General features: G+C 35.8%; 2 protein-coding genes and 1 long non-coding RNA gene across 4 annotated transcripts; 1 reads left to right on the top strand and 2 right to left on the bottom strand.

The window, feature by feature from the left end:
• Positions 1 to 15938: 15938 nt before the first annotated feature.
• LOC128548345 (uncharacterized) lies at positions 15939 to 28761 on the bottom strand. The gene is made up of 2 exons (XM_053522892.1): positions 28640 to 28761; positions 15939 to 16754 (listed from the first exon to the last, which is right to left on the bottom strand). Exons 1-2 carry the CDS (start codon positions 28747 to 28749, stop codon positions 16553 to 16555), a joined length of 312 nt encoding a protein of 103 aa, XP_053378867.1. The 5' UTR covers positions 28750 to 28761; the 3' UTR covers positions 15939 to 16552.
• Positions 28762 to 42018: 13257 nt separating this feature from the next.
• Positions 42019 to 56989, bottom strand: LOC123557920 (uncharacterized). 2 transcript variants are annotated; one of them, XM_053528195.1, is made up of 7 exons: positions 56823 to 56989; positions 52016 to 52181; positions 51334 to 51415; positions 50734 to 50769; positions 48827 to 48913; positions 44939 to 44980; positions 42019 to 44012 (listed from the first exon to the last, which is right to left on the bottom strand). In XM_053528195.1, exons 1-7 carry the CDS (start codon positions 56987 to 56989, stop codon positions 43795 to 43797), a joined length of 798 nt encoding a protein of 265 aa, XP_053384170.1. In that variant the 3' UTR covers positions 42019 to 43794. The 2 variants fall into 2 exon arrangements, with proteins under 2 accessions (XP_053384170.1, XP_045205647.2); XM_045349712.2 differs by lacking the exon at positions 56823 to 56989 and adding an exon at positions 55823 to 55895.
• A 4180-nt stretch (positions 56990 to 61169) lies between these two features.
• On the top strand, positions 61170 to 64111 carry LOC128550081 (uncharacterized). The gene is made up of 3 exons (XR_008368044.1): positions 61170 to 61438; positions 61833 to 61890; positions 63943 to 64111. It is a non-coding gene; the product is annotated as an uncharacterized LOC128550081 (long non-coding RNA).
• Positions 64112 to 72089: the final 7978 nt, after the last annotated feature.

Here is a 72089-nt window from a genome sequence, read left to right as displayed (position 1 = left end):
TAAAGTGCATGGACACATGACTAAACAAAACAAGAGGACCAAGATGGCCCTACGTCGCTCACCTGAGAAACACACCATAATGCACCATAACAGTGTAAACATGTTTGACCTGGTGATTTCATGGAAAAAAATATTCTGACCAATTATCATTAAAATTGGAGCAAAAACAAGCATTTTTTATTTGACCTAGTGACCTCGTTTTTGAGCCCAGATGACCCATATTCGAACTTGACCTAGATTTCATCAAGGCTATTATTCTGACCAAATTTCATGAAGATCAGTTGAAAAATACAGCCTCTATCGTATACACAAGGTTTTTTTTTATTTGACCTAGTGACCTAGTTTTTAAACCCAGATGCCGCATATTCTAATTCGGCCTAGATTTTTTCAAGGTAATCATTGTCACAAATTGACATACGGGCCTTATTTTATCTGTAGTGTAAATGCAGGTATTGCATCATCTTTTTGTAAATTTTTGAGTTATTGAGGTAAATGTCAGATTTCACGCATGAAATACCTCTCATGTTTTTCTGTATTTCATAACTTAAATGTCCATGTAAATTTCATTAAATTCGGTTCAGTAATAAGAAAGTTGATATTTTATAAACTTCAGTGATTTATGTTTTTATCCCCAAAACCACTATAATGGGCCTCAAATTGTCAATTTAAATCCGCGCCAAAGTAGTTAGATTCCCCGGCTATATCGTGAATCCCGTGAAAATGACAATAGTCGGAGTCCACGGCTTAGCCGTGAATCCTATGAAATTTAGTATTTGGCGGGACATTATCCTTTAAATAGACTGGACTAGATATGCCTTGCGCACACCACCTTACGACTTTATAGACGAATCTATGTCTGAATTATTTTCTTGCTAGAAATTTATGCTCGATCGAGGTAAGAAATTTATTTGTTGGATTTTTGTAATTTTGCATTACATTTTTTTTTTGGGTAAATTTTTGTTCTTTTAAAAGAATTCTGTAACTTTACTTTTGGCACTTTTTTTGGGCTAGTTTCAGTATGCCAAATAATTTATTAAATTTTTCAGACTTTGTAAATTTTAAAAAGGGGAAAACTAAAATTTTTCTTTTATAAAGATGTAAAATTGTACGGGAAAATTTTTACTAAAATTTATAAAGTATTTTTGTTCAAAAATTTATGCAAACTTTGAAAATTAGGAACGCCTTTACGCATTGTAGGGTTAGTATAAATCTATAGGGCAATCTTTGCCATTTTGAAAATTTTTTTTTTAATATAAAAATGGTGCCGTTAAGCATCCATACAATGTCCTTTTTTAGTGTAGGCCTTTGATTTAATGGTCCCCTTCATATAACTTTGTTTTAAACATTGAATTTGTTAATTTATGAAAATAGGGGGTGAGTTTATCATGTCCGTATCTATAATGTTTCATCTTACTTTTAAATTTTTTTTTTTCCCAAACTTTAATTTTACTTTTTAGAAAGTAATTTTGTAATAAGGAAAATTTAAAAATTTAGTTTTTAAAAAATCATGGACGTTTGAACTTGTAGCACATATATTTTTATAAGTAGCACTATTATTTAGGGGAGCCTACGGATTTGGTGCCCCCAAAAGGAGCATTTTTTAGCCGCTTTTTGTTTTGCTTGGTGCTACCATTGTTTTTATTTTAGCTTTTTCCGCCAACTTTTTTTCCTGGTGAGCATAACCCAAGTAAAACCCCGGGGTTTCCCCTTTGTCTTCCTCCCCTGGTGTATTTCCCACGCAGGCTTACCCCATGGTTGTGCCGAAAACCGCAAAGACGATTTTTTTTTTTATCCTCTAAGTCAGCTCAGGACAATCACCTACCCCAAAGGGGAGCAAACAGGGAATCAACTTTTTCCCCGGGTTTTTAAAGGGACGAATTTAAAAATCTTTTTTTTTTGTGCTACTTAAAGTTCCAATTACAAAAAGGGACCTGTGTCAGTCATGTAGAAGGGAACTATAAGAATTTTGTTCTAGAGATACTAAACTTTCTTTTTTTTTTTTTCATATCTATTCATTGTTAATAATCATCTTTTGTAAATAAATTTGTAAAAATTGTGGGGGTTGATTTGTTCGGGGTTTATTTCGCCGGTACGGCCCTTTTCCCCTTCACAATGGGTCAAAAAGGGGGTTTGGTCGACCACCAGTACTTCAAACTTTTAACACCCATTTAACTGCAGCATTAATTGTAAAGATTCCTTTTGTTTTTTTTTCTATGGTACCCTTTTAATTTTTATTCATTTTTCAAGGACGTCTTAAAACCTCAGAAAGCAAGGCAGATCCATACTTCGCTAACCAGCTTTGGGGTCACAGAGATAACGTTGCTTCCGACACTTGGTTTGGGGGTTTCGTTCCTTTTATTTTTTTTGGGGGTTTTGTGTCCCTATGATTAACCCATCATATATCTGTGCTGAATGACCCCCCCTTGACAAGGAAGGTTTCCTACTTTTAAATTGTCGTCGCCCACTTCTCCCGTGACCTATTTTGTATTATGTACTGTATAATCCAGTACATTTTTTTTTTACTTTGTGGGGTTTAGCAAGCTTGTTTCCCGCATTACTTTTAAACCTACTCTTATGTTTTGTCCCACACTGTTTTTTTTAACCTATACTTTATTTAGGATAAAGCATTTTGGTTATTTTTTTATTTTTTACACAAAGGTTAACCATTTACATTTGATTGTATTTGATAGGCTGGGTATTTTTGCACCCTCTGTCACGTACTTTTTTGTTGTTGCCTATGAAACCTTATTGACACATAGTACTTTTGCGCAACTTAGTGATATTTTAGTGAGGAGTTTTGTGTAGATTAGAAAAGGTAAGATTTTGTTTTGGCTTCCTGGAAAGGGGCCTTAGTGAAAACTATTAGTCTGATTTCCTCCGATTGTTTATTTAGTGTCCTTTTTGTTATATTTTTGGGTACTGTAGTGGATTAGTGTTAACGTGTGTAATCATGACTAGTGTAGTGATTTAAACAAAGGTGGGAAGGATTTAGGTTATGACGGAGAGGAGTTCGTAACTTTTGTTAGAAGAGCAGGCTGGGGAAAACCGTGGGGAAAAAAGTAGATTAGAGCAGAAAAAAGATGGTTTTAAAGAAGAGAAAAGATAGGGAAAGTTGAATTAAAGCTGGGTGCAAAAAGAAAATAGAAATAAAAAAAAAGTAGTTTAGAAGCAGAGAATTAGAGTAGAAGCAGAAAAAATAGATTAGAAGCAATGGGGAAAAGATTAGATTTAAAGTTGGGTTCAAAAGGAAAAGTAAAGAAACAAAGTAGTCTTAAGGCTGAGGGAAAAGTTAAAAATAGAACGAAGTTAAACTTTAAAGTTAGAAATGGAAAAGGAGAATTTAATTTTGCAGGAAGTTGAAAACAGAAAAGGAGGAAGCAGAAATAGGAAATTTAGAAACAGAGCATAATTTTAAAACAGACTTGGGAAAAGTAAAAAAAAAGGAAAGGTTAAGATTCCCCCTTTGAAGAAATTGATTCCAGGGATGCGTTTTTGAATGTGTACGAAACGTACGCTGTTGCGCAGTGGGATAAAGAATATGGTCCTAACTTACCTTTCCTTCTAAAGGGTTTTCCCCAAGAGAGTTTTTGATGGCTTCCTTTGGAAGATGGGAAAAGTTTATGATAAACTAAAGCCTTTTTGCTCGTCATTCGAACTCACTGACATGGCTAAAAGAAAATTTAGAACAAAGGCCCCGGGTAATAAAACCTTTGTGATGTTTCACCCGAAAAAGTGTTTTTAGATGGGGGCTTAGATTAGTAAGTAAAAAACGCCCCAAGGGTTGTTAGTTTTTATTCTTAGGACCAATTTTTTAGATGATGTAATAGAGAACTATCCCAAATTTTTGAGTAAAAAGAAGTTGTTAAAGCAAAGGATGTAGCAAAGATGCAGATTTGTTTGCAAAGACTCGTGGAGGCCCCAAGTATGTCGTGAATCGAACCAAAAGGACCGGAGCAAAAAACCAATAAATCCCCTCAAAACCTTCCCTGTGTCTAATGTAGGCATATATAAGTAGTACCCAATGTTTGCAAAAGAGGAGAGGTTTCAACCTTTGGGTGTACTGAAGTTTTTAAAGTGGGGTCGATTGGGCTGCATATTACTGTAGGGAGGGGAAAGTAGGGCGGTACAGTGCCAACAGCACAATTGGGGTGAGCAAAAAAGAGAAAGGGGAAATGAAATAGAAAGGGGAATAGAAATAGAGGAAGGCCGTGACCGATCGGAGAAAGGGGTAGAGAAGAAATAAGATAGAGTGGAGTGTAAAGTAGTCAAGAGGGGAAATAGCTTTATAAACTAAGTGATGTAGAGGGTTGGTATGTTTATGTAAGTACTGTCCTACAAAACCCCGGTACTTGAAAGGGTAGGTTAATCGATGAAGATACGGTTGTACATTGTGATGTGAAACGGACTTATAAAGCAAGTCATTTTTAGGAAAACCCGTAATGTAAGAACAAGATGGATGAAAAGGCTAGATGTACTAAAAGATTTTAAAGCCGTTTTTTCAGGGTCAGTAGGGCTTTGGGTTGAGATAACCCCCAAATGATTTTAAATTTGGAAGAGAGGGGCTGAGACCTCGTTTAGTCTTGCGCGCTAAAAAAACGGGGGGCGAACCAAAAAAGAAAAAAGTTTAAAGTTCCGTCTCCGTTTTTTAGATTACTTGGGAATTCTTAGAAAAGCAACAGAATGATGCACTTTAGATTGTGTAAAAGAAGGCTGAGGAAGGACGTTAAGCAGTGGTAGAGAAAAGGGTTCATTTAGGTTTGGAAAAGGGAAATAGATTTTTATATAGAGAGTAAAAACCCGCCCAGAATGTAACAAAAGTAACAGTTGATTTTACCAAAAAGTTTAGAGAAAATGTGATGAAAGTTTCACAGACCGTTACTTCAGGCCCTTTAGGTATAAGGAAAACTGTGATAGGGATTGGCAATTTTAAATGGGCCCGGGTAATGCAAGGTTAGGAGGTACTGTCAGTTGTGTATTTTTTTAAGTACAAAAAAGGGTAAATAAGTAAAGTTCCTTAGGAAAATGCCTTTGATTGATACCCGTTTAAAAAGGTTGCCCCCTCGATATCGTTGGTCCTCGAACCTATGCGATAGGAAAAAAAGGACATTTTTCTATGGAGATTTGCTACTAGTATCCGAAGCATAGCCACCTATATTGAAACTGAGAGAGTAGAAGGCTTAGTAGATATTTATATAAATTGGGGCCGGGAAATGCACCGATGGTTTGGGGTCGCAGTTTGTCAGACAAATAAGTCTATACCATAAAACATTTTTGAAGGGGTTTGGGGCACATTGAGAGGCAAGAGATTATATATTAATCCCATGAAAGTAGTGAGAGTTTTCGAGTAAGTAGAAAAGGGTTGTTTTTTTTTTCCTAAAGCCGGGGACAGAAACCCCAAAAATTTTTAAAGGAAATCCAGAGTTACCAGTAGCATGTAAAACCCCAAATAGAATTTGTTGACAAATTTTTCAAAGGGTTTTACAGATATTTTTTGTAGCGTACTTTTTGTACTTTAATTTTAAAACCAAATTTTTTGCCGCCCCTTGCCGTTCCGCACAGTTTGCGAAAAAGGGGCCGCCCAAAACTTGTAGAGTGGGGTGAAAGTCAAGAAAGGGTTTCCGACTTGGGGGCTAGCTTAATGGGTCCCCTATTTTGAATTTCCAGATTTAGACAACTTTTTTATTTTAGTGCTTCAAATTTAGGTTTTGGCCTATTGCCAGGGAAAATGTGGGAGAAATTTCCTGTAAAGGGATGCTAGTAGAAAATTTTAAATAGGGAAAAAGTACTCAGTGATAGAGAAGGAGGTTTGCGATGTATGGGCAGTAGCTAATTTTACCCGGTATTTGTTCGGTAAAGCCCCTTTTATTAAGACAATCAACAGCCCCACCTTTTGAATAAAGCGAACTTTGCAACTCCCCGGGTTGATGGATGGGCACTGGGAATCACCATATAGGCAGATTAGAGCAAATTCCCCGTAGAGAAAAAAGTGGTGCAGATTATTTGGTAGAGTGTGGGAGGGGGCTAAATTTTTTGATGTACAGATGGACAGTGTGTTTTTTTTTTTTTTTTGTTGTGTTTGCTTTTTCAGTATGTCATTTTGTTTCATCTAAGAAAATTATAAATTTTCTTTTTTAAAAGGGGGGCGTGGTTTCCCAAATTTACAACCCCGGGCCCTTTTTTATCTGTGTGTAAATGCGGTATTGCATCATCTTTTTTTAAAATTTTTGAGTTATTTAGGTAAAAGTCAGATTTCACGCATGAAAACCTTCATGTTTTTTTCTGTATTTTAACTTAAAAGTCCATTAAATTTCATTAAATTCGGTTCGTAATAAGAAAGTTGATATTTTATAAACTCAGTGATTTTTTTTTATCCCCAAAAACCCCTATAATGGCCTCAAATTGTCAAATTTAATCCGCGCCAAAGTGTTAGAAATTCCCCGGGTATATCGTGAATCCCGGAAAAACAAAATTTGGAGTCCCGGCTTAGCCCTGAATCCTATGAAATTTAGTATTTGGGGGGACATTTTCCTTTTAAAAACTGGATAGATATGCCTTCGCACACCACCTTAGACTTATAACAACTTTTTAATTATTTTCTTGCTAGAAATTTTAAAGCTCGATCGAGGTAAAAAATTTTTTGTTGGTTTTTGATGATTTTGCATTACGATTTTTTTTTTGGAAAAAATTTTTTTTCTTCTACAGAATTCGTAACTTTTCTTTTTTTTTGGGACAGATTTTGGCTAGTTTTCATATGTCGAAAAAATTTTTATTAAATTTTTTAGACTTTTGTAAATTATTTAGAAAGGGGAACTAAAATGTTTCATTTATAAAAGAAAATTGTACGAAATTTTTAACATGAAATTTTTAAAGTACTTTGTTTTAAAAAAATTATGTCAAAATTTTGTTAAAAATGGAACGCCCTTCGAAGTATGGTTTTGTATAAAACATATGGCAAATCTAGTGCCGTTTTAATATATTATTGTAATATGAAATTGTGTGCCCGTCTATTTCTACACAAAAAGTCCGTTTTGTGTATGGCATTTGATTTATTGGTCCCAACCCATCATATAAAATTTGATTTACATTGATTTTTAATTCTATTTTTAAAAAAATGGCGCAGTTTATTTTTCCGTATTATTTTAAAGTTTCACAAATACTTTTCATACTTTTTCTCATACTTTAACTTTAGTCTTTTAAGTAAGTAATTTTTGTAATAAAGGAAGAAAAAAGTAGTATTTTTTAAAATGTGACGTTTGAACTTAGTAACATATTTTGTTAAGTAAAGTAATATTTATGGGGGCCACGGGGGTATGGTGTACCCCCAAGGAGGGGATTTTTTTGCCCTTTTTTTGTTTTTTCTAATGTGCTTTCCCCTATGTTATTATTTTAGCTTCTTCCGCCCGCGATTTTTCCTGGGGATTCATAACCCGAAGTACACTCCCAGGTTTATTGTCCCTTTCCCCGCCTGGATGTGATTTTTTTCCCAGCGCAGAGCTTCTCCCATGGTTTTGCCGTAAACCGCAAAGACGATGATTTTTTTTTCCCCCCTGAAATCAGCCAGGGATGCAAACAACCACCACCATAGGAGCAAACACGGAATCAAAAGTATTCACGGTTTTAAAGGGACTGAAATTTGAAATTTGTTTTGTTGTGCTACTTAAAGTTCACAATTTCATTTAAAAACCTGTTCACGTCAGGTAGAAGGAAATAAAAGAACTTTGTATTAAGGGTATGAACTTTCTTTTTTTTTTTTTTTTTTTCATATCTATTTATTTTAATAATCATCTTTGTAAATAAATTTGTAAAAATTGAAAGGGTGTTTTATTTGTTTTTATGGGTTTCTGCGCCGGGGGCCTTTCCCCGTCACAATCATTTTGACAAATTTATAAGATCAGTTGAAAAATACGCCTCTATGAACACAACAAATTTACGGACGAACAGGACAGACAGACGACGGAGCCGAATCGAGCGATCAAAAAACTCACGTTGGGGATTGCTCAGTAAGCTAACAAGTGTGTTTGTAACCACCCCTCCCCCCTCCCCCACCTCCACCCCCCCACCACAACACACCACACCCCCACTACACGCCCAATTGCATGCGTTATTTTATACGTTTTGACCTAAAAACTCTAAATTATTTAACAGAAAACCCTTTTCATTTCAAAGGGCCTCGAAAATTTGGGGAAAAAAACCCAATTTTTTTTTACCCACCCAAAATACCCCGGGAGAAAATCGAAGCAAAATTGGAGCAAAACAAGCATTTTTTTTATTTTCCTAGTGACCCCGTTTTTGACCCCGAGCCCCAAACAACTTGACCTAATTTTCACAAGGTATTTTCGACCAAAATTTTATGAAGATCAGTTTGAAAAAAACAGTCATGAAAACACGGTTTTTTTTTTATTTGACCCCATGACCCCAGTTTTTAAACCCAGATCGCATATTCTAATTGGCCTAGATTTTTTTAAGGTAAACATCTGCTAAACATGAAGACATTGAAAAATCCCGCCCCTATGCATACCAAGCTAAATGTTTGACGGACGACAGCACAACAGACACGACGCCAGACATCGACGATCAAAAAACTACGGAGCTTTTTTCAAGGAAACTAACAAGTCTGTTTTGTAAAAAACCCTCCCCGTCCCCCCCACCCCCCACCCCCACACAAACCCCACACCCCCCACACCCACATACACGCACCAAAAGATTCGTTATTTTATACGTTTTGACCTGAAAAACGTCTAAAGTTATTTAACAGAAACCGTTTTCATTCTCAAGGTCACTCGAAATTGGACAGAAACCAATTTTTTCACCTACCGACATACCGGCAGACAAATCGACTCACAATGAGTAACAAAAATAGCCATTCTTCTTCGAAATATGGCATAAAAAATATGAAATTTGAAAACGAATTTGAAAGGATATAATATTACTATCTTAATATGTTGATTGTGAAAAAAATATTATGAAGTTTGTAAGAATATACTACCATTAATTCCATTACAAAAACAAAGCAATATTATAAATAATTTATTTGTAGTACCTGCACTCTTCAAGGTTGAATGAGGAATGTGGGTCCCTTTTCTTGCGCATGGTGAGGCAACTTGACATACTGACTAAAGTAGAATGTGTAATGCACGTCGTCTGTCGAAAATCCATACCCCGCAGCCTGGTCTTGTTGTGAAAAAAAAACATTGCTGTTGACCTTCCAGGTGTTCTACGTGCAGTTCCCTTTCTTTCCTGGCTTGAAGTACATAATTGTGGTCCTTCTGTGTTACACATATTTTGTCATTTTCGCTCATGGCAAGCTTTCAGCCCTCAGACTTTGCACACATCTTCCTTTGGAGACGCAATTTTTATATGTGGCAGACAATTTTTCCATTTGTCTTTAAACGAATTGTTATATCAACATACCTCTTTTCAGCTTCTATACAACGTTTTACATACTCGCTGTGTACGGACTGTTTTGTATCCGATGATAGTAAGTTAATTGGGGCCTCGTCCTCTCGCCCTCTTAATGCAGCAAGCTGAGGGAGTCCCTTTTCATTTACGTAGCTCAGTATATATTGCACATATTTACATCTAGCATCAGAGATTATCCTCTTGACAGTTCCCATAGTTAGCATTTCAATTTCACTTTTTGCTATTTCCCTTAAATTAAGAATGTTTGATTCAATCTGAGAAAAAAGTAAAATTACTGAAGCAGTTTTTTTGTACATTTGCTATTACTGTCATAAATGGTTTTCACTTTGTTTATATCACACGGCGGATCTTCACTATATATAGGGCTCGCGCTGCCAACGATTATTTTATTCAAATGTCGATTAAAACGCATTTTTTGGCGATAGAAAATGGCGATTATTTAAAAAAAATGTTGCAAAATATTGTCCTTATACTGCTGGAAAAGAAGCCGGTAGCAGGACGTGTATTTGCCCAGAGGCATAATTTACCCCTCTAAAGGGTGACTTTGACACGCATAATTGATTTGTTCATCGCCAACACACGTACGCGGTATACTACACTAATTGATCCACTATTGATCATATTGAAATTTAAGGCAACAATTATCATCACTTTATCCTTGATCATTTAATCGCCATTAATTAACAAACAAACAAATTTATTGAATTATATGTGGAATTCCTATGTCAGACTCGAAACTTTTTGACGGTGGACAAGTGTGTTTTTGTATTCCGTTTGTCCGAGGACAAGCACAAATTAACAGTAGGGATTTTATTACAGTAGCTTCCACATTATTTTTTACCTTTAGAAAATATCTTACCTTGACTGGCTCAGTAATTTCCTTAAATCCACTTAATTTTACTCGTATTTTTAAAACCCAGACTTTAGAAACATAATATTATCACTGACACTTTCTGTGACTAAAACACCTAACTGAAAATTACGCAAATTTTTGACACCTGCAATCAGAATCTGGGTTTAACCTGATTGATAATTGTTTCTTTTAATGTGTGCCGACAGCAGCAGATCAAAGAAGACACCAGCAGATCAAAGAAGACGTGTATTCTATGTGATGTCATAGTGATGTCACTGCTATTGGCATTTATTTAATTCAGGACCAGCATAACACACACTTGTTATATAAAGTGGCTGTGACTTTGAGTGCATTATAGTATTGGGAGCTTGATTTATTTTTTGCTGATATAAATGAACTTTTTTTAATTGTATTTATCTTTAAAGGGTTTTCTTTGTTTGGGCAATTATTGCAAGAGTGAAAAATAAACAGCGAAAAATCTTTAATTTGCAGTTTAATCACATTAGATTCACAAGGTTAACAAGGATAAGAAAACAGAATCACTGACATTTTCAGTGAATTTGTTATTTACTTTAAATTAATATACTTAAACAAAGACAGGAAATAATAAAAAGATAACATTATATTAATCATATTTAGTTCCCTTTTCAACTCGCATGTCATGGCGCTAAAATCATTCAACGTTTTCCCTAAAACCTTGTCATTTCTCCCTAAAATCTCTCCACTTCTACCTAATCTTAACTGAGAAAGAAGTGACTTCTCCCTAAAATCTTAAATGTAAATTTTACATTAGTGTCTTCATTACCTGGATGTTCTGACTCATTACCGCAAACCTCTGCAAGGGGTGTAGCTGTGTAATATATTTGAAGACGGGACTCAATGCTGACATCTTGCACCTCCTCAATATCCGTATTGGTATCATAAGCTGCTACAGAACGGCCAATGTCAGTTTGGTCTGTCAATCCAAAGCATGACAGAAGATCATTTAGCTCCTGTACAAATGAAAAATAAAACATTTTGTAATTGAAGTATACCATTGAAATATACAAATTTATTTAATTGTATTTAATGAAAAAATACTAAACATTAAATTGTGAAAACATGAAAGAAAGAAAGTTGAAAAAAGTTAACTAGATGAGGATTCGAACTCGGAACTTTCTTCCCCCTCGTCATACGCGCTAACCACTCGGCCAATACAACGTTAGGATTTCATCCAATGAAAAAATAGGTTGGTTTAATTTTTCGAAATCCGTACCGTCCAAGGTTGTTGCAACATAAACAAACGGAATGATTTTTATTAAATATTTGTTAAAGCATCTAATTGGCAACATAGATTCATGTTTGCTTCCGCATTGCTTTAAATCCAAATATGTTCCTATCTATAGAATCTTCGTAATATAGCAGATCTATGCATGAGCAATTGCAAAAAAAAAAAGAAAAACAAATCAGCATTCATATCTGCCTTGTAGAGACTTATCATTTGTATTTAACACATCTTAATACATTCAAGAATGACATAAGTTAATAAGCAATCTAACAACATTATTTATACAATCTAAGCACTTTGACCACTTTGCTTGCATATTGAATGATTATAGACGTAGATCTCTTATATTTTGAAAAGTTGTGGGTAAATCAATTTGAAAATAATTTCTCTATTATCATTACAAATAATTCTATAAAATATTACCTCGAACGTATCCATTTCTTGAAATTTTCTTCTGATTACAAACTGTCATGTGAAAATACGGGCGCCTCCATTTTGTTACGTCATTTCTAACATTTGACGTGATATTACTCGGAACAATTTATTATGTATTCTTTACCGACAATTGGATTACATACGTAGCTCAATACCTTAAGAAAGTTTTAAAAAAATGGCTGCGTGTTTTTTTTTCACCATTTGGTAATTTTTGAAGCCATAATGATAATAAAGATGTGCCAAGACTGCATTCGATTTACTTGGTCGCACCCAGCGTGTGTTTCGCTTTTTACAGAACTGTCCAATACACATGTGTAGAAGAAATGACTTAGTGCTATAATATAGCAGTGGCCTGAAAGAATGTTCAGTAGAGAAATATCAGTCATAATTGGCGCGCTATACTAGCAATCAACATGGCAGGAGGACTGCATGTAAACCTTTTATTACAAAATCTAGTACAAGGTCATAGATTTCATTCTGTATGTAACAACAAGCAAATGTTATATTATCTGCATCAAGTTGCGGCAGAACCTTGTGTCTTTTATCACGAAAAGGCACTATATATATTCTTTGTATTACTAGAGGTTTACGATTCTAGGGACAAAACTATAAGTTGTATTAAAATACTGCAAGTAGATTTAAATGAATTAAAATTAAGTATTGTCAAATTTGTTTTCTCACAACTGAAAGCAAAATCGAACTTTATCGTTTAATGTGCAAAGACAACATCGAGTATGCGATATTTTCCGCGTTTGAAAACAATTCCATGACCGAAATCCTTGGACATTTACGAAGACTGGATAAATAGAATAAATACATGAAACCTTTGAACAGACAAAATTTGTGGTAGCGGTAGTGTTGTATTCTATCAAGTGTTGCTATAAATACAAATTATACGAATCAATACCGATCTTCAAACAGTTCAAATCTATAATCTAAATAGATGCTGCATATGTGTACATGCACATGTACGTATGTATTATGCAGGATTATCCTAAATAAACTCCCGAAATATTTTACTTTTGTGACTACCCCTTTATATCTTCATAAACCATTGTGATCAATAGAAACAAAGCTGTGGGCGAAACAAACTACAAGCGTGATCAAATTACACTCTCATCGATAACTAGTATGACAGCTACGCCATTACTTACCTGCGTTTGATGTAAACGCCCATTCGGCGAGGTTTTCTGAAATCAGCAGGTAATTCAGAAATATTCTAGACCGGGTACTTCCGTATATGAGCTTTAACCATACTTAGAAACGTTCACAGAAATAAACCGATAAAATATTGTTTTAAGGAATTCTTAGTTTCAGAATTCAAAAGAGATATTTTCCTTAGTCAGAACTGTTTTCTTTGCAATTTCTTACTGATTCATGCATTTGTGATAACCAGCCTGATATGTTTGCATTGATACCTTAATTAAACATTTGTAACATTAAACACCAAAAAGTTAGTTTTTTCCATTATTTAGGTTTACCCCGATTTACTAAATTACTTTCTTTAACGATAACACATAATATGAAAATAAAAGGTTCTATAAACCTTGTCTTTTCGGGGTTTTTTAAATTAAGTGTCTGTGTTATATGATATTGGTCGTATAAAAGAACATTAGCTTTAAATATTTAGCAAAAGATTCGAGTAATTCGAACTTTTTCAACATGCAGTAACGGTATTACACACTGGTAAAAAGTTGCGTTCACAATCGCATCTCAGGCTATTATATAAACATTATATATATATATATATATATATATATATATATATATAAAGCCGAAAGCGCTCGGGTTTATAATTAAACTTTTGACACTGTTTGAACATGGTGGACGGATAGCTCAGTGATTTGCACACTGACCTTCAGCTCCCCGGCAGCTACTCGGGAATTTTCAGAAACGCTTTTCAGTGTTTCCCACCCAATTAAAGGTGTGCTGGTCAGGAACCCAGGCAATCCTTGCGCGTATCAGTGCTATACACTGGGCACGTTAAAGAACAAGACTGTCTATTCGCAACGAGCTAGGCTAAGTTAGCCGGACAAGCCTGTATCTGATTTCTGATCTCTCTGTCGTGGGGGCTTTGTCTCACTCTGTCCCTCTGGTCAGATCGCTCTGTGTCTGTACTAGTAGATGATGAATTATGCGCCCTGTGTGGCTGCATTTAAACTATGTAAAGCCCCTTTGAACGTGAAATTGATCATGAAAAGGGCGCTATATAAATCTGGTATAATAATAATAATAATAATAACATATATTTTCTCATACGCTATAATTCTATCATTAGAGAGTTTGAGATTTCAAACTTCGCCTTCCCCTTCAACGTCTCTCATATATATTTTGGGTAAAACGTCACCGATATGCGTGTATTTTATTTATATCACACGTTGCTACTAAAGTTTACCATTTAATATCACGTAAGCCTAAGACTTCTCTTTATTACTATGCGAAATAAAAAGCTTAGTTTCAGGATTTCTGCTTATTAAGTTATTTGATTATCCATATAAATAATTAGACTAAATTTGATGCGAAACACTATCAATAGGTATAAGAATAATGAAGTTTTGTATGGCTAATGATTTTAACTAAATACATTGAATTGAACCTGGAAGTATGAAGTTATTAACTGATTTTGAGAAACTTTGAGATTTTGTTCAAACTTTAACTTCTACGGCATATTTGTGTCCCCAGGCGGTATCGATTATACCAGATAGGCCTTTTTGTCGTATAAAGTGAAGTTTTGAACGTCCGAAGGTGTGATATCACGAAAGTCGAAACTTCATTCTTTTTACATCTACTCTGTCCACATACTCGGCATCAAAGACTGAAATCTGGATGGAGGCACATGGCATGACAGTCATTTTACTTGAAAAATAAATAATTACGCGCGATTATCATTTGGTGGAACATTTTATTTTCACACCCAAATAAAATCAATCTGTGTCTGTCGGACACTTAATACGACAATTGCGTTTTAATCATAAACATAAAATGGTACTAGTAAGACGGAAATTCTTCTGAAGTATCGGACAATTTCAGATCTATGATATCATGATGCGAGAAGTTTCCTGTTAGCCGTATGGGATAACTCCATTCTTTAAATGCACGGAACCAGAGCCTGGCAGAGGGACATTGTGGGTTAATTCCCCCTTTCTTTCTTACATTTTACAAAGAAAGTCGGTCTTGAAACTCGGTGTGACTCTACCCTACCCTACCCCCCCCCCCCCCCCCCCCCCACTCTTAAATTGGGTGACCCCCTCTTTAATGTTGGTGTCCCTCTAACCAAAATTCCTGGATCCGCAGATGCTTTACTTATAAAATAGTATATTAAAATCATACTGTGCTGTCTGAGAGTTTGGCATTATACAGAGTCATACAGAGTGTCATTATCACTTAGATATGATCATTATAGGTTATTAACTTTGTATGTGGATATATGCACGAGGTCTGCAGCGGTAATATTGCGCGACTTTAGGAGCGCAATTTTGTCTGCGAAAGAACGAGTGCATATATCCACATACAAAGTTGATAATCTTTTTATTACATATCCACTATCAAATGATTAATTTATATTTAAATTATCGTTCTGTCACGAAAGACAGGAAAAAATACGGAAAAAAATTCTCCGAAAACGCAATTAACAAATCAAACTGACGCTCATTAATATTTTCCGCGAAAATGACGTCAACTTGTTGTCGCAACGTGCGCGTGGACGCCATGGACATCAACCGATTCTTTCCATTACAACGTTAAGAAACCATTCCACGTCCTATATTAGTCCAACTCATGACATAATTATAACTTTCATTTCATTTCAGTCTGATAAATTACTACATGCTAGTATCTAATAGGTCAGATTAATCAAAGTGTAAAAGTAAACAAAATGTTGCATAAATTACAAATTAAACAAATACACAATAGCAACAAAAAATCTAAAGAAACGAGATCCGCAATGGACGCACCGGCAGGGGAGGTAAGTAGAGTCACGGATTGGGACTAGTCCGATATGAAAGCGTTCAACGTCATGATATGGAAAAATATTGCACGATCGCGGTCCATTGAAACCCAATGGAAAATAATTTTAGGTTTGTAATAATCATTTTTATTTCCTCTCATGTATGATTTACAATCGTGCATTTTATACTGACTATACTGACATAATTTTATATAAAACCTAAATGTTTGGAGCAACACTAACGATTTTTTACATTGTTCACATTGTTTTATCGTCTGATTTTTTTTTTTTTTTTTTTTTTTTTTTTGGTAATCGCTCTAATATCCATGATTATATTAATTGAAATGTTTTTTATTTAATTTTCTTTTTTTTTTTCATTTCTAAAGCCGCTTGTAAAATTCCTGCCCATTCGGATAATTGGTATCAAAATGCACGAAAAAAACGATCATAATTACGGACAAATTGAATGGGCGGATTAAAAGAAGTAAGGTTCATTCTAATGTTTGAAATCTGAAGGAATTTTAATCGAACTTCAACTTTATACGTTAACTTCGCAAGAGACGTTGAAGGGGAAGGCGAAGGTTGAAATCTCAAACTCTCTATTATGTTCTTGTATCCTTCCGGGAGTAAGTCAGAATAATATCAAACAAACAAACATGAGCACAGGAATAAGAATAAGGTTCATACTTGTCAGTGATATAATTGAGTGATCTACAGAAGCTGTTCTATTAACGTCTTGGCAAGGTTCAAACTTGAGCGCTTCCTCTTCCAGCAAAAGGTTGTAATATCTTGGATTGCTTGGGTCAATTAATCGATAGTCATGTTGTTTGTCACTGGAACCAAAGTAAACATAATACAAAATTAATATAGTCTGCTTGCAAATGTAACTAGTTTCTCGATAAACTATGATTTCATGTAATGCATTATATGATTCATTTCTGAGTGACGCATCTCTGAAGCGACAATATTTACTTATATATAAATCAATCTTTGATAATTTTGTTACATATATGAAAGATAATAGGTAAGGGTAGATTTCTCGGAAGCACAGAGCACCAAAAACACAGCCCCAGAGCCACGCATTTACATAGTAGGCCCACAACAAAAAGAAACTGTAATGGAAAAATATTTCAGACGGGTTGCTTCAAACATCTAACAAGTACATATTAAATTATGCTAAATATTGATAAAGGGGAAGGAACGGCTAGGGGCAAAATGGGGTCGCGGGTGGGGGTGCGGGTGCGGGGGAAGGAATCCGAAGGGGAAAGTTGAACAAGGACGAATATACAAGGGAACGCCACGCTCCCTAGAAACAGTCGCACTACAACGTGAACCACAATAGCGTAGACACTCATGTACCAAAGACAAACACAGAACTACGATCAACTAAATAACATAGAAAAACGAACAAGCAACACACAAGAAAGAAAATTGCATGTATTGGAATAAGTAATGAAAGTTGTTTATGCAACAGAGTCTCTAAAGAAATACTACGAACTCCCGCCGCTTAGCTCAATAGAGAGATCTAAGGATCGTGAAGTAGTGAGTTCTATTTTCGGGTGAATGTTCTCCATGACAAAAATCATAAAAGTCATTGTGTCTTAAATCATTCGTCCTCAACCTCTGATTCATGTGTTGAAGATGGCAGTTACTTTCGGAGAACATGTTTGTCCTGGTAAATAATCAATTATGAGATTAACTTGCATAACTGAAACACTGTTGGAAAAGGCCGTAAAAAAACAAAGAAAAATATCAAACAGGGAATGCCACGCACCAAAAACGTAGCCTCCTCTAAACGAAACCCCCAGCACGCAGACGCGTGCACCACACACACACACACACACACACACAAAGCCAACACATAAGGACAAAACGAACAACACACACGCACACAAAGCCAACACATAAGACGAAACGAACAAACAAAGGAACACAGTGGGGCACCGCCCTGGAACGGTCAGCGGCAAAAACACCACTGGGGAGCTTAAACCGGTTTATGGTGCACCGAACCTCACTCTTACCCCCACCATGTTCCAAAGACATAGGACAGTGTAAATAAAAGTAATCCCCTCCAGGTGAATCTCTTACACACGTAATGGAAACAAAAAGGCATGGCATGTAACAATGAAACCAAAACAAAAAACACGTATTGATGGCCTATAAGCTTTCAGTCTCTGGAAAAATCGACATATTTATTTGACATTATACGTGTTATTGAGCAAGCTTATAAACAATCAAAATAAAATCAAATGTAAAATCACAACGTGGTGCAAACTTCGCGCTTCACACGTGTTTCCAAAATTAATCTTATCACCAGTTATTCAATGTCTGTCAATACATTTTGGTCTTCAATCAATTGCCAGCAACATGTTCTAATTAACACAAATGTTATTAGCAACACCTTATGTCGAGGCATAGCTTGGCTTATAATGATTTCCGACTAATACGATGTAAACAATAAACGGGTACTGTAGATGACCAACCGCGATCGAATACGCTTTATATGTCAACATCAAGTAAGTTCAACCCGGTATCTGCAAGAGCAACTCGAGATGGAAATGAATACATTTTGATCTTCTAAGTTGTACTTCGTATACATTTAATTTATAGATATGGACAAGAGAATCGATTAATCATTGATTTCAGACGTTAACACAACCTACTAGCTCTGTATATTAAGTGTTAATTAATTAAATTGGTATTTTTCATGTTGCACCTAAACAATGTCTGTGTAACAAGAGACAGAAACAGTTCTCGAGAAAGTCGTCATAGTTGTAATAAACTGGCAAAAATGTAAAAACAAATCACCGCATTTTTTTTTCTTATATTCGTATATACTTAATATTAAAGAACTCGAAAAGAGGCTCGTACTATATTTTAAATTGTTTAAAACTTATTGGTAATCATAGGTACCCTTCCAAAGTGATTTCTGGTGATAAATTTGACACTGAGCAAAAAACTGTGAATCTTTATGTAAACCGTAAATACAGCGTTAAAATTTTAAATATGATGTATGTAAATTATCATTCCGTCAATTAACAGAAAAATTGGCAAAATGCAACATAAGTTAATCCGGTAAATATAAAGACACGGAGACGACACTGCGTTCCCTTCTTGAAATTAGTCCTTATTTTAGGGGATTTGCAATTAATACAAGTAAAAAAAACGCAAACACCAGTTGCAAAGCTGAAGCAGAAGCGCTTACCAAGCAACCGTTTATTAAATAACATTGAGAGAGAGAGAGAGAGAGAGAGAGAGAGCTTCATGTCTGTGTCTACATACACAGTCCAGATATAACAAGCACAGCAGGGTTGTTTCAGATTGATTAAGTTTACGGAATCGTTGGAAACTGTCTGTGTCTCAAGAAAAATGGCGGGAATTTCATCTGGAAAATTCTATGCTAAACTTGCAACTAATAGAGACAGAGAGCGAAAATATTGCAGTATCAATAACATGAACGTGTTTTATCTCAAACGGACCCCAAATCTAAATTTTATAGTGTTGACATTCTCTATATAAAATTTTTAAAATAACACAGCTTGCAGCAAAATCTGGAAAATAAACATTCAATCCGTATATTTTAGTAATACATACTCCATCACGTACTTACTCAGTGGTCCCAGGTCCCAGGTCTGACAGTAAGAAACAATGTATTATAGGTGTCAACCGTAACTGAGTGTTCGGTAACATTTGGGTTTTTGACAATTTCTTGCTTGGTTAAAGGATGTTTGTAAGTGCAGTTTTTATTTGTTATAATTTTCTTCTTAGATTTAATAGAGCTTAGGAAATGTGCAACGTCCTCTAAAATTTTAAGAAACTGTAATTGGTGCTATTTACACATTATCCGAGACTATTACCTGGTCTAGAATCGTATGAAAAAGTTCAGGTTTTCGTTCTTTAGATATTCGGTTTCCTGCACATGATGCAATCTTATGTTTAAATTATTCAATCACTTTGAAACTGGTAGTGAATTGCAATGACTCAGGGGAATTGCGAAAGCTGTTTAATGAAATAAAGACCAAAGTTACAACGTTACGAAGAGTTATTTACAATGGGTTGATTTTCTTTTAAAATCATAGACCACTATATGGCATGCATTTCTTATCCTGAGGTTCTATTCGATTCTTCTTTTAAAAGGTAACATGTAAACATTTAGTTAAGTTACAAGTAATAAGAAGCCTCCCTCGCCGTGTTGTTAAGTTAGCTGACTTCAAATCAATTTCTCTCAACGATGTGGGTTCGAGCCTCACTCGGGCGTTGAATTCTTCATGTCAGGAAGTCAGCTGGCTAACGGAAGGTCGGTGGTTCTACCCAGGCACCCGCTAGTGATGCAAGGAGGAGCACCTAGGGTCTTCCTCCACCATCAAAGCTGGAAAGTCGCCATAAGACCTAGAACTGTGTCGGTGCGACGTTATACCCAACAAAAACTAAAAAATGACTTTAATTGATACAGTGTTTCACAGTAACTCATGCTATGTGTTGAAAAATGCTTCTTTGCCTCTTTAGTTTTAATTGTTTTGAAACTTCAGATATTCTGTTATGAGTATTGTATTCCCCCTAATGCTATACTGTATAGATGAATCATTGTGTATAATGTTTTTGATGTGTTTGAAGCTATATGTACACATTGCTTTAAGCAACGCAATTTTTAATAGTATTTTATAGCAACCTTCGAACGAAGCTCATTAACTTATAAATTCTTGAAAGCCAAATTTGTATTCAAGCAAATAGGCACTGACTGAAGCTTTGGAAATGTTCAATGCAAAATACAGTATAACCTCTCCAGAGTGGCCCTCTCTTAAGCAAAAATCTCTCTATAACAACATAATCAAATTTTACTAAGCTGAATTATACTATCAAATATACATCTCCAGAACAACAACCTCTTCAGTCAATATTTGATTCTCCCTAAGGGTGTTGTTCTACAGAGGTTACACTGTATGCATTTACTTTCTTTTACATAAATTATGTTAAAACACTATAAAAACTCCCTGTAAAATTTAAATTAGTTGCTAGCGAAGTCAAAATATGATTCATCATTATCAGTTTTAATAAGTCAATTACTCGTCGTCGCACACATTTTCGATTTGAAATTTATTCTAACATGACTCGGATTGATTTCAAGTTCAACAAAGAAGGAAATCAAGCTCTGTATATTTTGCGATAAACAATGGTTGACGCACGGACCGGTAAGAGCATTTTGACGTAAATTATGACGTCAAATTGCCACATGACGTCCGCTACATTACTCCTCGGGTAAATGAAGTCCAGCATTAAAATTATTAAAATGTTTCATTCAATGAGCATGTCATAATGAAAACAATCAAGACCTTCATGTGATTTATCGTCTAATTTACCACAGTTCATCGTTCATCGTTCAGATGCTTCAGTGTTCAGTTCCTATGCATCTTCACTCTGAACCGTGGTAGATCAGACGATAAACCACTCGAAGGCCTTGACTATGTGTTAAATAACTTTATTACCCTGTCGAAGAAGTGGCATTATCTTAAATTAAAATAAAACTCCTGTAAAAACCATTCAATACAATATCAAAACTACGACTAAGAATGAGTTCAAATATTTTCAATAAACTTTATAAAAAAGACAAGTCTTTTAAATTTCATGGAACATGTACTTAATGCTTGGCAGTGAAATTTATCAATATCGGATTATTTTTTCGGTCAAAATATTCAGCGTTTCGTCCAAAAATATTGTGGAAGACATTTCTGCGTGTTTAATCTCTGCATTTCTACATGAAAGGCAGATAATTGTCTGCGTTTTTGATGCAAGGAGGAGGTTTTTGTTTGTTTTGTTTTGGGTTTAACGCCGCTTTTCAACAGTATTTCAGTCATGTAACGGCGGGCAGTTAACCTAAACAGTGTTCCTGGATTCTGTACCAGTACAAACCTGTTCTCCACAAGTAACTGCCAACTTCCCCACATGAATCAGAGATGGAGGACTAATGATTTCAGACACAATGTCGTTTATCAAATAGTCACGGAGAACATACGCCCAGCCCGAGGATCGAACTCACGACCCCGAGATCCGTAGACCAACGCTCTACCTACTGAGCTAACCGGGCGGGCTCAAGGAGGAGGTACTTCCCAGCATGATCGGGCGTCGTGAAAAACAATAAAATAAATTACCGGTAAGTGCTGTGTAGTAACTTTGCTTGTAATGAATACATTGTATAATAACAGTCTCTTATTTTTACAGATAATCAGTTCGCATTTATAACATGATCGCATTTTTTAACAGAACATTAAATCTTTGACTGACTTATGGGCATAATATCTTCAAGACTACCAGCTCTTCCGACAGCACGAAACCCATTTCCGATTAGCTCTGGTTTGGCTGTTCTGCTCTGAAACATTGAAACAAGCCACGTCGAAAACTGCTCTTTTATGATAGCAATGGCATATCAACTGGACAGACTTCATCAGAATCAACGCCCATTTGCTTTATGATTTCCTTTGAATACCAATATTCATACGATGCCTTCAAATGTGCATTGACCAATTTTTGCACACTTATCTTCATAGGCTGCAACCCATAAGTGCAGCACGCTAGGACATAAACGATTTTAACATGATTCTTTGACAAGTGATCTTTAAACTGATCGGTCATTTGCGCCCTGAAAACGTTAAAAATAAAAAATGGTTGTGATTCCTTTGGCAGAGTGAACGCTTCCGTTTTTCTTCAAGTACAGTAGAATCCCTTGATTGACATAGGCCAGTTGTGTCTCGGTGTTTATCAAGTGATTTTCGCTGTGCGTTATATGCCAGTCTACGGGAAACGTATAATTGGGATAATTCCTCAAAATATTACTTGTGGTGGTAGAAATTCACCTAAAAATAAAACATAAGGAATCCCATAACATCACAGACACGTGTGTTTAGAACGATATCAATACATTGACATTGACAACATAGGCGAAACTAGATAGTTACGATGCGTAAAACTGCAATTCACACCTAATTGGCATATCAAAATATTTTGAGATGAAAACTTACTGAAAAGATTATCCGATAAAGGTAATCTATAGCAATAAAGCCATCAATTTAAGGTTTTTAAATCCTACCAGGACTGAACTGTTTAGATATTTGTCTTCTGACCTGTTTCGTCGGGCCCTTAAGGGTGTTTCTCTTGTTGCTCTGTCTTCTGAAAAGGCATTGAGTACATACGTTTTTGGTTCTTAAGGTTTGCTTTTTATATATTTATACACGAGCATTTTTGTGTTTTACATGCCATGCCTTTTTGTTTCCATTACGTGTGTTAGAGATTCACCTGGAGGGGATTGCTTTTATTTACACTGTCCCATGTCTTTGGAACATGGTGGGGGTAAGAGTGAGGTTGGGTGCGCACCATAAACCGGTTTAAGCTCCCCAGTGGTGTTTTTGCCACTGACCGTTCCAGGGCGGTGCCCCACTGTGTTCCTTTGTTTGTTCGTTTTGTCCTTGTGTGTTGACTTTGTGTGCGCGCGTGTGTGTATGCTTATTGTTCGTCTTGTCCTTATGTGTTGGCTTTGAGTGTGTGTGTGTGTGTTGTTTGTTTTGTCCTGATGTGTAAGCTTTGAGTGTGTGTGTGTGTGGCGCACGCGATTGCGTGCTGGGGGGTTCGTTTTGAGGAGGCTGCGCTTTTGGTGCGTGGCATTCCCTGTTTGATATTTTTCTTTGTTTTTTTTACCTGTTAGCAAACCAGCAAAGTTTGCATTATTGTGGCGTTTGTCATCGAGGCCCGATATTTCAACTCGTTTCTTCCTTTTCTTGTCCATCGTCCAGTCTGATGCGGAGATAATATTTAAACCAAAGTGGTCCCAGATTATGATCATATCAGCAGGTATGTCGTATTCAGAAACAAAGCCCTGTATACGAGTTAGGTATTCGTCTTTCAGTTGATCAAAATTTTCAACTATAGTCAATTTTGCAACTTCAGCTACCTTTTCGTTATACAAGATTCATTCTACTCATGACTGATTAAGCCTAGTCCTTCCAAATTTATAGTGACCCGCAATTTTGTGTAACCCTGGCAACGTTGTACTGTTCGCTGATTGTGTTTTATTTAATGTGCGCATCGCGTCTATCTCCCTAACTTTAGTATATTTAGTTACCTAACTATAGTAATATATTATACAGTGACATAGCGAATGTATGGGTCAGTGAAAAGGTCGTATGAATGTGTTCACCAGTTTTGCAATGTATACTAACCCCGCGAAACATTTTCTTCCCGCCTATCTTTCTATTCTTTAGACACTCCACTTCTTTGTTCTGTACTAGTAAGACGTACTTTGCAGTACTGTCTAACGTATACTATGATATGCTTAGAAGTTTTCTATACAGACATATAATCTGTTTAGATCTTTTGGAAGTGATCCTGGTATCATAATTTGTATTTTCTTTCGAATGCTGATATTGATGAACTTGTAAATTTATATGTTGATGTTGAACGATTTGTAAAATAGATATTATCATTTCTTTTACGCTTTGTCGATACAGACAAAATAAAAGTGAGTTCCGATCGACAGCGTTGGTTCTAATACTATAAACCACGCCCCGGTTACAAATGGCTCCCCGACGGGGAATCGAACCCCTGTCTCCCGTATGACAGGCGGGGATACTTACCACTATACCGTACCAACAGATTTTGTAAGTAGATTCAATAATCCCTTTTGCAGTCGCAACGATGATGGTTGTGTTTATTACTGAACCGACTCCTGGTAAAGCACTAATATTCTTCTGAACCAAGTCCAACTCTTTACAGAAGAAGATGTGGGCGTCCACGCTTTTTGCTGTGATTTTCCGTTATTTCTGAGAAGTCCAGCTTCCTTTTACAAGAAACAAGAATTTCCTTGTACTTTTCACGCATGTACCTTGCTGAACTATCATTTAATTCTGGAAATGTACACTTAAACTTTCGAACAGTAAAAGCAGGACCGTTTTCAGCACAGTATTCCCCAATGCTAGCACGGTCTGATGGGGTTATGATGCATATTTGCTCCTACCTGTAGGGGTCTCTGCAGTTCCAGAAGTTTGGTGAACAGAGAAGTAATAACATCCCTTATTTTATCATTTACTTCCTGGAGCACACTCTCGCCAATAACTCTATGTTCTTATGTATATGTCACTTTCCCCTGGAGCAAATTTTTGTTTACTAACCTAGTTAAATGATTTGTTTTCTACTGTAGTCCAGAATATTCTATTGTGTTCTATAACAATACAGATAACAATTATTTTAGATAGGATTGTCCTAGAATCTTCAGAATGTTCTTTTTATTTTTAGTTTTACATGAAAATTTTGAAATCTTCTATGATACAAATAAATAGATTGATGTCTGACATTACAACTAGAACCTACAGTATAAAATTAAGATTACAGATATTGACTTCTTGACTTCCCTGTATTTCTTAATAACAAAATATAACTAGTTTGGATATTTGTTTTTTTTTTTGACTGATGAGGATAATATAAAGGATTTATAATAGACAGAAATCTAAAAGTTATCTTTGAAGAGAAAAACTAAAATGTTTGGATATACTAAAGTTACTTTTGAACTGTGTAAAAAAAAAATGTGTGGAAATTATTCTGACTGGAACTAAATTTGATCTGTATGGAATTTGGATTAATTTTACATGATATTGTATTTTACGGCTCTTTGGCATTTTTAAATGTATTTGTATTGTTACATAAATTCATAATTAATATCATGTTATGGTTAATAGTTGCGGATTTGTCTTTCTATTACTTTTATTTACTGTAACAAGACGTTGTAACCCTCTGACGTAACAAAGTCTACTGTCATTTTCAGGAACAACTGATGTATCCTTTCTCTTTAAGTAAGATACTCATTATACAACCTTTAAGTCCAACAACAATTGTACAAACTACGCCTGCAAACTACGGTATACCGGTATAGAAGTTATACATGTATAAAGGTTAATAAAGTATAGTTCGGAAGATTTTCACAAGGGATTAATAGACTTTTGCAAATAAAGCCGATACCGGATCCGTGATTGTTATCCGGTATTCATACTATAATTTAAGGGATAATATTAAAACATTTATATATTTTTACTTACATCAATTGGCAATATTCGCAATGTATTGGTCTATTTAATCCACGGTTTTAGCCTGAATCATTCGATTTTTTAAACTAGACGCTAATGTTTGGTCATTACTGTTTTATAAATCAATGAAATTCAGTTAATACTATTCTGTTACTTTTTCATGCAGAGTTTATATCTTAGACGCTATGGACAGTTGCCTGATGAAACACAAAAGGACGACAGTGGACATCTTTCTTCCAATTTCTGTAAGTATGTTGTACGTTACCCAGTCACTTCCATGTAAAGCTTGAAGTTGTGGCTGCATTTTATCCTAATACCTTAAACGTTCTATATCATTTGGTACGTTAAAGAGTGTGACCGCCAGGGAGTGGAACAGGGTATAGCGTAAAATTCTGAGGTCAAAATCGCATAAACCTTCTTCTCTGAATCTACTGTCTATGTCTCAAAGTTATTATGCAGACATCTATCTCATCTCATCTAAACTTCTCACCTGTTTGGCTGTCGGAAATGTGGAATTGTGGTGATTTTCAGGAGTATATATATTTTATGGAAGTACCTAAGTTCGAAGAAATTGAGACGACTTTCATTATTTATTACATATTTTTAGAAAACAAAGATATCAAAAAGAGTAATAATCTTGTCATACATTTTCCTGCAAGGTGCCATACAAGATAAGAAATCGCGGTCTGTGAAAGTGATTCAGCAATGGAAATATTTGTTTTGCGCTTTAGACCGCAGAAACGCAGAAATATCCCCCGTAGATAGAACCTGCTATACGGTAGTGTACGATCGATCTAGCGAATTTATAGTCGCAAAGGAAAACCACAGGTCGTCTAACACGACATAAATGAAAACGCTGCTCGCTAAATTTGATAGAGCCCGTTCATCAACGTAAGAGGAAATGCAAGCTAACATCCACGTCTTTTAGACACGGGTTGAGCAGAAGTCATCGTTTATACAGGAAGGTTGAGCAGAACTCATCATTTACACATGCTGCGATTACAAAAACAATTTAGATACATCCGCAGATGTGTTTATTCGGCGGTGTACATGGAACCTTCAATAATACACAAGCATGTAAATCCATGAAAAGCGCCGTATGGTCCCAAGTTATATAAACTAGTTTGGCCTTAACGGAAAAACAACGGGCAGAACTATACAAACTGGAATTTAAAAAGACGATCTAAGGTTATGGAGCCTGCGTATCACAGGAAATGCCAAAATACAAAACAAAAGCAGGCACCATATCCAAGGGGTAATTATACAACACTCAATGCTATGAAAGCGGGAATATTGAATTTTGTAATGCCTATATTTTAATCATCTTTATATTTTAATATTTCAACTCTTATATTTTCTCATATTTATGACATTATGACAAATGAACAAAAGACTTGAAACAGGATAAATAAAATACAATAAACCTTAACACATTTAAACTACTGTTTCCCTTTTCTCATTTTAAATAGTGTGAAACGTTTTCAGCCTACCTTGCAACATATATTAGACCGTCATCTGTACTTGTAAAATAGAAAAAGTGGAAACTTCACAGGTCGCTCAACACGACAAAAACAAAAATGTTGCAGACTCGGTTTGATTGAGCCTGTTCATGGACGATAGTGGAAATGCATGCTACTGTCCCCACGCCCTCTAGCCCCGGGTTGAGCAGAACTCAACATTTACACATGCTAAAAGTACAAAAAGCAATTTAGAGACATCCGCAGATGTTTTCAAACGGCAGTGCACATGGAACCTTCAATGATACACGTGTTGTGGCGTGTAATTCCATGAAAAGCGGCGTGAGGTCCCCAGATAAAGTAATGGGTTTGCCCCAAACGAGAAAACAAGTGGCAGAACTAAACAAATTGGAATTAAGAAAGGGGATATGCAGTTACAGGAACTGTCAAAAGACAAAATTAAAAAGCAGGCACCATTTCCAAGGGGTGATTATAAAATACCCAAGGCTATGAAAGCGGGAGTGTTGGAACCACCCAGACCGAAATGGTCATGCTGAGAAACTAAACAGTACCAATTACACGACATAAAAGTCGTGCTGAACGATCTGAGAAGATCGAAATATAACAGCCCTGATTGAATATACGGGGATTTTTTTTACGGCCGCCACACGGTACAAGCAACGCTGCTGTGATAATAGAATAGAAAAAGTGGAAACCTCACAGGTCGCGGTTTTCTTTTCTTTTCTTTTTTTTTTTTGGAATCACATCGTTATCAATCCAAATGCATTTGGTTGCGGTGAGAGCTGCTAAAATAACTTTCGAGATTCGAGCCAGAAACTTATTATTTCTCAAATTACAAAACAGTTACAATATAGTAAATGTTTAATGTTAAAAATGTATACAAACAGGGAGATGTTAATCAGAAGAATGTATCTAGATGATAATTTATATACAATAGCAACAATGGCGTAAAACGGACTGTCCATACTAAAGTTATCCCACAGATAGCTTGATGCATTAATTAATGTCTGCCTGTGTATCGAGAGAAAGTTTCAGCATGCAATTTCTATCATAGCAATACAACATCAGTCTGCTTTCATGCAAATGCCAATCACAAGTCAGAAAACTCCGAGCCAGCATTTTTATGAGCTCTGTTCGCGAGCTTTTGTCAATAAATTGGAAAACAAAGCAACTTACCCATTTATTTGCTGTGGTTCAAATGTATGACTTGCAATGCTTAACACGTGTGTACCGTCAATTGCGCTTGCGAGTGCAATCACTAGCAATGCAGCAAGAACCAGTACCATTGTTTGCCGAAGTTCAAAACTAGAATAAATGAAATAAAAAACAACGCTCACAGATTTATAATGTTTAACACAGGAAGTAAATCAGTAGTAAAAAACATCAACTAGGCGGGCGAGGTATTTGACGTATGTAGAAACAATCGTACAATCTGTAAAATATGTAGAAAATGCCAATGCAGAGTTATCCTTACAGTAAACGAAGGGCAAGATAATAGTTAAATTGATGCCAAGTTTTAATTGTACTAAAAATATTTAGTGTTTCGTTCTTTTTTTATTTTCGATATTAACAAATTATCAACTTTTACACCTAAACGTAAAAACCTCCTGAAATCAAAATAACCGCAATGCCTTGTAAAGCTATGCATTCCGTTGACTTTAATTGGAATACATAGAAATTCTAAATATATTTAGGATATTTACATATGAACAGTCCCCTGATTTAAGTGAGAAGGTATTTACATATGAACAGTCCCTCTGATTTAAGTGAGAGTAGATTTTAATGGGGAAGTAAAAATAAACATACTAAAACTAGCCTTTAAGCATCGCTACCAACAGCGTATTTTGTTAAGATTAAGCAGACAGATTTAATACATAATTTCAATCACGGTAGGCTAGAATGAATAACTGTCTACTAATATAACTTCTTATTCGCCAATATGCCTTTCTAGTTAGTTATTGCAAATAAATTGCCCAGTATGTTTTGGAAATGCAATAAATAAACGTTCGAACAGTGTGCCCGGACATTGTAGACCACGATATGCCAACGGACACAGTAAACCGTATAGTTGAGATATACAAGTTGTCAATTCTCAACAGTCTAGTCAGTTTGAATTACAAAAGTTAATAGGTAAGGGTAGATTTCTCGGAAGCACAGAGTACCAAAAACACAGCCCCAGAGCCACGGATTTACATAGTAGGCCCACAACAAAAAGAAGCTGTAATGGAAAAATATTTCAGACGGGTTGCTTCAAACATCCAACAAGTACATATTAAAATAGGGTTAGGGTTCGAATGTAAAATGTCACATCTACCGTGTTCATATGGTAAACATTAACACATTTGACTCTTTCAGAGGCCGTTACTCCGAAATCTATCATTTGATTTGACGGATTAATTGTGGAATCACGCGTCTATAGCTGTTAAAGATATTTTGCAAGTTTGTTTCAAATCAAACTCTAAATGAAGTCTCTATATGGCTGCATAAGCCAAGAAAGCAAATTTTGGTCCCTTAAGGGGCCATAACTTTCGACTCCATGATGGGATCTTGTCAGTTTGCGAAAGATGACGAGATATTATGTCAATACAAGTTACAAGTGTGCAAGTTTGATAAAACTTGTTGGCCAAATGTTGTCTCTATCATACGGAATCCTGTTCGTGCCACTTAAATTGTCGCCTCGCCAACACGCGACAACGCGATAATTATCGCGTTGTCGCCTTGTCCGAAAACATACTTACATGCGAGATTTAACAATCCTCGCGAGGTTAAGAGGGCGACAATTATCGTCTTAATTGTCGTTTGTCTTTTTTAAACCTCGCATCGTGAAATTGAAATCCAATAGACATAGTTGCGAGAATTAGTAAAACCTCGCATTGTCGCACTGCCCGCTTGGGTTTAAATTTTTCTGGACAATTGATCGATATAATTTTTCTTGGGTATTATTTATCATACACCGAAACAATTTCTAATGACAGTCTCTGCTGGTGAACACCACTAAATCCGACTGTACTTTATTTCACATAAAATAAAGTTTTCGACATTTTCTAGCATATCAGATTTTCAGAGACTTATCGTATTATAATATCTGAACGTTTGTGACAAAAAAGACAAAAATCTGTTCGTCCGTATGTACGTTATTTAGGGTAAAGGCTGTATTTCTGTACTTTCCATACGGAAAAAGTTCGTGTTTTTCATTAACTAAAAATAATTGTAGAATGTTCCAAGCACAAGATATTTTAATGAATATCTTTTATAAAATAAATCTAAACTTGGTCTAAACAGATATGTAATTTATAGTTTTTACCGCCAAAGGTTTCGTGGGGGGACCGCAAAAAGTGTACCTTTTTTGGGTGAAATATGCATATTTCTTCATATACTAAATGAGGGGTGGGCCTTGTCAGAGAAGCTATATCTCATAACTTTATGTCTGATTTTAATATATGCAAAGAGCAAGCCATTACCTAGAGGAAACATGTCAAGTCAGGTTCGAACCCGGTCGGCTAGGGTAAAAGTCATAGGTCAAAGTTCGGTAATATTCTCAAAATATGAAGTTTCACAGCAGCAAGGCAGTCCTGAAAACGAAATACAATCTTCACTAAGTCCAACAACACCATTGGAACAATTCTCTCGGCTCCCCCGGGCCCGGGGCCCAAAGCTTAGTCTTGGTCTGCACCCTACTGCAAAACAATTTTGGTAATTTCTGATACCTGTCCGAGCTCTGAGACATCATTTTGGGACTTGTAAGTGCTTAGACATCTAACAACATATCCATATATGGTATGGGTTTAGGTACCCAGGATGAAAGGGGACTCGAACTCACCCCAAACCCAACGGCTATCGAGGTACTCGTACATGGCATCAATCGATAGCCAGGACTTTATCGAAAACCTTTCCGACGTGGTCAAAATAAGCAGATTTTCAAAGTTCGAACACGCCGGGTGACCTTCTACAACCTGCCCTGACCTTCGGGCTACACTAGGTACCTGAACTGGGTCTCAATCGTTAGCTAGGACCTATACCTACACGAGCATGTATAATATATGTACTATGTCATGGACACATGGGTTCAAACCGGGTCTAAAGCCGTACAGACATGATCAAATTTGACGTATATTCCTAAGTTTCAACACTATCCGGTGACCTTATAGGACCTGCCATGACCTTTATGGGTATGTCAAATACTCAAACTTGATATTATTCGATAACAAGGACCTATACCTATTTTATGATATAACATAGTAGTATATACCGGGTCACAGGGCATCCAACCGGGTTGAAAACCGTCCAATATTGATAAAAATAATGCTGTTTTGACTCCAACATTCCTCCAAATAATTTTATTATATGTCCTGACCTCAGATGGTATCCAAAATACCCAAATTGGATTTTGACAGTAGCTATAAATCCATACAAGTCATATCTATGTAGTAAGGGTATATGTGATGACACAGAGGCTCGAACCAGGGTCTAAACTTGTTCAGTTAGGTCTAAAAATGATGTTTCATTGTTTTTGCTGTAGTTGTTTTTCCATATTTCATCTCCTGTGACCTCTTGGGGTTACCTTGCACCTTCAACCGACCTTAAAATGTAGATATGTTATTTAGGTACAATATTAAGTCCTTTTAAAGTGTAAAGGGGGCTGTTTGCCTTCTCATCAGATGAAATATAATCAAAATAGGCCGTTTTATGAATATTTCCTTTCCCGGACATCCATTTTTTCATTTCCTGTCACCCTTTGTGCGTCGTGAAGTTAGCAGCCTAGCAGTCTAGCGGCCTTTAGCCTATACATTATCTTGCCCACTTATTAAGTCACTGGCGCATCAGAGAGTATAAAAAAAATCTTCTGGATTTAGATCAGGCTGCACGACTGTTATCTATGTTTCAAATAATAATTATTTAGAACATGTATAGGTGCTTTGTGAAACCCAATTGATAATGGGCCGACCATTAGAACTTCTTGGAGTGTTTTTTTTTTGTTTTGTTTTTTACATTTGATATTTTTCACTGTCAATATACTAGATATATCTCCACTATTATTTCGAAATTCAAGGGAAAATCATGTAATTAAAAGAGTTTAAGTTATGAATTTCTTTTTTTCACTTTACTTTCTTGTCCTTTGTTTATTCAATGAAGTGTTTCCCTTATTTTTAGGCATTGTGTAATTTCTGCAGGAGAGGGTTTGGCGGTGGGGGGGGGGGGCGGTACAGGGCTGAATATTGTGAATTCTAGATGATTTCAACACTGAAAATATGGTTGTCTTTTACCTGTTTCTTTTTTGGCAAGCTTATTAATAGTCGCCACTGGATATCCCCCCAGAAACTGTTCAAAATGTTGTGGGAGGATAGTGCAAGACACTTCCCATTCCAAATTATGTTAGGCAAATTGCGTGCATTAAAAATTTATATATTGCTCAAATAATCTAACTTGGCTGCACAATCGGGATTCTAGATAAATCGAATTTGAGGAATACCTCAAAATAAAAAATATGACATGTATAACGTGGGGGCCCCGTTAATTGTCGCACCACCGTTAATCGTTAAATCTTTTAAAAATGGCATACTGTTTGGAACTACATGTTTGCTTATTCCATGGGCTACACTATACATACGTTATTGATTAAATTTATTAACGGGGTTGAGCCTCGACGCGGTATGCGCGACAGAATTTAAATTTATTTAAGGTCCTTACTAGGGAGTTCTGTTCAGGAAGAGGACATTCGCGTGTCTTGCAACCCCTCGTATGTGATGAAAGTGGGTTTGAACAAAAACAAAACCCCTTAGTATAAGTTGAAAAATACTTTACATGTCTTTTTATATGGTGGTATGTTTGGGACACATTTTTAGATTAAGTAATATAATATGTCGTGCGCACGAGATAAGATTTCGCGCGTCGAGAAAAGATGTCGTGCTCTCGAGATAAACTGTCGTGCGATCGAAATAAGATGTGCACTCGAGATACGATTTTGAGTGCCGAGATAAATGCCATATCGAGCGTTCGTGATATATTTTTTGAAAACAAATAGGTCATGATGGTCTCTAGATCGATCACCGAGTTTCACCGCTCGACAGATATTACTACACACACATGTTCTAGCAAGTCACGGCCCCAGCGGCCATCATTTTTTAAACAATCATAGTGTCAACAGTTTCCCTGAAATATCGTTTTCGTTAAATTGTTTTGACAAGGCATTTAGAAAAAAATAAGTCATAGCGACCATGTTTTTACCATATCAATGTGCCATAACAGTCGATATATACAATTTGAGCGGTCGAATGACGTTCTCCCCTCACTGTAGAGAAACTACTTCCTAGCCGCTAAATGCGCCTTGCTAACTTCCGGCGAATGTTCTCAAAGTCATCACTGTGTAGAAATACAATTCACTTTTACCGAAAAGTTGGCTTCTAAGCAGGTCATTCGGGCTAACTCTTTCAGCTGCTGATAAACCTGGCTCCGCTTTGATGCAAAAGTGGTTAATTATGATGAAACAATGATCAAGTTACCTCGGGAACGCTATCAAATGTTTATTGCGTTACATACGTTCACAGAACGAAATGGCAGAAATAAGCCACCATATAATTACTAGTATTTTAATTTGTTTATATGTTTTGTTATTAAATACGTAGCTCCGCAAAGCGGGGCAAATATACGTAGATTAAAGGAGGAAAAAGAGTAAAATTTAAAGAAACATTTTTCGGGATGTGTGTCGAGGGGTGTAGGAGGGGGTGGCGGAATGTGTTATGTCTCGGTTGGTTGGGGTTGGGGTGTTTTGTACGGCGGAGGTGATGGAAGACTAAGGCACAAGAAATGAAGTAATTGGTCAGGATGGGGAGGTTAATTTGTATGTTGAGTGTTACGTGCATTGTTGCACTGCTTAAATCTTCGACTATAATCACAACCAACCTATAGTCCGGTAGAAGTTGAAAATGAAAACCCTTTTAATAGGGATATACAAGGTATTTTGCAGTTTCCTGTTCTTTTGACTTCAGTAAATGAGAATCCACCGGTATGACATCTTTGGGGAAAGTTTTTATTTAAGAAAATTTGAAATGGCCGCCATCGTCAAAGTCAAAACTATTTACCTTGCAAAAACATGAAATCTTGTAGTGGGGGTTTTTTCAAAGTTCTGTTGCTTTATGCTGTTCTTAGATTGGGCATTCACAGTATCACAGTATCGCATGACTTTCGCTCGGGGATCCTTTTGGGCTTTTCCTATTTATAGAAACATCAGAACCATATAACACTACTGACAGCGTAAAATTTCATATTGTATTTTTGTTGATTGCTTAGTAATGATAAAGGTGCGTTGTATTTTGCAATATCATTTTCTTGTATATAACAAGCACTTGAAATAAAATTAGTTAGAGAAAAGAAACACAATTAATATGTAACAAACAGATAGGTACAGCAGAATCACCAGCAACAACAACACTTCTAAACTTAAAAATGAAAAATATGAAACAGACAAGCGCAATATGAATATGTTAGTTAACAAGAAACTTTGTTTAAACATGTAAACTATGTTTTGACCTGTTGTTACATCCGTAACAGACACAATATATAACGTTACCAAATTCAAATTTTCATGAACTTGCATTACCCCAAAATTGAATAATTACCGATGCCGCTTTGTGATGTTTTCGATATCGTAACACTACATTAAGGTAAGCAAAGATATCCATTCATTAGGGAGAAAGTCAAGAAAAAAGGAGACAATTAACATTCATTTGTCCGTCCCTACCTAGTAAAATTTAAATGGTTACACGGTATGTCTGCAACATGATTAGTGTTTCCCAATGATAAATGCTGTTTTTAAATCATCCCTCTTACTGTATTTTACAAAATCAAATTGAACCTAGTCCATGTATCCAACGTAATTGGAATTCAAAATTTAAGCACTTAGTACTTCTCAAATTCTTTTATGAAAGAACAATCTAAATCCGGAAAGCCCTCCTCAGACATGTACAGTTTTAGCTCGAGTCTGTCTGCAAACCGGACTGGCCACTGTAAACCCTTTTAATTAAGCTCTTTATGTTCTATTTCATTGTTCCAGTGTAAACATTTTAAAAACATATAAACTGGAGACTCACTGCACCAAAAGAGATAACTTATAATAGCTGCCATAATACTTTTGGCTTCATAATGTTATCAGTTACGGTTACTTTCGAATACCACATGTGATAGTTTATAGAAACATCGGAACCATATAACACTACTGACAGCGTATATTTCATATTGTATTTCAGTTTATTGCTTAGTAAGATAAAGGTGCTGTTGTATTTGCAATATCATTTTCTTGTATATAACAAGCACTTGAAATAAAATTAGTTAGAGAAAAGAAACACAATTAATATAAACATGTAAACTCATGTTTTGACCTGTTGTTACATCCGTAACAGACACATATATATACGTTACCAAATTCAAATTACATGAACTTGCATTACACAAAATTGAATAATTACCGATGCCGCTTTGTGATGTTTTCGATATCGTAACACTACATATAAGGCAAGCAATGATATCCATATCATTAGGAGAAATGTCAAGAAAATAAGGAGACAATTAACATTTATTTGTCCGTCCCTACCTAGTAAAATTTAATGGTTACACGGTATTTTCTGCAACATGAATTAGTGTTTCCCCAAAAATAAATTGCTGTATTAAATCATCCCTCTTACTGTATTTTACAAAAAACAAATTGAACCTAGTCCATGTATCCACGAAAAATTGGGAAATTCAAAAAATTTAAGCCTTAGTACTTCTCAAATTCTTTTATGAAAGAACAATCTAAATCCGGAAAGCCCCTCCTAGACATGTACAGTTCAGCTCGAGTCTGTCTGCAAACCGACTGGGCAAATGTACCTTTTAATTAAGCTCTTTATGTTTTATTTCACTGTTCCAGTGTAACATTTAAACACATATAAACTGGAGGAAATCACTGCACCAAAAGAGATTTAAATTAAATAGCTGCCATAATACTTTTTGGCTTCATAATGTTATCAGTTACGGTTACTTTCGAATACCACATGTGATAGATTTTTGAAAGATTTTTGTAATAAATATATGTTTTTAAGAAAATATCTATGAAAACTAACACTGAATTATGAATAGCAGGGGTTTACTTTTCCTATATTTACATAATTTTTAGTTTGTGACATTTATAGGTAACAGCAGAACGACCCCCTGTACCATTTACTTACCTCCTTATATCCAAATGCAGTTTGTGCATATATGTTTATAGTATTATCAATGATATATGGACAATGACAACAGAACTGAAAGCATATTATAGATGTTAGATAATGTTATTTTCAGTTTTTTCACAATCAAGTCCCTTTTAACTTTTAAAATCTCAGTTAGTACATCTGGATCATGTTTGTTGGTAAGGCTGAAGATGATGGAGAAAAAAAAAACTAACACAGAAGTAAACAATGCTGTGGGCCTTAATTAAAAGTTACACATTATTTTTCGGTTAGAACACATACCCCGGTATTATAACACATCTCTTATGCTTGTTGAAATTTGGCAAATATCTTTTAAAACTCCCAAAATGCATATCTTTGTTTAAATTTAAATTACGCAAATTTAGAACAACGTGCTTTCTCTAAACAATTGCAATTTCAGTAATACGAAACAAAGTTAATATTTCATAATTAAATTATAGTCAATAAGTTAAAAAAGTCACTTTTTAAAATGAGAGATTAGATCGTGGGAAGGAGTAAAAACCCCAAATTTACTAGATTACAAAGTATGTTGAAATTCAGAAAATAGTTTTAAGACATTTTCAAATTATATAGTACTGCCAAACATTAAATTTGTAAGTGGATAGAAAAAAAAGCTTTGTATCAATTATTGACCATAATTGCTAAATTTCAGACTAAAATGGAGTTCCTGCATTTTAAGTATAAAGGAGTATATCTCAAGATTTCGGGGGAAGCTATTATATTTCAAGTTCATCTTTGAGGTTATCATCTTGAAGTAAAACAATTATTACAATGTAATACACATTTGTATCGTTGAATATGATCAATTGATGTAAAAACTTACTGAGAGGGCACAGCAAAAACTGAATTGTGTGCACATTGTGTATGATGGTAATTTAAGTAACCTTTGACCTACACATATCTCTCATCATTTTTCTCAATTTAATCAAAGAATGACAATTCAATTCCATATATTCCTCCTGCTCTAAAGGAGCAACATCAGACATTAACTGTTATGCACAAGTTCTCAGAAAAAAACATCTTGGCAATGAAAAAATAATTCAACTCGACATCGTACATTTTAACTGTTATAGAAATTATATCCTGGAAGTACTTCACCAGTCTCCTGTCATTTAATACCATTCATGCTTATTTCACATGAATAAAAAATTAGTCTTTTAAGTTGTTTTAATGAACAATATATTCATGTTTCAGACTTAATAGAGTGCAGATTACAAGAAGTCCTACCTATGTAGATGTAGATGTTAAGGGAAAATCACAGTGCAATTCTGGTTAAAAATATTACGTTACCGTTACGTATGTAACATTTCTAATGGCCATGCAACTTGATTATAAGTAAATACTTTATGAAAAAGGAATGTTTCCCTATAAATATATATAAGAGAAAGCCAACCAAATTTGAATTCCATACACGCATCTAGCATGTAGCAAATACATAGTTGATGAAGTTTTGATGCGCTTTTCAAACAAAGTAAAGATCTTTTTACCTTTTCAATAGTTTAACTAAACTTTTTGTTAAACATGCATAAAATTCTAAGTGTTTTTCACGTTTTAATTACGAAAAGTTCAGTAATGGCCTCTTTCTTAAATTATTCAAAAAGGAAAAGAAAAGGTAAAAAATCACTGTGTTATGTATGCTACATGGCTATTTTTGCGAAAAAGCATTTACATTTTCAATTTATTTTACACAGTAAAACGCATACTTGCAGGAACGTTAGAAAATGACAAGAAGTTTTCACATTGTTATATTTTACATCAATATATGTTATCTTTAAATGAATTAAAGGATTATATTTGTAACATATTTTTAAGGTTTTTGCATAAATGGAACACAGGAAATGTTGTGACAGGAAAGCCGTACCGGCGACAGTAACCATAGAACAAACAACACCCTTTACATATTTACAAAATTTATTTACAAAAGAATTATTTTTAAAGATAATGTGAAAAGAAAATCCCTGCCCCACCCCCACCCGCCCTGGAAATTTTGCAATTTGGCACTTCATTGTTTGCATTCTAGGACAGTTTTATGGACTAACCTGTTAAATTTGCGAAAATGATAAAATCAAGCTTTCTTGAAGGTAAAATTCTTAGTTTCTTTTAGATAAATAATATGAATTATGTCGGGGTCGTATGTAGCAGGAGCCGCATATACTTATCATGCAGTCCTAATGTTGCCTTTTATGAAAAACATTTTCTTTCCTTCTTGTTTTCTGTCCTTTTTTAAAAGATTTTCCAGAGGGGGTCCGGACCCCCGGTGCCCACCCCCCATCTGGATCCGCGCATGGTGACATATCATGCTTTCTGTTTATGCAGGTAAACTTGTGTTTGGTTAATTTTCAACAGAGCACAATTGTCTGAACAGTGTACAAACTCATTACTGTTTTTTCAGGCAAGGGTGGAAAAAAAGTGGTAGACAATGAAAGCAGTAACATTTTTATTAAAAAAAAATAAACAATGAGACAAACATTTCCAAAATCTTTGGACGGTTTAAAAATCCCATGTTAAACATACGATAAAGCCCGAAACGCGTGAAAATGTTCCGAATGTAAATCGGGTGAAGTAAGCGCTCTATGTAGATTATGCGTCTAGATTGATTAAACTGGGCGAGTCTACTTACTTATTACTTGAGGATGAAAAAAAACGTGTTTTTTAAATGTTGCTCTTAAACAAGGGTGGCGGTTGAACTACTAAAAGTACAACAACATTTGATTCACAACAAATCGTACGGTATGTTTTATAATCAGTAGAAGCTAGACGTATTTACGCTTATGAGACCTGTTTCACCCATACGTAAAGAATTGACAGGTCCATCATGAAATATTTTCCCCATCGTGCAAATACTTGTCCTATTCAATATGATCGCGGCCTCATCGAGGCCTTCAAGTGGTTTGGCATCAAATTTATCAGAGTTCAGATGCATACAAAATGAACTATGACCTTAAGCACAAGTGAATGATGAACTAAAATGAATTAGAAGACAATCCACAAGAATAACTTTCATTGGTTGTTTGTAAGGTCACTGAAGTATTTAGTTAAAAATTTAGCTATGTTTAACTTACGGTATCAAATAAGTAATAAACAAGATGTAATTTGGCAATCTGACATCAAAAGTTATGTCATAATGCTTTCTTACCGGTCCGCAAGTCAAGTGTTGTTTATCGCACAATATACAGAGCTTCAATTTCAACTTTGTATAAACAATATCTGTCTGTAAGACAGCCAATGCTCGACTATTCAAATTATTGTCCTAGAAGCAGGAAAATGTTACCCTAAATGTTAAAATATCTATAGAGGTTCAATCCAGTATCTGCATTAGTTTTGGAGATAGTAACTTGCAAGCTAATCTTTAACCAGGAGTTTCATGTACAAAAGGGGACATAATCTGACCAAAATGCATGTCAGAGTTATGGGACTTGATGCAACCAACTGGTTTTAAAACTCCGAATGCACATTTGAAGTTTCAATTTAAAATATCTGCATTTGTGCACCTGCACCAGTGAAGTTGGTTATTGATCTACTAGTAGAAAGATAAAAAATAAGTTTCAAATAAAATTTCCTTCATGTAATAGCTGTATGTACTTGCACGCAAAACTTTAACCAGGGTTTTCTAAGTCAAAAAGGGCGAATAATTTGATCAAAATATATATCAGAGTTATGAGACTTGATCCATTGAGGTTGTTAAATGATCAAGAAAAATTAAAAATAAGTTTCAAATCTATATGCCTTTTAGTAATATCTGTATGTACTTGCATGCAAAACTAACTTTAATGTGAAAAACAATGCAAACGTTCCTGTGTGTTTCATGGAAATTAAATCACTTTTAGGGGTAATTAATTCAGTGGCCAGATGCCAGACGGATGGTGAGTGATCACAACAGCTCACCCTTAGTACTTTGTGCTCAGGTGAGCTAAAAACACTGAAGTATGCAAAAATTGCTGCATGACTTCGAAATGTATTGACATCAATTCTGTTTTTATCCTGTCACTTGCAGTATTTTCGACCCGATATCAGGGTGCCGTATATCTTTCTTGATATACCGTCAGTTGATCATGTGACCAGTGATATACGGTCAGTTGATCATGTGACCTTATCATCGATATTGTTGTCATAAGAAATTTTGCAACGAAACCATCATCATTGTGTTGGAAAGGTCCGAACTAAGAAAATGAGTGGTCAAATAATGAGTTTTTATTCAAAAACGAAGAAGTTATTGCGATTTTGCCGGTAATCACGTCATTATATAAGTGACGTCATTACGAATATGACGTCATTAAAGCGGTTGTCGCACACTTATTTTTGTAAAATAAATTGCCAAATATCGGAAAATGAAGTAATGACAAGATAAATAGAATAATAGGTTAGGGCCTAAGATGGAGAAAGTTTATCTGGCTCGGCTCCGGACGTTATCAGGTTCGCCTTCGGCTCACCCGATAACCTCCTCCACCTCGCCAGATAAACTTTCTCATCTACGGCACTAACCTATTATTCTCTATATGTCTTGTTTATAGGTAAGACTGCTAAAATGTAAGTAAGATGTATACAAGAAATACTGTCTTCGACTGGTTGCAGATGCAGTTGGAAATATCTGTCTCTCATGGTACTATTTTTCCTTAACTCGAAAGAGCCTCATTACTACCAAAGCAGGTTCCCTAGAACCAAGTCCATTATGCATTTTCGGACGTCATCAAAACAGCAATCGGTTATCACTTAGCAGCGATGACATACCTTTCGGGCGTTTCATTTGCTGATAATATGTAATAAACGTAATTTTTTCAATGGAGAAAAAAGGCTTAAATGAATATTCAAACTGCAACCAATAAAAGATTACTATGTTTAGTAATAAATCATTATATAATGTCCTTTACACTGATCTGAACATATTGACATGCTAAAAGAAACATTGATGTCACGACATTTTTAAAATAATGTGACATTATACGCATGTTAATGCAAATTGATGATCAAGCATGACAAATATTAAAGTTTGAATATGGGTTTTCTATACATTAATTAAGAAATAATAAATCTGTTCCTATATTTTATCAGTTAATAAAATATGGGCAGGAGTTTGGATGCGTAATAATTAAATCACGAGTGCGTAGCACGAGTGATTTAATTATTCGCATCCAAACGACTGCCCATGTTTTATTAATTGATAAAATAATTAGAACATATTTATTATTTCGATTCTAACAACGCAAATAATTCGCATTTAACCTCTCATCATGTGTAAATAGTGATAAAGCACTGTTTTGCTGTTAATTATTTCCTAAATTATAAAGACTCAGTTCTGTTGGCTGGTTACAAAACACTTTTAAACCATGTGGGTAAACTGTAACAGTTTCTTGCATACCGGACAGGGATTTCCAGTATTTTCACCTGTGCTGGAAATATCCATATTACACCATTGGGTGTAAAATGACTCTTGTGTTTTAAATGACATATTACGAACTACATATATGTAGAAGATTTATGTAGTTATTTGTATTTTATTTCTTTTTATTTTTGACCCGGTGACCTAGTTTTGGATCCTACATGACCCAGATTCGAATCTGACCTAAAGATCATCAAGATTAACATTCTGACTAAGTTTCATGAAGATACAGTCATGAATGTGGCCTTTAGAGTCTTGACAAGCTTTTCCTTCGATTTGAGCAGTTGACTTAGTTTCTGACCCCACCTGACCCAGATTTGAACCTGACCTATAGATCATCAAGATTAACATTCTGACCAAGTTTCATTAAAATATGGTCATAAATGTGGCCTAGCTTTTCCTTTTATTTGACCTGGTTACCTAGTTTTGAACCCTATATGACCCAGATTCAAACTAGAGTTTGAGATCATCATGATTAACATTGTGACCAAGTTTCATGAAGATACAGTCATAAATGTGACCTCTACAGTGTTAACAAGCTTTTCCTTTGATTTCACCTGGTTACCTAGTTTTTGACCCCAGATGACCCAATATCAAACTCGTCCAAGATTTAATTGAGGGTAACATTCTGACCAAGTTTCATTAAGATTAGGCCTCTAGAGTGTAAACAGTCAAATTGTTGACAACGGACCACGGGTGAACAGACGACTGACGACAGACACAGGGCGATCACAAAAGCTCACCTTGAGCACTTTGTGCTCAGGTGAGCTAAAAATTCATAACATTACGCCGCAACTGATGAAACAAAACCAGAACTAAACATTGTTTTTTGTCTTTGAAACATCGTGACATCTTTCTTGTTTATGCACGTTTATTAATATTTTGATATCGGTATGCAAGAAAAAGATTCTGACATTGGTTATAGGTGCAGATGGGAATATCCGGCTCTTGGGTAATTGTTTAGGTAGTAACTCGGCTGAAGTCTCAGTACCTCCTAACCAGTTGCCCTCAGGACCGTAAATTCCCATCTGCATCTACAACCAGTGAAAGAATCATATAGTATGACCTAAATAAAGTATTACAAACAAAATGTAGCAATGTAAAATGCAAATCAGTAAGAGTTCTTAGAATCAAAATATTAAACATGTTCCAATATTTTTTCAGTTAATAAAATATGGGTAGTCATTCGGATGCCAATAATTGAATCTCTCATGCTATGCACTCATGATTTAATTATTACACTTTATAACTCTTCTCAGAATATTATTAACTGAAACAAAATAGGAACAGTTTTATCGTTTCATAATGTAGGGATAACGCATGTTTTTTCGTGTTATAACGTCTGCAGAATTCCCGAGGGATTGGTTGGTGCCCGAGCCCGTAGGGCAAGGGTACCAACGTATCTTGCGGGATCCTGAAGATGTTATAACACGAAAAGAATATGCGCTAATGCTATTCTAGCATAAAACACCAAAAAGAGAATACATTATCCCTCAACGTGATTAAATTTCCATGAAATGCGCGAATATCCAAGTTGTTTTTTAACGTTGACGACATTTTCTTTTAAAATTATCCGCTTTGGGGCCGTAATACGCTTTGCCACAAAACGCGCATATATAAAAAGGTGTTACAACAGCATGTGAACGAGATTTTTTTTTCTGTTAACACATGTTTTCTCTCATGTTAAAACACTCCCAAAACGTGACAATAACAGCAGTTTTATGCTAGAATCAACATTCAAGAAGGCTTTCAGACAAAATTTCATTCAGCTGTTTTTCTCTCATCACGACTAATATTCCCTCTAGAGCTTCTGCTGTTCTTGTTTGCAGTTCGTTTGCTTTTTCAAGGAGTTCATTTTTTTTCTTCTTCAATTTCAACTGTTCTTTAGAAATTTGCAGTCTTTCTTGCTCTACTTCAAGGAATTTACGTTTCTGCTCAAGTTCTTCAGCTGAAAACAGTTGATACATGTTACTTATTTATATAAATTAACAAAGACACACAGTCAAACAAGTATTACACATATTGAATTTTTTAATGTTTTGACAAGATCCATGTAATACGGTATGTTAAAAAAGAAATATCAATTTGTTGTAGTCATTTCATTTTTAATCGATATTTGGATTGAAAAAGTGGTAAAATTCTATGATATGAAGTGAAATCTTCAACGTTAAGAAATCCATATTGTGCATTCTGTCTAATTTTAATATAGGTACTTTTAAAGGGGAAAACATCCTCACTAGTGATGAATAATTGATATCTGCACAAGATAAAATCGCTGTATTATATGCATTTTTTTTTATTATTACACAGTTTCAAGGACTACAACATCCTCTAATAATATATATTAAATATCATACAGCAGCGTGTTTTTAATTCATTAATTTATCAGTTTCATCTTTAGCGCAGTAATCGCCTGTGTACACATTGCATAGCGACGTCACTTCTATATATGCACAAGGGAGGCAATCATATTGCTAAACAATTGAAGCAGTTAACTGCCCTTATTTCTAGGCTATTGCAATTAAATTCAAACATTCAAAATATCAGCGTGCTCACATGACCTCACAGTCACTTTAGCTTGGTCACGTGTCAAAATGGTTGAAAATGTTTTTGATAGTCAAAATATCTCTTTCTCGGGTAACGGGATTTTATCATTGTTGACAAAAAAGAGGTATAATAAATTTGCATGTATCTTGAGAATAATATTTACTGCAAAATCACATATTTAACATATACATTCACACTATGCGCATCATGAAAATATTTGAATTTTTCTCACTTCTCAAACAAATATGCTCTATAAATCAGCACTTTATTTTTACACTATTTTAAGACGAAAGAAATAATTATTTGTGTATAAAGAATCTAACTTACAACTGCCAGCACTTCTCTGACTTCCACTGACTGACGGCTTTCCTGAAAATGGGTAATTTATATAAAAGTACATGTCTATGAAATATCAAGTGTCATGATGATCATGGATGGCTCACCTGAGTAATATGAGCTACATGTTTCAAATGTCAAACTGATGCTAAAATAATAACAAGAGGACAATCATGGTCCTGAATCGCTCACCTGTCCCCACATGACCCAGTTTTGAACTGAGACTGACGTCGTTTTTTCTATTATTTGACATAGTGACCTAGTTTTTGAGCTCATGTGACCCCGTTTTGACCTTGACCTAGATATCATCGAGATAAAAATTCTGACCAATTTTCATGAAGATCCATTGAAAAAATATGGCCTCTAGAGAGGTCACAAGGTTTTTAGCTCACCTGTCACAAAGTGACAAGGTGAGCTTTTGTGATCGCGCGGTGTCTGTCGTCCGTGCGTCCGTCCGTGCGTCCGTAAACTTTTGCTTGTGACCACTCTAGAGGTCACATTTTTCATGAGATCTTTATGAAAGTTGGTCAGAATGTTCATCTTGATGATATCTAGGTCAAGTTCGAAACTGGGTCACGTGCCTTCAAAAACTAGGTCAGTAGGTCTAAAAATAGAAAAACGTTGTGACCTCTCTAGAGGCCATATATTTCAAAAGATCTTCATGAAAATTGGTCAAAATGTTCATCTTGATGATATCTAGGTTAAGTTCGAAATTGAGTCACGTGCCATCAAAAACTAGGTCAGTAGGTCTAAAAATAGAAAACATTGTGACCTCTCTAGAGGCCATATATTTCATAAGATCTTCATAAAAATTGGTCAGAACGTTCATCTTGATGATATCTAGGTCAAGTTCAAAACTGGGTCACGTGCCCTCAAAAACTAGGTCAGTAGGTCAAATAATAGAAAAACCTTGTGACCTCTCTAAAGGCCATATTTTTCATGGGATCTGTATGAAAGTTGGTCTGAATGTTTATCTTGATGATATCCAGGTCAAGTTCGAAACTGGGTCACGTGCGGTCAAAAACTAGGTCAGTAGGTCTAAAAATAGAAAAACCTTGAGACCTCTCTAGAGGCCAAATATTTCATGAGATCTTCATGAAAATTGGTCAGATTGTTCACCTTGATGATATCTAGATCATTTTCGAAAGTGGGACACATGCCTTCAAAATCTAGGTCAGTTGGTCAAATAACAGAAAAACCTTGTGACCTCTCTAGGGGCCAAATTTTTCATGGGATCTGTATGAAAGTTGGTCTGAATGTTAATCTTGATGATATCTAGATCAAGTTTGTAAGTGGGTCACGTGCCGTCAAAAACTAGGTCAGTAGGTCAAATAATAGAAAAACCTGGGATCTGTATGAAAGTTGGTCTGAATGTTTATCTTGATGATATCTAGGTCAAGTTCGAAACAGGGTTATGTGCGGTCAAAAACTAGGTCAGTAGGTCTAAAAATAGAAAAACCTTGTGACCTCTCTAGAGGCCATACTTGTGAACGGATCTCCATAAAAATTGGTCAGAATGTTTACCTTGATAATATCTAGGTCAAGTTTGAAACTGGGCCACATGCCATAAAAAACTAGGTCAGTAGGTCAAATAATAAAAAAACCTTGTGACCTCTCTAGAGGCCATACTTTTCATGGGATCTGTATGAAAGTTGGTATGAATGTTCATCTTGATAATATCTAGGTCAAGTTTGAAACTGGGTCAACTGCGGTCAAAAACTAGGTCAGTAGCTCTAAAATTATTAAAATATTTTGACCTCTCTAGAGGCCATATTTTTCAATGGATCTTCATGAAAATTGATCTGAATGTTCGACTTGATGATACCTAGGTCAGTTTCGAAACTGGGTCACGTGCGATCAAAAACTAGGCCAGTAGGTATAAAAATAGAAAAACCTTGTGACCTCTCTAGAGGCCATATTTTTCATGAGATCTTCATGAAAATTAGTGAGAATGTTCACCTTGATGATATCTAGGTAAAGTTCAAAACAGGGTCACGTACCTTCGAAAACTAGGTCAATAGGTCAAATAATAGAAAAACATTGTGACCTCTCTAGAGACCATATTTTTCAATGGATCTTCATGAAAATTGGTCAGAATTTTTATCTTGATAATATCTAGGTCAAGTTTAAAACTGGGTGACATGAGCTCAAAAACTAGGTCACTATGTCAAATAATAGAAAAAAACGACGTCATACTCAAACCTGGGTCATGTGGGAAGAGGTGAGCGATTCAGGACCATCATGGTCCTCTTGTTTTTTTTCCTCATTAAAATTATGGCCTCCAGAGAGGTCACAAGGTTTTTTCTATTATTTGACCTAATGACCTAGTTTTTGAAGGCACGTGACCCAGTTTTGAAAATGACCTAGATATCATCAAGGTGAACATTCTCACCAATTTTCATGCAGATCTCATGAAAAGTATGGCCTCTACAGAGGTCACAAGGTTTTTCTATTTTTAGACTTACTGACCTAGTTTTTGACCGCACGTGACCCACTTTCGAACTCGACCTAGATATCATCAAGGTGAACATTCTGACCAAATTTCATGAAGATCCATTGAAAAATTTGGCCTCTAGAGAGGTCACAAGTTTTTCTATTTTTAGACCTATTGAACTAGTTTTTGACTGCATGTGACCCACTTTCAAACTTGAACTAGATACCATCAAAGTGAACATTCAGACAAACTTTCATGAAAACCCATTGAAAAATATGGCCTCTAGAGAGGTCACAAGGTCTTTCTATTTTTAGACCTACTGACCTAGTTTTGGATCGCACGTGACCCAGTTTTGAACCTGACCTAAATATCATCAAGGTGAACACTCTTACCAATTTTCATGAAGATCCATTGAAAAATATGGCCTCTAGAGAGGTCACAAGGTCTTTCTATTTTTAGACCTACTGACCTAGTTTTGGATTGTACGTGACCCAGTTTTCAACTTGACCTAAACATCATCAAGGGGAACATTCTGACCAATTTTCATGAAGATCCATTGAAAAATATGGCCTCTAGAGAGGTCACAAGGTCTTTTATATTTTTAGACCTACTGACCTAGTTTTCAACCGCACATGACCCAGTATCGAACTTGACCTAGATATCATCAAGATGAACATTCAGACGAACTTTCATAAAGATCCCATGAAAAATGTGACCTCTAGAGTGGTCACAAGCAGAAGTTTACGGACAGACGCACACATGCACGGATGAACGGACGCCATGCGCACGTAACCTACTTTCGAACTCGACCTAGATATCATCAAGATGAACATTCAGACCATCTTTTATGAAGATCCATTGAAAAATATGTCCTCTAGAGAAGTCACTAGGTTTTTATATTTTTAGACCTACTGACCTAGTTTTTAATCGCATGTGACCCAGTTTTGAACTTGACCTAAATATCATCAAGGTGAACATTCTGACTAATTTTCATGAAGATCCATTGAAAAATATAGCCTCTAGGGAGGTCACAAAGTTTTTCTATTTTTAGACCTATTGACCTAGTTTTGGACCGCACGTGACCTAGGTATCATCAAGATGAACATTCTGACGAACTTTCATAAAGATCCCATGAAAAATGTGACCTCTAGAGTTTTGAGTTCTTATGCGTAAGAATACATCACAAAGGCCGGGTTATTCTATGATAAATCACACTTAGGCACTTATTATTTTGTTTCTGACACGACATACTAGTATCAATAGTGTTAGAAAAAGTGGTAACTATTTTTTACGACCGTGCTACGCACCTGAATCGGACGACGTCAATGCACGCGAGTGGTTAATTGCAGAATAATCCGAGATAGATTTTGCTCTACATGTATATAGGTTATTTGCTGGTCGTGTTAGAATAAAATATCTACATGAGCGTGATAAAAACACTTTACCTGACAGTCCTTTACCCTTAACACTTCCCGATGAACTTTTCCCAAATACACCACTTCCTGATGCACCTTTTCCAAATACACTAAGACCTAGAAAAGCCAACAGAAACTTTTTTATTATATTAAATGAATATCACAACTAAAGATTCATGTCCACTTACTTGGTTAGGCTTGAAGTAAGAATTTTTTTTGCTGAAGAACTTAGTATTCATTACAGGAGGGATAATAGGGTATCCCCTCCTGCTGTTTGGGAAATTGTTCTGTTTCAATGAATCGTAATAAATAACTTTATGCATTCTAGTGCATTTGTATGGTAAACAATTGTATCTATCCCTTTTATCAAATTTAATGGCAATAGCCTAGAAACAAGGGGTAAAACAATAGAGTAGCACGAAACAGCACTCTCTAGAGATAATAGTAAACTGCAACAACAGCTGTCACTAATGGTGACAAATGCCCCCGCAGCACCTTGACCTTTGACCTGGTGACCCCAAAGTCAGTAGGGGTCAGTAGTGGTGGTGTACTCAATAAGTACTATCAGCATGTGAAGTTTGAAGGTCCTGGGTGAAGTGGTTCGCCAGTAAAGTGCCTTCATGCAAAAAGTTAACGTTGGCCCGTGACCTTGACCTTTGAACTGGTAACACCAAAGTCAGTAGGGTTGGTGTACTCAATAAGTACTATCAGCATGTGAAGTTTGAAGGTCCTGGGTGAAGTGGTTCGCCAGTAAAGTGCCTTCATGCAAAAAGTTAACGTTGGCCCGTGACCTTGACCTTTGAACTGGTAACACCAAAGTCAGTAGGGTTGGTGTACTCATTAAGTACTATCAGCATGTAAAGTTTGAAGGTCCTGGGTGTGTGCAAATTTGATTAAAGCTGATTGCAAAATATTGTCTCTATCGTGTTGACAAGTTAAAAATAGCAAATTTTGACCCTGTAAGGGGCAATAACTCTGGAACCCATGATGGGATTTCCCAGAAGAACTAAGATATTAGGCCAATACAAGCTGGGTGCAAGTTTGATCAAAGTTGATTGCAAAATATTGTCTCTATTGTGTTCATAAGCAAACAATAGCAAATTATGGACATTTAAGGGGCCATAACTATTGAACCCATGATGGGATCTGGCCAGTTTTCGAAAGGAACCAACTTATTATGCCAGTACAAGTAGTGTGTAAATTTTATTTAAATTAATTGCAAAATGTGATCTGTATCATGTTCACAGGCCAAAAATGTCAAATTTTGGCCCTTTAAAGGTCCATAAACCTGGAACCTTTAATGGGATTTGGCCAGTTTTCGAAAGAAACTGAGATATTATGCCAATACAAGCTGTGTGCAAGTTTCATAACAGTTAATTGCAAAATGTGGTCTCTATCGTGTTCACAAGCCAAAAACAGCAAATTTTGGCCCTTTAAGGGGCAAAAACTCTAGAACCCAAGATTGGGTCTTGCCAGTTTTCGAAAGGAAGCAATATATTATACCCATACAAGTTGAGTGCAAATGTGATTAAAATCAAATACAAATGTGGTCTCTATCATGTTCACAAAGAAACTGGACAGCCGGATGAATGGATGGACAAGGGGCGATCAGAAAGGCTCACCCTGTCACCACATGACAGGTGAGCTAAAAATATTACCAACATTGTATTTCAAAGTCTTACCTCAGTGACCATAGCATTAACTAAATGCTGGGTAAATTGACTGGATAAATCTCTAAACGTTATTTTCCTTAATTTCTAGTTATTCTAATGTGAATGCTTAATAGGACAGCCCTCATACAAAATGTTTCATATTTACTTAGATAAATGTGGGAATAGGTTGTGCAGTTATTACGATGTAAATGAAGCATTTGCACTGAAATTTTAACCTTTTTTTTTTTAAGAATAAATCAAATTATAAAGTTAATAAAATCATACCTTCCTCTTCTTCTTCATCATCTGCATCTTTCAAGTCTGTAATAGAAAACATTTGTCACTTTGTACTGAATTGGGCATTTGATTTTGTTTGAAAGCATATTTATATAAGGTTATTGAAAAATGAGAAAGATCTAACACACATCTTTGCAATTAAATGTAAAACTAACTTTTTATTCCATGGTTTCAGGTAATGGTTTTTTTGTCTGAGTTTACATTTTACACCCACAATGTTACATGTATTGGGAATCAACACAACCAAGATTTAACTTTCATTGGAGAATTAACATAATCTTTATTTCAAATTTATACTAATCATAAAATTATTTATATACTTATTTACCTTTAATAAAGTACATTTTTGGAAAGAACATCAGATTATTTCTAACTGTTATTACTCTGGGTTTCTGTATAGTTCATAATTAGATAAAGTTTTGAAAAATGAATCTCTGTACGAGTTGCAGCTGTGAAAGTTTAAAAAATAATTCACAACTATATTTCGAAAATAATTACAAATGTCTCTAATAAGTGATAAAAGTATAATCATAAATACAATATTGATATATATATAAATATTAAATGTAATATTGAAACATGTCTCACCTCTCACAGAAGTGTCCTCATCTGCAGTATCAACACCCCCATCAATACCCGAAACATTGCATCTGGGAATAGTGCTCAGAACCTTGAAAAAAATATGTTTATTCTCTAAAATCTTTTTAAAAATTGAAAGAATATATACATTCAACATGTTCCTTTCCGGAAAATACTATGGTTATTACACATATGTATGTATACCAAACTAGGGGGAATTCAGTTATATTAACCCAATGTAAGCAATTTATAACTGAAGCAGTGGTGGAATGACATCTTGAACAATGGTTCAATAATTAATGTTACAATTACACTACTGTGTTTTTTCTATATGCCTATTTTACAAGTGTTTCTAAATTTCAAATATTGACTAGTTAGTAGTTACCAATTGCAAGCCAGCGAGCTTAGATCATTATGAATAAGTACAGCACAGGCATATATGGATCAATGGGCCGCCAGTTTGATCCCAACAAAAAGGTGTTGTTATTTGTGATCAATTGATAAATACTTTGTGTGGCATTCATCCATACTTGCTCCTTTAAATGTAAAAGTTGACAATTCCTCGCAAATGACATGCTACTGAATTTAGGAACACTGCATGGTAATACTAACTGACCAGCATTACAATTCTGTAAAAGTTTAAACTTTTGAAGAATGGCATTTAAACAACTTTTCAAACAAACAAACTTACAACTTCCTGCCACAGCGGCATGTTCACAGGTGGCTGCCCCCCACCAGTTCCTCCAGCCTCTGTCCTCCTGGCAGATTCCAGTTTCTTCACTTGAGAAACTACACAAATCCATTTCTTTTTGCACTGTGCTACATCTCGTCTGTCTATTGTAGACACTGCGTTCACTCTACAAACATACAAATGTAATTGGGCAATGTGTTAAACATAAAACAGATAAATTAATTCATGTTGGAGACATAGAGATTAATGAAATTTTATTGGTGATTTCCATAATCAAACTCCAAAACAAGTAAGTCTAAATCAACCAGTCAAATTTAATTTTAAATCAGGATATCAGATATTACATTCAGATATAAAATTATAATAAAAATATACTTCTATCATTATAATTAAAAGCAACTCTGATAAATAGAGGATATTTGTTTGTTTTGAGTGAATATAGAATATATCTCACCGAGAAGTGATCTTATATATCTTCATGTGGGCATAGCACGATTGAAAATGTGAAAATTTTCCCACTTCTCGATGAGATATATTCTATATTCACTAAAAACAAACAAATTTTCTTTCTATTTTATGCTTGATTACGTTGAGATACGCATTTTGCAATAAAGTTTAATCTCTGCGCAGGAAATAGATGCGCACGAAGGTACACAAGGTCAGACGTGTTGTGACGTTAGAAAGATGCACGTAACATAAAATTCCATTTTATTTTTAATTTTTATTTTTTCCTGCATAACATTAAAAAATTCTCAATAAGTAAACTCATTTGAATCAAGAAATACACTATAAAGAACATAGTTAGAATACAATCTTCATCCTATTCTAAGCAAACAATTTAAGATCAATACACAATCTACAAGTAGATCCACAAAGCTGTATCATTTACACCAGTGATATGCAGTGAGTGATATGGATTATATCTCACTGATAAAACACAATGTGTCATCAGTTGGCATAAAATAAAAATGGTTAATGTGTACTAAAATCCCAAGTTGTTTCAATATTGAAGTTATAACAAAGTCCAAATGGCTATGTCTGAGATGCATGCAGGGTAAGTGTACATTTCCTATACAACAAAGAAGTGTAGGAAATTTATATTAGTGAGTTAATCACTGTGGTTGTTTCAATCACGAATATTTCAAACATTCTGTTTATGTATGACATTAGTACACGCTTTTGTTTTAATATATGTTATTATAATGACTCCATTGTCTGCAAGAGAAAAATACACATAGAGACACATACTACTGAAATTTCAAGCTCATTTCTTCTGTCATCACCCAATAAATGTGTAATGTTCTTTACATCATACTCGCGTAAATATGCTTGTTTGTTGAATGTTCATTTTTAACTTTTTGAAATTTTACCTTCTTTTATTTTGATAAGGAATTGTGTACAGATCTGAACCTCTAGTCTAGACAAGACTGTTAGGGGTTTTCTAGGGGAATGTACCTCATTTACATTTCAAATTTTGTTGAAAATTAAAGGACAAAATTTTTCACCTTTAACTCTGATCTAAATAGATTACAGATACCAAAGTCAAGCAGATTTGTTACATTTTCTGTAGAAATGTAAATAAACGAGGCTAACATGGCTGGATTTGATTTCCAGTTTAACAAAGAAGGAAATCAAGCTCTGTTTATTCAGCGATAAACAATGGTTGACACAGAGACCGGTAATAGAGCATGATGTCCGATATATTACTCCTTGGGTACATGAAGTCTAAGCATAATATTTATTAAAGTATGTCAATGACCACGTTAGGCCTTCTTCTGTCTGTTTTGGGAGAAAGTACCTGGGAAAATTGGGATTTTTCGTCTCGTAAAATTTGCCAAATTGGGAAAATTTTTCATTGAAAATTCATCATTTTGAGATGTTTCTCTAGTAAAAACTGAATTATTTACCTTTAAATGTTGCCAATTAATGCATTTTAAATATATACAATTCTTCAGTCTGTTATTATTATTTATAATTGCAAACCCATATATGAATGATATTTCTACACATGTACATACAGTCATCATGGCATGAGTTGCTAACCTTCCTTTCAACATAGTATCAATACTTACTAGTACCTTTAGATCAAAGGACATCTATTTGACCAAGCTAAAACCTGGCACATGCCGTAATGAAACATTACTCGCCGGGATACAACTTTCGTGGTGGCGATTTCAGCTCCTGATTGGGACTTTTTTGGGGAAATTGGGAAAAAATACCCATATTTGGCATTGGGAATGGGTCAGAATGTCTGACCCGTGAGATTGGCAGATAAGGCCTGCATGTCAGAATGAAAACAACACTCTTGATTCAAATCCTACGCATCCTGAACTCTGAACCGTGGTAACTTCAGCCTATAAACCATTTGGAGGTTCTGTGCTGATTATCACTGTTAAATAACGAAATAATTAATAAAGGTGCATATAATTACGCCTAATTTTTTTTTTCATTTTGCTGAATTTCAAATACAGTTCAATCAAAGGTTAAATTCATTCATGTATTTAACAGTTTGTTTTCCAATAAGTTAATTGGCACGGAACAGTATATTCATTTGGAGTTCCTCAGTTATTTCTGTTTTGAAAGAGAAGGTGAACAATAATGGGTAATGGTGGTATCTGTAAACCATTTTAAACCCAAGTTTTAAGTGGACATCGGCTAACTCATTTGTTATTTCATTTTCAGCAAAATTTATTATGTGGATAATCCTAAATCTCCTGAAAAAAGGAGGTCTGCACACCTAGAAAACCTGTAACAGGCTTGTCTAGAACTACGCCGGATCCGTACCTCTATAATCTATACCCCTTTGAAAAAATCAACGTGCTCAGAGAGTGGATGCAGTGGTCAAGAGGGCTAAGACGCTTTCCTACGGAGGTGAAGGCCCCTAAGTAGTTCGAATCCTGGCTACTCCATTTACTGCGAGTCCTTGGGCAAGACACTTTATCACGATTGCCTCAGTAGACCCTGCTGTAAATGGGTACCAGCAAATTGCTGGGGGTAAGGTTATGAGATTCTTTCACTGGTTGTAGGTGCAGATGGGAATATCCGGCCTCGAGGGTAACTGTTTAGGCGGTAACGAGGCTACCTGCCGAGTTACCGCCTAAACAGTTACCCGAGAGCCCGATATTTCTATCTGCACCTGTAACGTACCAGTAACCAAATCTTTTTCTTGCATACTGATTTCAAGAAATAATAAAAAAAATAAAAAAAATCAAACAGCTTTCTTTTTAGAACTATTTCTTATGGCAGTGTATTTAAGCGCGGGAAACCAACGTCCATAAACAGGAAAGACGTCATGACATTTCAAAACAAATAACTATGTTTAGTTCCGGTTTTGTTTTATCTGCTGCAGCGTTATGTTATGAATTTTTGATAAAATAACGTGATTTGAATCGAGAAATATACTATCAGAAACCAATAGGAACTGTCAAGGTATTGAATTTTTATTCCGTTTGTTAAATAAAATATAAATTGCTACATAAATCTTCTACATATATGTAGTCCGTAATATGTCATTTACAGCATGAGATTCATCTTACACCCCGGGGTGTAAGATGGATTTTTCCAGTACCAGTAAAGATACCGGAAATCCCCGTCTGGCGTTTGGTATGCAAGAAATAATTGGTTTTAACTGTTCTTAAAAAAATAGGGTCGCTCAAAAGCTCTACAGAGCTTATGTTAATTGTTTCAGAAAGCGACGGTAAATAAAATCTACCATTACCTTTAGACCTGACAGAAATTATCGGATAACTTTTATTTCAACAATACATCCCAGAATCTGTAGAAATCCAGAAACAATACTGAGTTTACCTGCAATTCTGCCTAGTGGCAGTGCAAACGTTTGTTATAACTGAGGACCATACACCACTGTTCATGGAATTACACACCAAATATCTCCAATCTATTTCTTTTTTTTTTAATTTTGTAGCATGTGTAAATGTTGAGTACTGCTCAACATGTGGCTAGCGAGCATGTACAGCTCCATGCATTTCCATTACAGTCCATGATCAGGCTGAATTATGCCGAGCCTGCAACCTTTACGTTTTAGTTGTTTTCACAGTTCTGCGAGCTGAAGATTTTCCACTTTTTATAGGGGATGAAAATCCCCGAGACGGTAACGTCCGTATATAGTTATTCGTCTGTGTTCTCTGCATATACTGAGGCAATTTTTTCGATGTTTTTCTGTTCCGGTTTATATACACACCGCAGATTGGTTGTCTGCATGAACATCCGAGCACCCCGAATCAGTCACAGAAATTCGTAAACCGGGCCAACATGATTCTTTTACTTCTTTTTCGTAATGAAAACTGTACATGCAAATGAAAAACACTTTTAAAACAGTAAGGAAGTGTAAAGGCCGTCAAGTTTCTGCGTGGAGTGCAAACAAACAAACAAAAACATCCTAAAGCCAGTGCGAGAACGCTGAATGACGTCACCGTCACGGCTTCCCGTAAATTTTGCAAAGTATGATATTCGCTGTAAGAGGTATGATGACACTAAATGTAAACTTCACTGTTAGTTTCATTTGGGTGTTGAATATTTCTTTGTAAGTAGTAATATAAAAGATAAATCCCCATGCTAGGCGGTGCCTTAATTCATATTATCTTACATCCGGTTAATGGTACAGTTCACAAAACTTTATCAAACTTACTATAAACTAACATATAATGTACGAGGCAACAAACTTGTTAAAACATCATTTCCTCCTCCGGAACATCCGGAAATTAAATTAATCACAGGTCAATATCCAGTTGTGTCCCTTGTGAAACTACAATTTAGAAAAATTAATACAGAAATGACAATAAGTTACCGATCAACTACCGCCTCCCAGGCACTCCGCTTTGCACTGTTAGTAATATAAGGGGAATGTTTCCCCTTTATTACTGGGAGAGAGGCCTTCACAGTTTCTGCCAGAGCAAGCAGCTCCGAATCAGACCAGTTGGCCTTCCTTTTGAACTCAATTTGTGGCGCTTCCATTACTTTGGAGCAGACGATTGACATTTATTCGGCAAAAAGCGCGTGCGCTATATTTTTTAACTTCATTTCAAGAGTACAGATTTGTCCTAAGTCAAAAATTAGGACTAAGTCTGTGACTAAAGATAAGATTGTTTATTGAAACGGTCTTAAGTGCAATCCTATTCCATCCTAATTTTGGTCCTAGGTCCTAGGACTAACTTAAGACTCTCCATGAAACGCGGACCAGTATGTTTAAATTTGTTGAAATGTTGACATGCAATAAGAGAAAAACTTTGTGTAATTTGTGTACATATGTAGAAAAAGCATTAAAAATTCGTGAAAATGTTTTAAGAAACATACAAATGTAGTAATTGAAAATATTTGTATATAAATGTATGCAGTGTGATTAATTATCATCCTCTATTATATTTAACTATATATTTTGACCTTATATTTGTATTAGTGATAATGTTTATGGATGAGAAACTGTAAGATTTAAATCCTAAATAAAATGTTCTTTTCTGTTCTGTTCATGAACACCTTCTACTCGGTTATTAACCTAACATAACTCCTCCAACTTATTATGTACGTTGATTGCAACAAACGTAATTCTAACGTAAACAACTTTTTATTACGAATACCCTAATTATCATTGTCGTCACAATATACATCTCTGTAACTATGGTCCTATACCTAATACATGACACAACTATTGCTATTCTATTCATACCAAGGTAAAGTGCTCACAAGCAGTATCACAAACAAAACGCACGTGTTTATTGTGTAAACTAGGTCAATCGCATTTGGCAGTCCTTATTGGACAGTCTGTTTTATGTAATCATTAATGATTGACATTTTTGGATCTGTCCATTCGTAATTCAAGTAAGTCAAGTCAAAATATTTATTGGCATAAACATATATACATGTTTCTCGTCAAACATCTATCATTAATATTTCGTATTTAATTATTCGCACCAGCCATTGTTTGCTTTAGAGTGGTTGGACAAGCGACTTCAAACTACTTCATACTCTTTCACACTTCACCAAACTTACAGGTGTAGCGGTTCTCGTATCGGGTGGCCTCGGTAGCTCATTTGGTAGAGTGTTGGCACGGTAAGCCAAAGGTCCGAGGTTGCAAATTTTTCCTGAGACTGTTATTTGGGGGCTCGTCCGGGATGCTCACCCTTGGAGCCCATGCGGGCGAAGCAGTTTGGCTGGGGTGTATCTGAATTCGGTTAACAGTCTGCGGCAGACATTGGCCAGGAGTGCCAATGTCTCACAATAACAGAGAAGGTGTGTAGCATTCTCATATCGGGTGGCCTCGGTAGCTCATTTGGTAGAGCGTTGGCACGGTAAGCCAAAGGTCCGAGGTTTGAGTCCCGGTCTAGGCTGCACATTTTTCCTGAGACTGTTACACAGGTATAAGATGGCCCGCTGGCCTCTGGTGCATTTCTTGGTCTAAATTTTGAGAAAATATTATTCCTGTGCCAAAATAGTTGCATGAATCTTGAAGTGTGGGGGGGGGGGGGGCTGCATGGCCCCTCGGTCAGGCCCAAGTGTCCCTGGATATATGAAGGGCTTTGTGCAAAAAGAAATAACTAGTATTTCGTATCTTCATTTTTTTTCTCTCTATCAAAATGTGCAGATTAAAGATAAGATAAGATAAATTTTATTTTGAGTCAGCAAGACAAGTAACAATACAATACCTGTGTTTAAAAATTTTCCAGGGGAAGAACCCTGACCCTCCTACTATGACAGTATTTCATAAATTTCCAAGGCGGGTGGGGAGAGAGACCTCTGACCCCCCCCCCCCCCCCCCCCTCCCCCACCACCAACATGGCCAGAGGCCACCCATCTCCTTCCGATAGCTACATGCTCTGTATGCTTCCAGCGACAACTTCATTCTAAACTGGTTTCTCTTAAAGTTAAATATTTCTGGGTCCGGGCCTGCACAGTGGTGTTAAAGTCGAAACATAGATAAAGAGTTGATAATATGTAGGCTTATGTAAGTTCATACTTGCTGGAAATCCTGTTTTGACTGCATATAAGGAGTAGACCAAGGCCAGGATATTGGGTTTGTTAGCAGATTCATCAGAAGGCTGTGCCCTCTGCAAGTGCCTCAGCAACTCTAGATTTGTCTGTTGTAAATATTTACACCTGTTACAATGGACAATTTCGCTGTCTACATAAGCCAACTTACTAATAGTATTAGTGGATTCAGTGTTGTTATAAATATTTAATGGTCCCCTTTTGGTCTGTGGTGATCGACCGCTTTATATGTTCATGGGTAGTAGAGTTCCGCTTAAGCCAAGGCTAGGGGCATGAGGGGTGTCGCACTTTCCACTACCTCTCATGAACTGACCAAGTTTGCTAGTATGTTGCTTGGTTGCATTCTATGCTTCCAAAGAATCTTCTGACAGTTTTTGTTATTTTGAAATTGAATTAAAGTAGCCTAAAACTCCTCCCACTTAATTAAGCTCTTCTTATATCAATACCAAGAATGTGAGACTGTCACAAAATACGCCCGTCATCGAACTTAGCCTAGTTCAAGGGCCATAATCAAAGACTGCCCAGGGTGTTTGGCTGGTTATCGAACTTGGCCGAGATATTATGCCCACACACATTGTCAGCAAGTTTGGTGAAGATGGGAATACCCAATGAAAATTGTTCAACTTAAGAGAGATGAAAAGTCTAAATTTGCAGTTTTTTTAGTTATTCAAGGGCCATAATCCAAGAGAGCCTGAGGCGATTTAGCTGGTTATCAAACTTGACCGAGATATTATGCCCACAAATTGTCAGCAAGTTTCGTGAAGGTTAGATGAAAACTGTTTGACTTAGAAAGTGGACATGCTTTGGATGCAGACCGCCCAGCACCACAGGTGTTCACAGAATACGCCCCGCTCTTTCAGAAACGGTGTATAAAAATGCAAAATTCATGCAAAAGACTTTTGGTGTGCATCCCTCTTAATCCACTTACAAAACAAACAAGCACAACCTCTTTCCCAAACAGTTTACCTCAATTTTTAAATAGAGGATGAAGATTTGATTCATAGCAAACGCTAGGCAAATATTTTTCATGCCTATTTTTAAGAGGGGCTTTATAATACAAAGGCCCAGATGGCCTGTTAGTCTGAAGATCTAAGTTGCAAATCTCCAGCTATTTCTAACCTTAAACCAGGTAAAAACTGAAATTGAAGAATGGATTTTCCTAGCTCACCGTAATACCTTTCAATCTGAATGAATGTCGACCTTCTGACTAAGTGTACAATGGACTGACAGGCCTTCAGATGGACAACTCCACAGTCTTCTTTTGGGCAAGCTGGCCTGCAGACAGATGACTGGGTGACAGTCAACTCTTTCTGACTATGCTCTTAAGTCAATTTTGGGACTAGTAGGCCTTCCGACTGACAGGCCTTTTGGACTTGCAGACCACTGACCTTCAGACCAATAGACAGTCACTCACTCTTTCTTTCATGTTCATGAAACTTTTATTTACTTTACATTTTCAACAATTAAACTGTAAGGGGACTTACCAATCAAAACAGTCATGTTCAGGGCACAAACCTATAATTTTATATACTGGTACTGATGATAAACCCGGACAGATGATAAAGTCGACCACCTTGGAAATATTCGATTGAAATCGGTTATTTATAAAATTGAACACACCATCTAATAGTTTCAATTACAACACCAACTGGTGTAAACGAAAACAAAATTGGTAAATATTCGGTATAAATAAATGACTTACATAAATTTGTATAAAAAATATTTATCCAAAATTACTGGGGAAGAGGGTGCTTTTTTGCGCATGCTCACTGTCGAAACATGAAGGCGGGACATTTGGTAACTTTTCATTACTTGATCAGGAATGACTGTTGCAGCTTTTTGGGGAAAGTTTCAATATAATAATACCAAGAAAATTTTGTAAATGACAAAGTGTTCGAATTTATCAGCAGTCAACGTTCATACAGTCCCCTTTTTACATACCCCTTTCAGGGCCTCACTTCGTGTGAGTTTGTTTACTAAATATAAATTTGAATTATGTAAAGTTTTCAGGAAAGGTTAAGCTTTATTTTGATATCGACCGTTGATTACAATTTACAGAAATAAAAAAGTTACAGGTAAAAACCCTCATTTTCTGTTTGGGTTTATCATCAGTACCACTGCAGTATAGTAAATCAAAAGTTTGCACAGTACATGTCTTGCCAACAGCAGTACTTAAACGAACATTAAAGATGAACCTTATCTACTTATATTTTTCAGACTGTCTTCTAAGTTGACTGCGGAAAGTGCAAAACTATTATCAGCATGATGTTGTGTTCAGTTACTGCACATTGCAAAGTGAATGTTCTCAGTGACTGTTACTGCAATGATTCACTTGAAATGATATTTCCTACCACCAGTTTATGGTTTGTGAGTGGAAGTTGTCAGCTACTTGCAGAGAGAACTTAGTCCATTAAGCACTAGGTAAACTAAATCAAATCACCATAGCATTAAAGTACAAATCTGGACAAATGTTGTTTTATGACACAAGCAATAAATGTTTTCAGACATTGATATTTTTAGTTTCCTACTGCTGTTTTACCAGTATTAATAGATTTTATAATAGTCCTTCAAAATATGCAAAAATAGAAACTTTCTGAGTAAATTCATTCTATCAGAATCTGGACAATATTGTTTCCACTCCTTCCTGGACAGAGTGATGCATTTCAGCCTGTAACTGTGTTCATGCTCCACTTCATTTGCATGTTGACCAGTTGTTGGTATTTAGAATAGCCTAAATCATACAGATCCTATATTATGAAGTTGAAATATGTTTGATTTTATTACAATGAACTGATCATACATGTATTTTTTTCAGACACATTGGATACAGCCATGAAACAAATGACTGATAGATGTATGAAAAACAGACAAAAGTAAGTTATTTTACTTTGAATTGCACACAATAGGTTTATAACACTTTGATCACATGGGCTATATGATGATTAAATTGTAATTTTACTCCAATTCAAGTGTGAAAGATGTCAGATTCGGAAAATAAGTCAGAATTGGTACAGAATACTTAAATATAACAATACCTTTGTAATTGTCCAGGTATCTTAAAGTTCCTGAATAGCATTTCTTTTAACATGACATGAATCTAACAAGAGGGTCATGATGACCCTGGATCGCTCACCTGAGTAGTATGAGCTACATGTTTCAAATGTCAAACTGATGATAAAATATTAAGAAAATCAGTAGGTCACATTCATGGCCAATGAAATTCAGTTTTACGAGTTGTGTGCAAAACTGTGTAAGTCATCAAAATTTCAAGGCTGTATCTTAAAAAACAAGAAAGTAGGTCAAGGTCACAATCAAGTGACATCATATTACTTGGGGTCATCAGGTAATTATAATTAAATAGTCTTGGAAATAGGATCAGATGATTTTTTAATTATTTTTCCTATATAACTTACATAATAACTAAGTGACCCCAGGGCGGGGCCTCTTTTAACCCAAGGGGCATAATTTGAACAATTTTGGTAGTGGACTACTAGACAATGCATCATACCAAATATCAAAAGCCTAGGTTGTATGGTTTCTGACAAGAAGATTTTTACAGCTTTTTCCTATATAAGTCTATATAAAACTTGGGAACCCCATGGCAGGGCCTCTTTTCACCCCAGAGGTACAATCTGAACAATTTTGGTTGAGGACTATACGACAATGCTACACACCAAATATCAAAGGTCTAAGAGTTGTGGTTTCAGACAAGAAGATTTTTAAACTTTTTTTCCTATATAAGTCTATGTAAAACTTGCGAACCCCGGGGCGGGGCCATATTTGACCCTAGGGGGATAATTTGAACAATCTTGGTAGAGAACCACTAGATGATGCTTACATACCAAATATCAAAGCCCTAGGCCATGTGGTTTTGTACAAGAAGATTTTCAAAGTTTTCCCTATATAACTCTATATAAACCATGTGACCCCGGGGCCATATTTGACCCTAGGGGATAATTTGAACAATCTTGGTAGAGGACCACTAGATGATGCTTACATACCAAATATCAAAGCCCTAGGCCACGTGGTTTTGTACAAGAAGATTTTCAAAGTTTTCCCTATATAACTCTATATAAACCATGTGACCCCCGGGGCCATATTTGACCCTAGGGGATAATTTGAACAATATTGGAAGAGGATCACTAGATGATGCTACATTCCAAATATCAAAGCCCTAGGCCATTCGGTTTTGTACAAGAAGATTTGCAAAGTTTTCCCTATATAACTCTAAATAAACCAAGTGACCCCTGGGGCGGGGCCATATTTGACCCTAGGGGGATAATTTGAACAATCTTGGTAGGAGACCACTAGATGATGCTACATACCAAATATCAAAGCCCTAGGCCATGTGGTTTTGTACAAGAAGATTATCAAAGTTTTCCCTATATAAGTCTATATAAACCATGTGACCCCCGAGGCCGGACCATATTTGACCCTAGGGGGATAATTTGAATAATTTTGGTAGAGGATCACTAGATGATGCTACACACCAGATATCAAAGCCCTAGGCCCTGTGGTTCTGAACAAAAATATTTTTAAAGTTTTTCCTTTCGGTTGCCATGGCAACCAGAGTTCTGCATGGAATTCAATTCTTTGAACAATTTTGAAAGGGGGCCACCTAAGGATCATTTCTGTGAAGTTTGGTGTAATTCTGTCCAGTGGTTTTCAAGAAGAAGATTTTTTTAGGAAATGTTGACGGCCGGACGCCGGACATTGAGCGGTCACAATAGCTCACCATGAGCCTTTGGCTCAGGTGAGCTAAAAATTATACCAAAGATTAAATTATGTCAACATTTCGAGTTTTACTGTACACTTAATATTTGAACACATCCTTTGAATACCTCTTCATTCCGGATACTAAACAGATAAAAGAAGAATATACAAGAATATGTACACTGCAATTGATATAATCTTTCTTATTTCAGAGTTTCAACAGATTCAAAGGTGGGGTAAAACAGAACCTTCAAAACAAATCATTCTATTGACTGTAAAATATGAAAAATAAAGAGTTGTTGTTCTGTAACTTGTTGATATTTTTACCTAAATTTCATTTACTATCCACTAAACTTTGTTAGGCCATACAAGATAATTCAATATGTACCATTTCTGTTAGTTTCTGAGCTTCCATTTTATATTACATTAACTGTGATGCAATGGAAAAAAAATAAGACTTTTATCAGTGAAATCATACATTTGGACTCTAAACTAGCGCTTAATTTTGTATGGCCTAATATATGAAATATATGCAGCATAACAAAAAAAAAGTGACAGTGATATTGAAAGAACTCTTCAAATTTAACCCTCATTATGCTGGACATTATTGATTCTGCCTTTGCGACCAGTGAAGATCATGATTAGCCTGCACATCCATGAAGTCTGATCATGATCTGCACTGTTCGTTATTCAGTCTGTATCTTTTTGGTATGCAACTCTTTTAACAGTATTGGTGCTACCCTGATTAAAAGATGGCCAAGTTCTTTATATAAATTTAGCAGGGTACTGCAGGGCCTGCACATCCGTGAAGTCTGATCATGATCTGCACTGTTCGCTATACAGTCAATATCTTTTTGGTATGCACCTCTTTTTAACAGTATTGGTGTTGCCCGAATTGAAAGATGGACAAGTTCCCTATACAAATTAGCAGGGTAAGCGTTAATTACTATATAAAGTGGAACCCTACTAAACTGAATGGCCTTCTGACCAGAGTAATAGTTTGATTTGAGATGTTTATGTTTGGTGGAATGTGTGCTACACTATTTAAATAGTTATACTATTACGAATCAACCTTATTCATTCTTATTACAGATATTGTTTAATTACTGTATGAAACAACACTAAGTTTTTACACCTGTAGACATATACTATCAAAAAGACTAAATTCTGGTAATAATAACATGCAAGTGTAAAAATTCTGATTGCCTTTAATTTTTTTCAGTTTTCAGGAGTATTTTTGTTGTTGATAAATCAAGGCTTATTCTGGAAAAAATGTTCTGTTTCTGGAATAAAGAGGTTACATTTAGTTTATACTAATTCAATTTAGCTAGATTGTGATGAAAGCTTTAAGCTTATTTGAACCATTCTCGAGTCTGCTTCCTGGAAAAACCAGTACTGGTGTCATATGACAAGTCAAGGTTGTGACCCCAGTGGGACTCGAACCCATGACTCCTGGGTTGGGGTGGCTGACACCTTAACCACTAGACAGTCACTACATTTAAAGGGATATTTTCAAATGAAATAAGGTCAAATTTCAAAACTGCAAACTTTGTTTAGTTTGCAGGGGTTTCATGTATGGCAGTGGCTACGATTACGGTACCGTAATCCTAGCCTCTGATTCTAGGATTACGGAAGTTCCGTATTCCTAGACAACACTATGAGGATAGGCTAGGATTACGGAAGTATTTAAAAGGCATCAAATATATGTTAAGACACGCATAAATGATATTGTAAACTTACATATTTCACTTTAGAATAGCGAAAACGAAATACAGAAACATATACGAGTGTTGATTTCGCCCGATTCTATATGCGAGGAAATCTAAAGTGACAGGCAAAATCTATATTTAAAGAATAGAATATTTTTTTTAAAATCCTTTTAAGCTATTATTAACAATATAATTCTTCGTATGTCTGCCATTTTCAAAAAAGAAATAATTTCTACTATGGTCTTGGAAAGAAAAACGTATGTATACGGGTGTTGATGTCAAGGCTCCTGTTTTTACGCGGAAAAATCAAGTGACAGGCAAAATCAACTCATAAAATTAAAAGTATAGATTTTTTTAAATCTAACTTTGACCCTCATATTTCTATTATCTTTCCGTGCACCACCATTAATATATTTTTTAAGATTATATTAACCCAAATTGGCTGATCTATAACACGAAATAATAGGGCAGGCATGAAAAAAAATCTATTTTAAGTGAATTAAGTAAGTTTACAAAATCATTTATGCATGCCTCTAAAATACTTCCGTAATCCTAGCCTATCCTCATAGGGTTGTCTAGGAATACGGAACTTCCGTAATCCTAGAATCTGAGGCTAGGATTACGGTACCGTAACCGTAGCCACTGCCTTCATGTATTCAGGGATTCCGGTTTTAGAGGAGTTTCACTGTAACTAATTTTAATATGCCCTCTTCAGAGAAGAGTATATTGTTCTGCTACTTGTCTGTCTGTCTGTCTGTCAGTTAACCACTTGGTTTCCAATCAATAACTAGAGAATGCTTGGTCTCAAAATGGTCAAACTTCCTATGATAACTGGTCAGTAGATGACTGGCTTTGAGGAGCTAACATCAAGGTCACAGTGACCTTGAGACTGAAAAACTGTCTGCTAAATAACCAAAGGAAAGTTTTGTCCAAAGTTGTTAATTTTCTAGGTTGATTGCCTGTGGTCTGTAGATGAACCATACCTTATCTGGGTACTGTGAGATCAAAGGTCAAGGTCACATTAATCTTGAGACTGAAAATTGTTTCCACTCTGTAACTAAAGAACTCTTTGGCCTACAGTTTTCATACTTCATAGTATGATTGCCTGTGGTGAGTAGATAAACCCTGTTTTTTTTTGAAGTCATTATGGTGAAGTCACAGTGACATTGAGACTGAAAATAGTTTCTGCTCAATTGCTAAAGAACTTTTGGCATACACTTTTAAAACTCAATTGTGGTCAGAAGATGACCTCTGCTGATCAACAGAATGAAACAGTTTCCATTCAATACATTTGTATTTTCATTTGGCCTACAGTCATCAGCTTTATCACAGATGATCTCTACTGTTTTTGCAAGTAGACTGCAAGTTAAGGTAAAAATGATCTCTAGACAGAACAAGAGCTGTCCATAAGACAGCACGCTTCACTATTTTGCAATTTGACAGTATAATGAATTTATGTCTCAATAAGAACCTGTACTTTAAAAGGAAGATACACTAAGTCATTATCTTATACTGTACTAAAGTTGTATCCAGAAAGCGAAAATTGCCAAAATCCTGAAAGTATTAATGGGGCATAATTCTGTCAAAAATATAATTAAGAGTTTAAAAATGAGAATTGTAACCACGCCACACATGCAGATTATGATTATAAAGAAATAGTTTCAATTTCAAGTCATTATCTTTTGAAGTACCAAAGATATGTCTATAAACAAAGCTTTCGAAAAAAATTAACATGAAAATAATAATTCCAAGTATAACAATTTGGTGACCTTGACCATGGGTTTAATGGGCCCTGCCCCTGCACTGTATAACTTTGTATATATGCTGGACAATGTTTATGTGAAGTTACAGTAAGATATAAGCAATAGTAACAAAGATATTACAGAAAAACAAAGGTTGCCGAAAAACTTTAGCCTTAAAAATAACCCAAGCTAACACCTTGGTGACCTTGACCTTGTGTATAATGTTCCAAGCTCCAGTACATACTTTGTATGGTGAACAATATTAATGTGAAGTTACAGTAAGATATAAGCAGTAGTAACAAAGAAAAACAATGGATGCTGAAAAACTTTAACCAAGAAAGCTCACGCCAACGCCAGGGCAAGTAGAATAGCACCCGTATTCTCTGAACAGAGGAGCTAAAAATGGTCTGTTCAATAATTAAAGAGCATTTCGGCAATCAATCTTCATAGGATGGTTGCCAGTAGTTGGTAGATGAACCTTGTTTTTGAGTTCATTTGTTCAAATGTTAAGATGAAACAATACAAAATTACAAACAGCTGTTGTTCTATTACTCTTCAGTGACTAGAAGTTTATTGATATACATATTAGAAATTTCTAGTTATAGATGTGTGTTTATGAGTGAAAGATTTTAACGGGTACATAAAACTGGACTGTGTGTTTACCTAACTTGTTTTGACTTTTGTAACAAGGCAGTCTGAAAGACAGCTAAATCCCCTGCAACTGCTATGGAAAGTGAAAGGGTAAACCTTTGATTTTAGCTGTGACCTTGACCTTGAACTGACATGGCTGACTCATGAATTCTGCACAACGTCTTGATGAGGTGATCATTTGACCCAAGTTTCATGAAATTCCTTCAAGTGGTTTAGGAGATACAGAGCTGAAACCTTTGACCTTCAGTTGTGACCTTGACCTTGAGTTGACATGGCTGACTCATGAGTTCTTGATGAGGTGATCATTTGACCCAAGTTTGAAGAAAAATCCTTCAAGGGGTTTAGGAGATACAGAGTGGACACAAAATGGAAGGCTCAAACCTTCGACCCTTAGTTGTGACCTTGAGCTTGAGCTGGCATGGTTGACTCATAATTTCTGCACATCGTTTTGATGAGGTAATCATTTTACGCAAGTTTTATAAAATTCCTTCAAAGGGTTTAGCGGACACGAAATGGAAGGCTCAAACATTTGACCTTCAGTTGTGACCTTGACCTTGAGCCGACATGGCTGACTCATAAGTTCTGCATATCGCCTTGATGAGGTGATCGTTTGACCCAAGTTTGACGAAAATCCTTCAAGGAGTTTAGGGGATATAGAGCGGACAAAAAATGGAAGGCTCAAACCTTTGACCCTAAGTTGTGACCTTGACCTTGAGCCGGCATGACTGACTCATGGGTTCTGCACATCGACTTGATGAGGTGATCATTTGACCCAAGTTTGATAAAATTCCTTCAAGGGGTTTAGGAGATATAGAGCGGACACAAAATGGAAGGCTCAAACATTTGACCTTGAGTTGTGACCTTGACCTTGAGCCGACAAGGCTGACCCATGGGTTCTGCACATCGTCTTGATGAGGTGATCATTTGATCCAAGTTTCATGAAAATCCTTCAAGGAGTTTAGAAGATAAAGAGCGGACACAAAATGGAAGGCTCAAAACCTTTGACCCTAAGTTGTGACCTTGACCTTGAGCCGGCATGACTGACTCATGGGTTCTGCACATCGTCTTGATGAGGTGATCATTTTTCCCAAGTTTTATAAAATTCCTTCAAGGGGTTTATGAGATATAGAGCGGACACAAAATGGCAGGCTCAAACCTTTGACCTCGAGTTGTGACCTTGACGATGAAAATTTAACAACATTAATTCTTGCTAACTGATATTCATTCATGTTAACTCATAAAATAGCGGCGATGTTTTATTTAAGCTAGTATTTACAAACAGACTTGCAAATGTTATGTACTGCAACTGTAAAAAGGTGCAAAATATTAACAAGATTATTCTATAATATCCCACTTGCGGAAGAAAAGAAACAAATCAGGCTTAACTTAAATTGCTAAATAAGCTGGTAACAAATAAAATAAATCTAATGTAAAACAAAGTTATCCTGTCAAGGTATAAATCTATGAGACATTAAAAACTTGAATAATCAATTGCAATAAACTGTAAATTAAGATAGAGGTGTATCTGAAACTTTTTTCTTCAGCCGGAAGTTCAAATTCCATTGGTCTTGATCACTTTTTAAAATTTTGAATTTCTTTATTTGTTTTGGGTTTAATGAATCATAGGTGGAGGATAAATGATTTCAGACACAAAGTCTTTTACCAAATTGTCATGGAAAGCATACGCCCAGGGCTCAAACCCACAACCCCAAGATCCGTAGATCTGCACACTCCCTATCGAGGTAAGCTGGCAGGCTATCTTTTTTTTTTTTGTAACTTAAAATCTGTAAATTTTCTAGTAAAATAATACAAACTTTGGACTTCATCATTTTCTTTATGTTTTATAGAATTATTTGGGCAAATATAGCACATCTCTTCCTCTCTCTACTTTTACTGGAAAAAGCTAGGAAAGACATCAAACAAATCTTAGTAATTTACCTGGATCATCAAGGTAGTCAAATTCTTTCTGACCCGTATTCTGAACTACCAGTCAAAGATACGACCAACAAAAGTTGAGATCAAGGTCACTCCTGCTTCTGCACATGCTACAGCCTAAATGATGTAAATATGATATTTGTGATTACATTAACAAAAGAACTTCGACAGTACATAAAGTGTCACTTCACACATAAACTGGTTGTTGCTCATCAGAGCTAATTTGCTCTCAGCCAGTCAATGACAGTTTCCCTCAAGTGAACAGATGTAAATGACTATTGGACTATACTGACATACGAAGTCTGCTGACTTATTAAGTCTGCTTGGTACGGCTTACTGGTACAGCCTGCCAAATCGGGTTTAAATCTTGGTCCAGGTGTATGTTTCGTCTAAGATCAATTATCATCTGAACCAATTTGTCTAAAGTTGTACTGTTTTTATTTGACCTCAAAACATCTTAGGTCATTTTTCTTCTAAACACAATACATCTTAGGTCATTTGTCTTCTGACCATAATACATTTAATGCCATTTGTCTGAAAACGATTCATCCAATGCCATTTGACATTTGTCTGAACAAGATTCATCCAATGGCATTTGACATTTGTCTGAACATGATTTATCCAATGGCATTTGACAAATTGTCTGAACACGATACATCTAATGCCATTTGACCTTTGTCTGAACATGCTACATCTTATGCCATTTGACATTTGTCTGAACCTGAATACACCTACGGCTATTTATATTCTGAACACAATATGTCTTAGATCTTTTTCAGCTTTGATGGTGATGGCAGACCCAAGGTGCTACACTGGGCATTATCTTAGGCAATGGCGGGCACACAGACAGAACCACAAACCTTCAATGAGCCAGCTCCATGACCTCCATACATGAAGACCTCTACATGGGTAAGTTGCAAATGTTTGGAAGTCAGCAACCTTATCCACTAAGAGCCCTCAGTAAAATAGATATTATAGGATCAAACATATCATCTCTTGGCAGACAGTTAAAAGCTGCCCCTATTTAGGAGGGCATTTTCTTATTAATCACCTTGATCAATATTTTTGTGAATTGATATTTTCACACATAAATGGAATATATTTTATGCATTAATAAAGTTAAACTTGTAACCAGCACTTTTTCTTAGCTAAACCTTAAATGAAAACTAAAACAAAGATGATATGATATTATACCTGGTGAAAGTTGAACAACAAAGTCATGTTACAATGAATTCCATATTCCTGCTCAAGCACCCTGAAATTTCAAATGAAATCAGTCCATTAATGTATAGCAGCCACAAGTTGTTTTTTTTTTAACAGGATTTGATCTTTTTTTTCTAAAATAAAGATTAGAGACTAATAAAACCATCCTGCCTCCATTCCCTCCTATGTTGAGGACAATCTCCCATACTGAGGACAGTTTTCCATTATCATTCTCCACCATTTCATATTCTCCTATGTTAAGAACAACTTAACTATCTAGCTGCTTCTATATATTCCCATGTTGTAGACAATTTCACTTACCTACCTGCCTCTGTGCAGTCAAAAACATCACCCATCTAGCTATATCTATATTCTCCTTTTCTGATGACAATTCTACTATCCTAGCTGCCTCAATACCATGCTGAGGGAAGCCTCCCTTATCATGCAGCTTTTAGGACAACTTTGTTGACCTGGTTGTCTCTACACCCTCCAATGTTGGAGGCAACTTCACTAATCCAGAAGCCTCAATAACTTCACTTCACTAACCAGGCAGCGTCAATCCCTTCACTTCACTAACCAGGCAGCCTCAATACCTTCACTTCACTAACCAGAGAGCCTCAATACCTTCACTTCACCTCCCAGACAACCTCAATACATTCACATCACTAACCAGGCAGCCTCAATACCTTCACTTCACTAACCCAGCAGCCTCAATACCCTCACTTCACTAACCAGGCAGCCTCAATACATTCACTTCACTAACCAGGCAGCCTCAATACATTCACTTCAATAACCAGGCATCCTAAATACCTTCACTTCACTAACCAGGCAGCCTCAATACCTTCCCTTTAATAACCAGGCAGCCTCAATACCTTCACTTCACTTACCTGGCTACCTTTCACTTCACTAACCAGGCAGCCTCAAAACCTTCACTTCACTCACCAGGCATCCTCAATACTTTCATTTCACTAACCCAGCAGTCTCAAAACCTTCACTTACTAACCAGGCAGCATCAATACCTTCACTTCACTAAGCAGGCAGCCTCAATACCTTCACTTCACTTACCAGGCAACTTCAATACCTTCCCTTCACTTACCAGGCAACCTCAATACCTTCCCT

Source organism: Mercenaria mercenaria, chromosome 2 (genome assembly GCF_021730395.1).
Source record: "Mercenaria mercenaria strain notata chromosome 2, MADL_Memer_1, whole genome shotgun sequence".
NCBI classification, from domain to species: Eukaryota; Metazoa; Mollusca; class Bivalvia; order Venerida; family Veneridae; genus Mercenaria; species Mercenaria mercenaria.
This window is presented reverse-complemented; position numbering and strand designations above follow the sequence as displayed.

Coding starts and splice junctions, on each gene's coding strand:
- LOC128548345 (XM_053522892.1), bottom strand. CDS start 28,749: ATGGTACTGGTTCTTGCTGCATTGCTAGTGATTGCACTCGCAAGCGCA. Junction 16,755..28,639: donor GAACCACAGCAAATAAATGG/GTAAGTTGCTTT, acceptor CTTTGGTTCCAG/TGACAAACAACATGACTATC.
- LOC123557920 (XM_053528195.1), bottom strand. CDS start 56,989: ATGGAAGCGCCACAAATTGAGTTCAAAAGGAAGGCCAACTGGTCTGAT. Junction 44,981..48,826: donor TAAGGGTAAAGGACTGTCAG/GTAAAGTGTTTT, acceptor ACCCATTTTCAG/GAAAGCCGTCAGTCAGTGGA. Junction 44,013..44,938: donor TCAGAGAAGTGCTGGCAGTT/GTAAGTTAGATT, acceptor AACTGTTTTCAG/CTGAAGAACTTGAGCAGAAA.